Source organism: Schistocerca cancellata, chromosome 2 (assembly GCF_023864275.1).
Source record: "Schistocerca cancellata isolate TAMUIC-IGC-003103 chromosome 2, iqSchCanc2.1, whole genome shotgun sequence".
Classification (NCBI taxonomy): Eukaryota; Metazoa; Arthropoda; class Insecta; order Orthoptera; family Acrididae; genus Schistocerca; species Schistocerca cancellata.
This window is the reverse complement of record NC_064627.1, coordinates 1,134,474,050-1,134,546,138: the sequence shown is the minus strand read 5'-3', so window position 1 is coordinate 1,134,546,138 and position 72,089 is coordinate 1,134,474,050.

The window sequence follows — 72,089 nt, the reverse complement described above, 5'->3', positions numbered from 1 at the left end:
CAACTGCACATACGGTTCACGTCCACGCTGTCGCGGCATGCTACCAGTGTTAAAGACTGCGATGGAGCTCCGTATGCCACGGCAAACTGGCTGACACTGACGGCGGCGGTGCACAAATGCTGCGCAGCTAGCGCCATTCGACGGCCAACACCGCGGTTCCTGGTGTGTCCGCTGTGCCGTGCGTGTGATCATTGCTTGTACAGCCCTCTCGCAGTGTCCGGAGCAAGTATGGTGGGTCTGACACACCGGTGTCAATGTGTTCTCTTTTCCATTTCCAGGAGTGTATTTCGTAAACCACATCAAATACTGACGAATAGATTCCACAGACCGAACGTGAGGAGAGGGGCTAGTGTAATCGGTTAATACAAACCATAAAAAAATGCACGGAAGTATGTTTTTTAACACAAACCTACGTTTTTTTAAATGGAACCCCGTTAGGTTTGTTAGCACATCTGAACACATAAACAAATACGTAATCAGTGCCGTCTGTTGCATTGTAAAATGTTAATTACATCCGGAGATATTGTAACCTAAAGTTGATGCTTGAGTACCACTCCTCCGCTGTGCCATCTTGTGTATCAGAGGGCACCGAATGACGTAGGGATCCAAAGGAAACGGTGATGGACCTTAGGTACAGAAGAGACTGGAGCAGCACATTACGTCCACTTGCTAACACCATTTTATTTGTCTTTTTCACTGACGCACATGTACATTACCATGAGGGGTGAGGTAAACGTGGTTTCCGTTTTCAATTACGGAGTGGAATAGAGTGTGTCCCGACATGTCAGGCCAATAGATGTTCAATGTGGTGGCCATCATTTGCTGCACACAATTACAATCTCTGGCGTAATTAATGTCGTACATGCCGCAGTACATCTCGTGTGATGTCGCCGCAGGCTGCCACAATACGTTGTTTCATATCCTCTGGGGTTGTAGGCACATCACGGTTCGCTTTCTCCTTTAACGTACCCCACAGAAAGAAGTCCAGAGTTGTAAGATCAGGAGAACGGGCTGGCCAATTTATGCGTCCTCCACGTCCTATGAAACGCCCGTGGCCCGTGTTTGTTACAACACGCAACTGAACGTCGGAGGGTTCAAGCGTCAACTTTAGGTTACAATATCTCCCAATGTAATTAACATTTTACAATGCAACAAACGGCACTGATTACGTATTTGTTTATATGTTAAGATGTGCTAACAAAACTAACGTGGGTCCATTAAAAAAATGTAGGTTTGTGTTAAAAACATACTTCCGTGCATTTTTGTATGGTTTGTGTTAAACAATTACACTAGCCCCTCTCCTCACGTTCGGTCTGTGGATTCGGTTCGTCAGTATTTGATGTGGTTTACGAAATATATCCAGCGGTAACATTAGGTGACTCACCCTGTCTATTATCGTAAGCAGCAATGGAAAATATAAGTTAAGAAAGCATAATAATTATGTGGGTTGTGATGCTCCTGATATCTCCAGAAACGATTATGGAAATAGGTTTCCTCAGTTTTTTGGAAGCCATTACTTCCTGCTTACTTTTCTTGACTAATTATGTTCCAGCACTTCTGTGCCACCATCTAATTTCGTTGTTGTTGTGGTCTTCAGTCCTGAGATGCAACTCTCCATACTACCCTATCCTGTGCAAGTTTCTTCATCTCCCAGAACTTACTGCAACCTACATCCTTCTGAATCTGCTTAGTGTATTCATCTCTTGGTCTCCCTCTACGAATTTTACTCTCCACGCTGCCCTCCAAAGCTAAATTTGTGATAACTTGATGCCTCAGAACATGTCCTACCAACTGTCCCATCTTTTGTCAAGTTGTGACACAAACTCCTCTTCTCCCCAATTCTATTCAATACTTCAACATTAGTTATGTGACCTACCCATCTAATCTTCAGCATTCCTCTGTAGCACCACATTTCGAAAGCTCTTCTTGCCCAAACTATTTATCTTCCATGTTTCACTTCCATACATGGCTACACTCCATACAAATACTTTCAGAAACGACTTCCTGACACTTAAATCTATACTCGATGTTAACAAATTCCTCTTCCTCACAAACGCTTTCCTTGCCATTGCCAGTCTACATTTTATATCCTCTCTACTTCTACCAACATCAGTTATTTTGCTCCCCAAATATCAAAACTCTTTTCCTACTTTAAGTGTCTCATTTCCTAAACTAATTCCCTCAGCAACACCCAACTTAATGTGTGCCTCGGTCGTATGCAGTCCTGATTGTAGCGCTCACCTGCACGGCGCCAAACACGCATACGACCATCATTGGCACCAAGGCAGAAGCGACTCTCATCGCTGAAGACGACACGTCTCCATTCGTCCCTCCATTCACGCCTGTCGCGACACCACTGGAGGCGGGCTGCACGATGTTGGGGCGTGAGCGGAAGACGGCGTAAGGGTGTGCGGGACCGTAGCCCAGCTTCATGGAGACGGTTGCGAATGGTCCTCGCCGTTACCCCAGGAGCAACAGTGTCCCTAATTTGCTGGGAAGTGGCGGTGCGGTCCCCTACGGCACTGCGTAGGATCGTACGGTCTTGGCGTGCATCCGTGCGTCGCTGCGGTCCGGTCCCAGATCGACGGGCACATGCACCTTCCGCCGACCACTGGCGACAACATCGATGTACTGTGGAGACCTCACGCCCCACGTGTTGAGCAATTCGGCGGTACGTCCACCCGGCCTCCCGCATGCCCACTATACGCCCTCGTTCAAAGTCCGTCAACTGCACATACGGTTCACGTCCACGCTGTCGCGGCATGCTACCAGTGTTAAAGACTGCGATGGAGCTCCGTATGCCACGGCAAACTGGCTGACACTGACGGCGGCGGTGCACAAATGCTGCGCAGCTAGCGCCATTCGACGGCCAACACCGCGGTTCCTGGTGTCTCCGCTGTGCCGTGCGTGTGATCATTGCTTGTACAGCCCTCTCGCAGTGTCCGGAGCAAGTATGGTGGGTCTGACACACCGGTGTCAATGTGTTCCTTTTTCTATTTCCAGGAGTGTAGTTTGATTTTTCAAATTCAATAACTCGAGAACTCTACCATCCGACATACGCAAAGAATTCCGTCTTGATGTTGGCGTAGCCGGCTGTTGTAGCCGAGAGGTTCTAGGCGCTACAGTCTGAAACCGCGAGACCGCTACGGTCGTAGGTTCGAATCCTGCCTCGGGCTTAGATGTGTGTGATGTGCTTAGGTTAGTTAGGTTTAAGAAGTTCTAAGTCTAGGGGACTGATGACCTCAGATATTAAGTCCCATAGTGCTCAGAGCCATTTTGTTGGCGTAGCCGGGTAAACGAGGAGTGGGAGTCACACACCTGTAGGAGCTCTTTCATAAAGTGGTATAGCACTGCACGGTTTCAGTTTATACTTTGTTCTACTGGGCTATTCTTTAAAGGGAGAAATAGTGCGAATACATACAAGCATATAAATCGTGAACAGCTGTGAATTGGATTTTACACCATTCCTTGTGTAATTTTTTCAGAGGCATTGGAGCACAATAATGCTCTTGCAGTTACGTTTGTGCAACTACTAGTAAGTACGCACTTTCCTCACCAAACGCTTTTCGTTGTATTGATGTATAACATAATCAGTTTATTGTATTCTTTGTCCGACTTTGTGTTGTGTTTCTCTTCAAGAAATGTGCATTTCTGCAAAGAAATTTGGGAAAAGGCAGAAAATAAAGTGCCAAACAAGGCAATATCTTCAAAACATGCAAGCAGACGAGAGTTCCTGACGTGAACGAAAGTCGGACATAAAATATCACCACTGATAATGTTTTACATCTACAAGACGAATTTTGTACCTCGTCAAGAAATGCATAGGGTTTCAAAACATTGGAGGACTGGGAAGAAAACAACAGTGCCAGACGTGGGAATACGTGCATAATGAGCAAGCAAACGTCATTTCCTAATGAAAATCATCAAGGATAACTTTTGATAGCAATAAAATGAAACAAGTTTGGTGAGAAATAATTATTAAAATAAAAATTAATTTTAGTGTAAACGCTTTTAAAGCGGATTAAAACAAATAACGGATTCTTGGGCCCACTCAAATTGTCCTGAAAATTGTGCTTGTGAATTTTTGATAGCTGTGGCCGTACTTCTAAGATTTAAAAGGAAAAACATGAACGCTTGAAATTCATGAACGATACGTCAGTGGTTCGCTTCCTAACAACTGTATACAGCACGCACTCCTTTTTTCTGCTCCAGGACAGCCACATTCAGAGAGCTACTCGAGAGTTAGATTAAGTTCCTGGCGGAGTCACCTAAGTAACGCAGGTCTGTTGGCAAGGAATCAGAGACGAAGAGCAGTCCGTAATGTTAGGGACAGGGGTGAGCAGCTGTTAGGCGTAGGCAAGACACGATCCTCCTATAGGAGACAATCTTGATGAAAAACGGGAAAGAACATTGTACAAAACTTGGAGAGAGCGACTGAAGGCAACCATCCGAGGGTGATAGCTCCGTAAGAAAAACAGGTGTTCAGGACACCTGAAGGATGCAGGCCCATCACATAGCAACCCTGGTTACAGGTCGGCATCCTGTACAGCGGGAATTATAACATTACTCACAAAAATCAAGTACAGAGACGGACTGATCTTTTGATGGCGACCAAAGAGAGGAGAATGATTAAGAATAACCACATTTCATGTGGGTATTTTCAAATTTTTTAGAAAAATTTTGAAGACAGCCACATGAAATGATAGGTGAATGAGCACTAACAACAGCTAAAGAGGGAATTAAACACTGCAAAAATTGATGTAATTGTAATATCGCAAGCAAGAGAGTCCTCATAAATTAATGGTTGTATTAAGTTACGCAATGGAGTCATTAGAACTGGAAGAGGAACACTGGATTTGCAATTACGATCAAAATATGAACAGCAAATGGTTGCAATCATATACTTTCGAAGGACTAATACATTTAAGGTTAAAGATATTTGGTCAGCTGATGAATGTAATTGGTGTATATGCACAGGAGAAGGGGAAGAGAGAAAAATGCATGGAACCTACCAATGCATTCAGATTACGATTAATGGAAGACGTAAAGCAGAATAGAAACACATTATAAAAATATATACATGTATTTGTGTAAATTCCACATCTTCTCCTAAACACCGAGACAGATTTCAACTAAACTTCCTACACGTGTCCCTTACTAGCACGCAACAATTGCTCTGGGCGTAAGAAGCATCTATCAAGAAATTTCTATGTCAGTTCAGGAGACATGACAGCAGAGATGTCATCATAAACAGTAAGATGCGTGAAAAACTGCCACTTTTTGTATGACTTTTAAATGCATTACTTCTTTGCTACTAACCTAGTCGTAACACATTAATGAGAGGTGGAAAGAATTAGTAAGAATAATACAATGAGCTGCTGGCGAAGCTTTAGGGAAAAGAATGAAATATAGAAGCAAAATGTGACTCCCAATCTGGAACCGAGAGCTAGCAGATATCACAAATTATAAGCAAAAGGCATACATGAAATATCTTAGATCAAGGAAACATGAGAACTATATCGAATACAAGCGACGCATAGCAGTGGTCAGAAGAAAAACAAGAAAAAATGAAGCAACAAAGCTGGGAAAGTTTTCTGAGTGAAATGGAGCATACTGTACATGGGAAATATGTTAAAGCTTTTAAGATCCTAAAACAATTAAATAAACATGGCTGAGTTATTTCCGAAGTTCATGGACCAGCGTTGCGGAAAATGTGACAATTGCAGGTAGTGACGAGCATGTTGATGTTACATCAACGGAAAAACTAAAGTCTGAGTTAAAGACATTAAAAAAGAAAAAAATACTCACGGGAAGGAAACCCCAACTTGAAATTGTTTAAATATGCTTCAGAATCATTAACATTCGTAAAAACTTACTGAAAATACAGAAACATACCAGACAATAGGCACACTGCAGTTGTTATCTCATTATTGAAAACAGGGGAGTGCAAGGTGTGTGACAGTTCATGAGATATTAGTCAATTGAACTGTGAGTTGAAGATATACGCAAAATTAATAACAACAGACTAAAGATACTTTCGAAAATGTTTCTTACAGAAGGGCAGAATGGGTTTCGGATGGGAAGATTTTGCTTGGACAGTGTTTTTCCAGTTTGCTAAATTATTGAAAAACACAGAGAATATATCATGCCATCTAGACAGCTTTTGTCGACAATAAGAAAACTTACACTACAGGTAACAAAGTTAAATTATGGGAAATTTTAGGAAGGAACGGATTACTTACGCATCCAATAAGTATAATACAAAATACTTACAGAGACAAGAAAATCAAAATAGAAAGTTAAATCCATTTGCGGCAGCTGTCTCTCAAGGAGCCAGGTGAGAGTGTTGTCTACTACCCACGTTATGTAAATTTGAAAGGTCTCTGTTGGATTTCTTTCATGTTAATTTCTTAAATCTGTTGTCATTTATGGCATAAATTCCTCGTCTAAATTTACTGTGGCGTTTCTGACTATCTGGGAGGAGACTGAGTAGTGGAACGTGTTACTTTTACACATAAACAAGAACGATCTGTCAAACTACTACACTTTAAAACACAGTTTATATGTAATTCATGTCACACAGTCTTATACGGAACCTACATCCGCTTTCTTTTATATACTGTATACGATAAGATACCGTCATCCCCCTTCCCTTCTGTGTGAGAGGATGAATGAGCAAATGTATTTCTAGTTGCATGCTTGAGCGTAGCAGACAAGCCTGTCTGCTAGAGAACAGTAGGACCAACGTCGGAACAGGTAGCTACACTTTCTAGAAGCAAAGAGGTTTCTATTCTTAGTATGGTCCTGTCCGTCCCTTGTCATGTTGGTATAGGGAGCTGCCTCTCTGGTCACTTCCATTTGTATCTGTTAAGCACGCTCGGTAGGAGCCCAGGTCAGTCTGTCCGTAGCGAGCGTCTGAAGTGGTAAGATCTTTATTTCAGGTTTACCTCTAAAATATCTAATGTTATCTTAAATTGCAACGCAGTGTATTTGGAGTGTGAAGTTCAGAATATCTTCCAGTAGTTGCTTTGTCACTACTTTGTGAGTAAAGTGGAACCACGTGTTGATCAGTAACTCTAAGATCATCAATCTTAAATGCGAGTGTGCGTGAGATTATAACATCTCGTCTTGACAATATTTTTCAATATAGCAACTTTTCTTTATGTTCAACCCACGTGGGGTGTACTTTGTGAGACCACTACCACGTGCTTATATAATTGTTTGTCCCATCAGGTTAATAGTAAGACGTTAGTAACCAGTTCGAGGTTTTTCTTTTGTAAATTGCTTTTCGATCTAATTTATTTCAATTATCAAAATTATTGTGGAGTTACACGCTTTGTGTAAACCAAGTTGACCACGTGAAGCATGTGGTGTAATCATCAAAGTAGCCCTCAGCTATTCTTTTTGGGAAGATTTCACAGAGAGTTAGTATGAATTTAGTATACCAGTGTGTGGTAATTATATGACGGACAGCATTGTGCTACGAACGTAACTTCTTTGGGTGAAAATTGAATCGGTTGGTAGTGGTTAATTTCCTCTTGCATATGTTTCAACGTTCTTCGTGTGTTATTTTATGAATGCAGTGTTGTATGCAGTCTCCCAATCTTGGCTCCATATTTGATGTGTTCCGTAAGATTACAAACTCACATTTTCAACAATCCTAAATAAGGCACCAGTTCAGTTATGAATCAAATTTAATATGCTGAAATTTCAATGATCAATGTTAAAATAAATTTCCAAATATAAACTGATTTATTTCTTTTTATTTAAATTCTCTTTTATACATATATATCACCGGTTGTCGTATGACTATTAAAATATTATAATTAATGTTAGTCTGGTTGGGAATTTGGTAAGCTAGACTGGATACCTGGTGAAACAGTTGCGCAGAAATGCAAGGTTAACTTCCCCAGACAGCTCACAGCTTTTAACCCGCTTTTATTGTCTATCAGTACCGCTTTTATAGTAAAATAAAGCAACAACGTTATAAATTATACACAGAATTCATAACGACATGGCAGAATAAAGTAGCGTACCATTATAATCTTAGTGCAATTCTGTTTGTAGGTGATCAAATAACGTTAATGGACTCTGAAGATAAATTAGGCAGAACAGTTTGGTATTCGTACCATGTGGCAAATGTCTATAATATGACAATATCTAAGATACACATTGTGTAGTAAGGTGCATGTAAGAGCAAAAATAATAATACACAACAAACCAAGAGAACAAAATAAATACTTCCGAATAACTGCAGCTTCATCAGTGAACGACACTGCTGTCATATACGTTGCACACATTACCCTCTATCTCCTTAACTCCCCCCCCCCCCCCCCCCCACCTTTCACTGTCAGCAGCTGTCCCCATCGGCTCGCATAACTCCTGGAACACATTCCGATTCTATTCACAAAACACGTCGGTCCTGCAGGGCAGGCGAGACATCAGATGTTACCAAACGTTTTCACTCACACCCGTCTACATCTACATATATGCTCCGCTATCCACCAAGAGGTGTGTGGGTGAGGACACAATTCACGCCAAAGTCATATTTTCCCGCCTCTGTTCCACTCGCGGATCGAGTCTGAACGCCTCAGTACGAGCTCTTATTTCCCCTATCTTTGAATGATGATCATTACGCGATTTGAAAGTTGGTGGTAATAATATAAGCTCTACATCCGTGGTTAAGATTGGATTTCGGAATTTAGTGAGCAGCCCCTTCTGTTTGGTGCGTCGTCTATCTGCAACTGTGTCCCACTTCAAACTTTCTATAAGATTTGTAACGCTCTCGCGATGGATAGATGTGCCAGTCACGAATCTTGCCGCTCTTCTTTGGACCTTCTCAATCTCTTGAATCAGACCCAACTGGTAAGGGTCCCATACAGACGAACAATACCCTAAGGCTGGACGAACTAACGTATTGTAAGCTATTTCCTTTGTTGAAGGACTGCATCGCTTTAGGATTCTACCAATAAACCGCAATCTAGAGTTTGCATTACCCGTTACTTGTGTAATCTGATCATTCAATTTGAGATCATTTCGAATAGTCACACCCAGATACTTGACGGAAGTTACCGCTTCTAAAGACTGGGCATTTATTTTGTACTCGTACATCAATGGGGATTTTCGCCTTGCTATAGGCAGTAGGTTACACTTACTAATATTGAGAGACAACTGCCAGTCACTACACCATGCATTTATTTTCTGCAAATCCTCGTTGATTTGTTCACAACTTTCGTGTGATACTACTTTCCTGTAGACTACAGCATCATCGGCAAACAGTCTAAGGCCGCTGTCAACACCATCAACCAGATCGTTTACGTAAATCGTAAAATGCAGAGGACGTGTTACTCTGCCCTGTGGCACACCTGAAGTTACTCTTGTTTCTGTTGAGGTTACCCCATTCAGGACGACATACTGCTCCCTGTCTGTTTGAAAACAAACTGATAAGAGAGCTAATATTACTTTGACACCCAGTTCTAAACTGTGGTTGAAATTTAAAGTCTGTAGCTCAGTAGGAAGTTAGTTTAAAAGGTACTGTTAAATTTTTACCGAACAGATAGACAGGAAAGGGGCATAATAAAAATACGAGGTGTGGCTAGAAAAAAACCGGACTAGTACTGGTGAAACAATAAAACGAATGCAATAAGGCAGAAAGTCGCGTGGCCTGTCACGTGACTCTCGCTCCGCCTACTGCTCGAGTTTCATCTGCCTCCTGCACTCAATCTGCCCGTGGCGTCTGTTTTAAGTAGTTGACGTTTTGTCTGTGCGTCGGAAAATGTTGAGTGTACAGAAAGAACAGCGTGTTAACATCAAATTTTGTTTCAAACTAGGAAAATCTGCAAGTGAAACGTTTGTAATGTTACAACAAGTGTACAGCGATGATTGTTTATCGCGAACACAAGTGTTTGAGTGGTTTAAACGATTTAAAGATGGCCGCGAAGACACCAGTGATGACACTCGCACTGCAGACCATTATCAGCAAAAACTGATGCAAACATTGAGAAAATCGGTAAACTTGTTCGACAAGATCGCCGTTTAAAAATCAGAGCAGTGTCTGAGTTAACAGGAGTTGACAAGGAAAGTGTTAGGCAGATTCTTCATGAAAGTTTCAACATGAACAAAGTGTGCGAGTGTCATCACTGGTGTCTTCGCGGCCATCTTTAAATCGTTTAAACCACTCAAACACTTGTGTTCGCGATAAACAATCATCGCCATAAACTTGTTGTAACATTACAAACGTTTCACTTGCAGATTTTCCTAGTTTGAAACAAAACTTGATGTTAACACGCTGTTCTTTCCGTTCACTCAACATTTTCCGACGTACAGACAAAACGTCAACTACTTAAAACAGACGCCACGGGCAGACTGAGTGCAGGAGGCAGATGAAACTCGAGCAGTAGGCGGAGTGAGAGTCACGTGACAGGCCACGCGACTTTCAGCCTTATTGCATTCGTTTTATTGTTTCACCGGTACTAGTCTGGTTTTTTTCTAGCCACACCTCGTACGATAACGATATGTAGTTCCCCAGAGTTGCACGTATTGATTTAAAATACCTTTACTAATTTTAAAGCTACAGCGAACACTATGGTCACAACAGTGAAGGCGATACAAGCAAGTAGGTCAGTAGCGGCGTGTGTCGGGTGTGAGTGACGCTCGCGCCGTCCCCAGCTGGCCGTGTCCCGCGGGCTGGAAGTTGCCCGCCGGCTAATCGCAGCAGGCAGCCGCCCTATCTCCCGGAGGCCCTCCTGCAGCCGTGTTTTGTTTCGGCCCGCCTGTGATGAGCCCCGGCCGCGAGTCCTGCGCCGGAAGGACCCTCCTCCCTCCAGTCGCCCTACACCACCCCACCCCCTCCTCTCCACCCACTCAACGCACCCCGCCACCCTCTTCTCCCGCTATCAGGCGCGCTGGCCCTCTGACAGCCTGAATAGGTGGCGCCGGCCCACAAAGACTGGCCCGGTCTGCTGGCGCCAGCTCAGCTCGCCAGCTCCCTCTATTTGTTCCTGACAGGCCGACTCAGCGAAACCGCGTTTAATTTCCGCGTCCAAATCGGGGCGCCCGAGTACGCCCACGGCACATTGTTTTTCTTCTTTTTCTTTTTTTTTTAAATTTAGGTAGTGCCTTTCCCCGTCGTTTTGAGCTCTGTGAAAAGATCCTACCATAAAGTCTATTTATGTTCGATAACAGTTTTTCTCACCAATAGCATTATCTGGAAGTTTTCGTTGCAGTGCCGTTTCAGAACGTATAAAAGGTTTATAATATATGAGGGTCGTTTGAAAAGTCTGTGCGAAAATAAAAACTACTTACGTGTTTGGGGTAACACTTTTTTATTTTTTCGCATAGTCTCCTTTTAGACTTATACACTTCGTCCAACGCTGTTATAATTTGTTGCTCCCTTCCGAATAACAGGAATTGTCAGCAAAATACCTATTAATTGCTGCAATCACCTCCTCGTTTTTATAAAATCTTTATCCCGCCAGCCATTTCTTTAAATTGTGGAAGAAACAGTAGTCCGGAGGAGCCAAGTCTGGAGAATAGGGGGGGGGGGGGGGGGGGAGATGTGAAACGAGTTGGAATCCTATTGCCATTAATTTTGCGAGCACAACTGCCGAGGTCTGTGCTGGTGCACGGTCGTGATGGAAAAGGAGTTTTTTGGGGTCCAGTCGCCGGCGTTTTTCTTGCAGCTCGGTTTCCAAACGGTCCAGAAACGATGAATAATATGCACCTGTAATAGTTTTACCCTTTTCCAGATAGTCGATGTGGATTATCCCTTGCGAATCCAAAAAGACAGTCGCCATAACCTTTCAGGCCGAAGAAATGGTCATCGCCTTGGTAACTCATTGTTTAGATTGCTGAATGGTCTCAGGTGTATAGTAATGTAAGTAGGCTGTTAAGGTTTTTATGTTGATAACGCCATGTAGCGCTCTATATGAAAATCACTGACTGTGATGTGTGCAGTCTGTGGCTGGTTGGCATTGTTGAAATATTCTCCATTGTAGTGTTGGGCAGTTGGATGTGAACAGCCCATAGCGTTGCCCAGTTGGAGGTGAGCTGCCAGCAGTGGTGGATGTGGGGAGAGAGATGGCAGAATTTTAAGAGCGGACGATCTGGACGTGTGTCCGCCAGAAAGAGTAAATTTGTAATACTTGATATCATGAACTGATATATCTTTCATTTGCTATATATGCCTATCAGTAGTTAGTGCCATCAGCCTATCAGCTGCAGTAGTGGCGCTCGCTGTATTGCAGTAGTTCGAATAACGAAGATTTTTGTGAGGTAAGTGATTCATGAAAGGTATAGGTTATTGTTAGTCAGAGCCATTCTTTTGTAGGGATTTTTCAAAGTCAGATTGCGTTGCGCTAAAAATATTGTGTGTCAGTTTAAGCACAGTCATTCATTAATTTTTCTAAGCGGACGTTTCAGTAATGTATCCATTTTTCACCCGCAGTGACGAAACTACGCTTAAAGTCCTGCGGATTCTTCCTGAACAGCTGATAACCATCCTTGCAACACTTCACAAGATTCCGTTTTTGGTCAAGCGTGAGCAATCGCGAAACCCATCTTGCGGATAGCTTTCTCATGTCAAAATGTTTATGCAAAATATTGTGTACCCGTTCATTCGAGATCCCCGCATCACGAGCAATCTCACGCATCTTAACTCTTATGTCATCCATCACCATATCATGGATTTTATCAATGATTTCTGGAGTCGTAACGTCCACAGGGCGTCCAGAACGTTCAGCATCATTTGTGCCCATATGGCCACTCGAAAAATTCTGAAACCACGTATAAACTGTTCTAATCGAAGGTGCAGAGTCACCGTAATGTTTATCAAGATTCTCTTTAGTGTTCTGAGATGTTTTGCCTTTCATAAATTAATGTTTAATCGCCACACAAAATTCTTTTCATCCATTTTTTGACGATCACTCGTCTTCCTTGATTTACACGAATGCCAAACGCAAAGAAATAGACCAATATGGCTGAAACTTGGTGTGCGTTCTTCCAAAGATGCTACTAACTAAACTCGATATGCGCCGGTGATGCCATCTGTCAGACTTCTCAAACGCCCCTCGTAAGGGTAATCAAAGAGTTTCCGTTCGAAGGCCACACTAACTCCTTACATGCATGTCGGTGCTTATACACCTGCACTGGAGTCGCACTGGATTGCATAAACACTGCAGCAACGCACTGAAACGGAATTTTTTTGATCTCCCCTTAAATCCATACATATTATTATAAAGCTGACGTACATATACTTCTATGTATGCTTCTACATTCCACATCCCCTCCTAAAACACTGGGCGGTACACATAGCATTTACTGTCCGTAAATCATTGCTGTGGGTGAAAAAATGACCTTCCTACCAAAGGGGTGGGAGTGTGGGAGAAAAACCAGTGCAGCGCTAGACGCGCGAAAATTCCCATACTTTAGTCATCCAGTATTTGAGAACTAGAGCACTTACAGACTTTGCAACAAACTTTACACACAATGTCATACCTTTATCATACATTTTCTCGGTGATGGCCATAAAATAATGAAAATAAAAGGAGTTTATCGCTTACTATATTTCCACTTTTCATGCAGTAAACCTGCTGCATGAAGAATGACACACAGTGTTCACATACTACTCAGTGTAACTCAAGGATTATATCATTGTACGATACACAGTTCAGGAGATATGATGTCATTAACACAGAGCCAAGTGAAAAATTGTCGCATTCTGCAATGCATTTAAATTTATTATTTCGTTGTTACTGATTCTACTCACAACACGTTTTGTAGACAGCATCCATATCTTCCGCTGAATGTACCTACAAAAATATATCATTATATGATAGACAGTTCAGAAGTTAAGACGTCAAATACTGAGATGCGTGAAAAACTGCCGCATCATGCTTGACGTTTTTGTTTATTACAACTCTACTGCTAACTCTTTTCACAACACATTTTGCAGACAGTAGCCACATATAGAACATGCAAAATTATACTGTTGTACAGCACATTGTTCAGGAGATACGACGGCATAAACACAGAGCTGTTGGAAAATGAAACAGCAGAGTGAATGTCATCAGAAATGCAGGTAAAATCGGTAAGAAGCTCATCCTACATACATGGAATGATTTGAGCCATATGTGACACACATTAGCTACAATCTATGAAGAAATGGTGTGGAATTAAGGGCCGTTCGCGCGTATAGTCCCGTAATTCGCGCGGACGCCGCAACAAGCCACCGCGCCACTTGCCGGCATCCTTCCCGTTCACACTGATGCAAGTTGCAGCTCTGTAGCTGACGTGTACGCATCGCTGTGCTACTTTATTATGTTTACGATTATTGAATCGCCCGCCGCGTGTGAGATATGGTCAGTGATACGTTTTTTGAGCGCGAGAAGCCTATCAGCTGCAGAAATTCATCGTCAGTTAACAGAAGTTTATGGCTTGAATGCAGTGAGTAAAGGTAAAGTGCGTCAATGGGTTAGAGAGTTTAAAAATGGCCGTCAAAACGTCCATGACGAAGAACGCTCAGGCTGGCCCTCTGTGATCACTGATGATTTGGTGGCTGCAGTCGAAACAAAGATTCGTGAGGACAGAAGATTCACAATTTCCACTCTTTCTTTGGAATTTCCACAAGCTTCAAGATCTGTTTTGTACAAAATTGTGCCTGAAAACCTAAACTTTAAGAAACTGTGTTCTCGGTGGGTACCCAGACTCCTCACAGAGGACCACAAAGGGAAGAGATTTGCCACTTCGTTGGACTTTTTGATTCGTTACGAGGAAGGAGGGGATGATATGTTGAGTCAAATTGTCACTGGAGATGAAACGTGGGTATCCCATATCACTCCCGAAAGCAAGCGACAATCGATGGAATGGCGACACACAACCTCACCCGTCAAGGTCAAAGCCAAACAGACGCTGTCAAAGCACAAGATTATGGCAACTGTGTTCTGGGACCGGCGCGGTGTTTTGCTAGTGGACTTTATGCCACGAGGAACGACTATTAACTCAGATGCGTACTGTGGAGCTCTAAAGAAGCCCCGCAGAGCAATTCAAAACAAAAGGCGCGGCATGCTGACAAAAGGAGTTTTGCTCCTGCACGATAACGTTATGCCTCACACCTCTCAAAAGACTCGGGATTTGATTGATTCTTTTGGCTGGGAAGTTTTGGACCATGCACCATACAGCTCCGAACTTGCTCCTAGCGATTTTCACCTTTTCCGGTACCTGAAACACCATCGTGGCGGGCAGCACTTCAATGACGACGATGAAGTGAAAGCGGCCGTGACCTGGAGCAGGCGGCCGAATTCTTTGAAGACGGAATTAAAAACTTAGTTGTAAGGTATGACAAGTGCTTCAATAAACAAGGCAACTATGTAGAAAAATAGGTAAAAGTGTGTAGAATCAGAAAATAAAAGTATTTTTACTATAGTATTTGTATCTTTTTTAAAAAATAAAAATGGCCCTTACTTAAAAAACAACCCCCGTACATGTGAAATCGGTAAGAAGCTCATCCTACATACATGGAACGATTTGAACCATATGTGACACACATTAGCTACAATCTATGATGAAATGGTGTGGGATTAAGGACAACTGGCATCCTTTTGGGATGAGAGTGATAACACACAGAGAGGAGGAGGAGAAGGCCAAACTTCTATGGGGAAGGAAGAAATTGGCACAGACATGGGAGAAGGAGGAGAAGGCCAAAGAGAAAGAGAGGGGAAATGGACAGAGAGAAACAGGAGAGATCGACAGAGAAAGGAAGAGCGAGGAGATGGACAGAGACAGTGGAAGGAAAGAGGTAGGCAGAGCAAGGGGAAGGAGGAAAAGGTGGAGGAGATGGAGAGAGAAAGGGATGAGGGTGGAGACAGACAGAGAGAGGGTGTCGAGGAGATGGACAGAGAGGGGCTGAAGGGGGAGATGTACAGGTAGTGGTGGGATGAGGAGATGGACAAATAGAAGGCTGCAATAAATACATCCCCACGCAACGACAGGTACTCTCTGCATTATAAAAGTGACACTACCATGGAATTAGTGGTTCAGCATACACCGGGTGATGAAAAAGTCAGTATAAATTTGAAAACGTTATAAACCACTGAATAATGTAGATAGAGAGGTGAAAATTGACACACCTGCTTGGAATGACATGGGGTTTTATTAGAACAAAAAAAAAACACTGCATATTGTTAGACGCGTGAAAGATCTCTAGCGCGCGTCGTTTGGTGATGATCGTGTGCTCAGCCGCCACTTTCGTTATGCTTGGCCTCTCCAGTCCCCAGACCTCAGTCCGTGCCATTATTGGCTTTGGGGTTACCTGAAGTCGCAAGTGTACCGTGATCGAGCGACATCTCTAGGGATGCTGAAAGACAACATCCGACGCCAATGCCTCACCATAAATCCGGACATGCTTTACAATGCCGTTCACAACATCATTCCTCGACTAAAGCTATTGTTGAGGAATGATGATGGACATATTGAGCATTTCCTGTAAAGAACATCATCTTAGTCTTACTTTGTTATGCTAATTATTGCTATTCTGATCAGATGAAGCGCCATCTGTCGGACATTTTTTCAACGTTTATATTCTTTTAGTTCTAATAAAACCCCATGTCATTCCATGCATGTGTGTCAATTTGCACCTCTCTATCTACACTCCTGGAAATTGAAATAAGAACACCGTGAATTCATTGTCCCAGGAGGGGAAACTTTATTGACACATTACTGGGGTCAGATACATCACATGATCACACTGACAGAACAACAGGCACATAGACACAGGCAACAGAGCATGCACAATGTCGGCACTAGTACAGTGTATATCCACCTTTCGCAGCAATGCAGGCTGCTATTCTCCCATGGAGACGATCGTAGAGATGCTGGATGTAGTCCTGTGGAACGGCTTGCCATGCCATTTCCACCTGGCGCCTCAGTTGGACCAGCGTTCGTGCTGGACGTGCAGACCGCGTGAGACGACGCTTCATCCAGTCCCAAACATGCTCAATGGGGGACAGATCCGGAGATCTTGCTGGCCAGGGTAGTTGACTTACACCTTCTAGAGCACGTTGGGTGGCACGGGATACATGCGGACGTGCATTGTCCTGTTGGAACAGCAAGTTCCCTTGCCGGTCTAGGAATGGTAGATCGATGGGTTCGATGACGGTTTGGATGTACCGTGCACTATTCAGTGTCCCCTCGACGATCACCAGTGGTGTACGGCCAGTGTAGGAGATCGCTCCCCACACCATGATGCCGGGTGTTGGCCCTGTGTGCCTCGGTCGTATGCAGTCCTGATTGTGGCGCTCACCTGCACGGCGCCAAACACGCATACGACCATCATTGGCACCAAGGCAGAAGCGACTCTCATCGCTGAAGACGACACGTCTCCATTCGTCCCTCCATTCACGCCTGTCGCGACACCACTGGAGGCGGGCTGCACGATGTTGGGGCGTGAGCGGAAGACGGCCTAACGGTGTGCGGGACCGTAGCCCAGCTTCATGGAGACGGTTGCGAATGGTCCTCGCCGATACCCCAGGAGCAACAGTGTCCCTAATTTGCTGGGAAGTGGCGGTGCGGTCCCCTACGGCACTGCGTAGGATCCTACGGTCTTGGCGTGCATCCGTGCGTCGCTGCGGTCCGGTCCCAGGTCGACGGGCACGTGCACCTTCCGCCGACCACTGGCGACAACATCGATGTACTGTGGAGACCTCACGCCCCACGTGTTGAGCAATTCGGCGGTACGTCCACCCGGCCTCCCGCATGCCCACTATACACCCTCGCTCAAAGTCCGTCGACTGCACATACGGTTCACGTCCACGCTGTCGCGGCATGCTACCAGTGTTAAAGACTGCGATGGAGCTCCGTATGCCACGGCAAACTGGCTGACACTGACGGCGGCGGTGCACAAATGCTGCGCAGCTAGTGCCATTCGACGGCCAACACCGCGGTTCCTGGTGTGTCCGCTGTGCCGTGCGTGTGATCATTGCTTGTACAGCCCTCTCGCAGTGTCCGGAGCAAGTATGGTGGGTCTGACACACCGGTGTCAATGTGTTCTTTTTTCCATTTCCAGGAGTGTACATTATTCCGTGATTTATTCAGTTTTCAAATTTATACAGACATTTTGATTACCCGGTATATAAAAGGGCAGAGCATTGGATGAGCTGTCATTTGTACTCAAGTTCTTCGCTTCAAAACGTTTCCGACGGGAATTAACTGACTTCGAACGCAGAATGGTTGTTAAAGCAAGACGCATGGGACATTCCATTCCGGAAATCGTGGGGAATTCAGTATTCCGAGATCCACAGTCAAGAGTATGCCGAGAATACCAAATTGCAGGCATTACCTCTCTCCACGGACAAGGCAAAGCCCAACGGCCTCCACTTAACGACCGAGCGCAGCGACGTTTTCTTAGAGCTGTCAGTGCTGACAGACAAGCAACGCCGAGTGAAATAACCAGAAATCAATGTGGGACGAACGACGAACGTATCCGTTAGGGCAGTGCAGTGAAATGTGGCGTTAATGGTCTATGGCAGCAGACGATCTACGCGAGGGTCTTTCCTGGCAGCACGACGTGGCCTCCAGCTCCTCTCTTGGGCTCTTGACCATACTGGTTGGACAGTAGCTGGCTGGAAGAAACCAGATTTCAGATGGGAAGAAGTGATGGTAATGTTCCAGTGTAGCGCAGACCAAAGGGACGGTGAAAGCTGCTGGTGGCGCTACAATGGTGTGGACTGTGTTTAGCTGGGAAGGGCGGATTCCTCTGCTCCAACTGAACCCATCATCGACTGTAAATGGTTATATTCGGCTACGTGGAGACCAGCTGCACCTATTCATGGACTTACAACGATGGAATTTGTAAGGATAACAATGCGCCACGGCACAGGACCACAATTGTTCGTGATAGATTTGAAGAACATGAGGCACAGCGCCGTGTAACGATCCTGCCTTGGAAGATGTGTCTCAGGGCTGGATAGTCACAGATGGTGACGCGAGTCTGGACGCGCACGTAGTTTATGTATCAGCCGATAGAAGACAGGATTGGATAGGGCGACTGTGAATTTAGTTTCGATTGTGCCCACTAGAGTGTACTAAAGTAATAGAATGTTTTTCATAAACTGTTCTAGCATTTTCATAAAGTGTTGCTATGTCTTTTTGTGCATGTAAAATGTTATAAATGTTTTTTAGCAGTATGACTGATGCGTGAGTGTGGTTTAAGGTTAATAGGGAGATAATTGTTTAACGAGTTTTGTAGTAGGATATAGTGTAGGAACATTTCGAAGAAGTATGGATATGGACAAAGGGGATTTTTGTAGAATAGATTTGTAAAGTAAGTTTATGGTAAAGGGAAAGTTATTTCAGGTATAAATAACAACAGTTGAGAGGTGGCATGAGCCCCCTCTCATATTTCTATCTTACGATTCTCCTCTCTAATTGCATGCGGTGGAAAGTTGCTATTCCTTCACACGCGGACTTCCCACGCAGCGTCTCTCGTCACCCGGGTGGTCCAGTGACAGGCGGGCTCGGCTGACTTTGAAAGGGTAAGCCGACAGGTGTGAGGGAGTCGAGTGAATGCTTTCCAGACGCCGACATTGTCAAGAGGCATGCCTGCAGGGCCTGAAGTAGCGGCTGGGCTAGAGGATCCGTTACTTCGCAGAAACTTTGCGAAAACACTTTCTGGCGGGCTACCAGCGAGGCGTGGGAATGACTTGTGTACCCAGGCAGCTGTAGCGGAAAAATTCCCGCGCTTTCTGCAAAATAGTAACTGTGATTGGCTTGCTCAGGGCATAGCTCCGTGACGTAGCAAGATCGGCGCAGAAATTGGCGCCAAGAATCTCCATTGGTGGAATTGTAGTGTTCCGGCAATGGAGTGGAATTTTCCGCCGGTTTTAGAGTTGCTGATTGGCATGTTTAACCACGGCCACTGTCGTGGGGGCGGGAATGTTCTGTGTTCGGTTTTGTACGGGTGCTCTTGTGGGTAGTCGGCTCTCGCCTTTCGGTCGAGGACGTCGAAGCAACCAGCCATCGGCTCCGGTACGCCAGATCGTTTTCTGGCAGTTAAGAAGACAGTTTGGTAAGGTATGTCCACAGCACCGGCAGACAGGGATTTTCCTAGGTGATAATCAGAGCTCAGCAGAGCGCGCCTGTTCGTCCTTTTTTAACTTTGTTCTGTCTTGGGTAGCAGGAATTAATGTTGGGTTGGCTATGTGTTTTCTCTAAGATTTGAGTTGCAAGGAATTGGCTGCACATACCACTTCGTCATAATCCTCACAATCTAGTTTAGGGACAACTTCACAGCGTTTGTTTGAGTCTCCAATTTGAGCCAATTTGATGTATTATAAATGTTTCATGTGTTTTTGTTTATTATTTTGTGTTTAGTCTTAATAAATCATATTGTTATTTTGGACAGAACTTTCATTCTGTTAATCGGTAGAGCAACCCCATCATTCCTCACTATGTTAATGAAACCTTCGTTTATTTAACTTATTTATCAAATTAAATTATTGCAGGTGCCAAACTCTCTTCTACTCCACTGGCAGGGTTGATTAGAGTCAGTTCGCGTATTTTTTTTATCCTTGTCCAACAGCAAAAGTTGGAGTTAGAATAGGGGGGGCTTAGAGCATCATGTACATATGTAGATTCTAGAAGAATTGAGTGTTAAATACACTGCTAGCCCCGGCACCTCGCACAGTAAATAACTTTATGCATAAGCAAAACTTCAGCATATTAGATAATTACGTCGGTAAAAAGTGCAGTCGTGAGGTTTACTATTTTGCTATTGGTTATGAATGAAAAGCGCGGACTGACGCGGGAGAATGTTGTTTTCCTATTGGCTGTTGACCATTGGTAAAGCAACATTCTTCGCGCGCCTCCCTCTGCTGGTAAAGTAAGACTCAGAGTATTCTAGAGAGGAGCCGGAGCCTAGCCATGAAAGAAATCGGACGTGTGTAGTAGTAGTTCCGATGGAAACGATAAGTTGCCGGATCTATCAGTGTTTTATACATCAAAATTGTTGGAAAGTGACGGTATAATTATTCCGATGTGTGTGTAGAAATTTCGGAATTTTTCAGTGAATTTTGCGAAGAGAAAAGACATATTTTCCGCGTGGCGTATTGAGCAGGTCGGTGGCTAAAAACTGTGACTGCGTTAGGTACCGACAGACTTAATATTTGGCGAGCGTTCCCAATCAAAAACAATTAGTATTTTTGTAGCTATTACGTTTTCGGGAAATGCAACACCATAAACTTGCTAACGTGAGTGAAAGGGATTATGAGTGACTGTGTTAAGGGTACCACGGGCTTGGCAGTGACATTTGTTCACCTAAGTTTCAGAATATATTAATTGAGGACAAAATTTCCAACCTTTCATTTCGTGTTTGTCCCGAAACGTAGATTAGCGACTTTAATTGCAACCTGGTTCACGTCGAAGTACAGTAGGTTTCACTCGGCTTTCCTACTGATGATCTGCTGAGACAATGTTCACAGGTAGGTGGAGGTCCGTCGTAAAGGGACGGAAAGAACTGCGCCGCCGCAAACACTTTGAACAGTTCCAATGAACGATATGACCACCCAGAACGACTGACATAAATCCCATGGAACATTCATGGGACACAATCGAGGGGTCCGTCAGTGAACAAAATCCTGCATCAGCAGAACTTCCGGTTACCACGAGCGGTTTCCTTACCACTTACCGGCCCGAACACGACTCACGGACACACCCCAACATCCACACGGCTTCCATCATTTCTCTACAACATGTACTCGTACATCCACTATGTATATTCCCTTACAGCGGAGACATTTTATTTGGACGTCGCTCGTCCGCTATCGGCTCATAGATACGATACTTAGAGATAGCTTTTAACAGTGTTAACTGGAACACCCTCTTTGAAAATCCGAAGGTAGTAGGGGTAAAATAAGAGAGCGAAAGGCTACGTACAACTTTTACAGAAACAATACAAGTGTGGAGGGCTATGAAAGGGCTACAATTGTTGAAAAGGAAATGATACAGCATTGTAGCCTATTCCCCAATGTTTTTCAATCTGCACGTTGAGCAACCAGTAAAGAAAACCAAAGAAAAATTTGGAGTAGAAATTCAAGTTCAAGGAGAAGAAACAAAAGCTGTTTGGTATGCTGATGGCCCTGTTATTCTCTCAAAGAAAGCAAAAGACTCGGAAGAACAGTTGAACGGAATGAACAGCTTTCTAAAAGGAGAATATGAAATGAACATCAACAATATCTAAACAAGTGTAATGGAATGTAGTCGAATTAAATCAGGTGATTGGATTAGGAAATGAGACACTGGAAGTAATAGATGAGTTTTGCTATTTGGGGAGCGAAATAACTGATGATGGCAGAAGTAGAGAGGATATAAAATAGACTGGCAATGGCAAGAAAACCTTTTCTGAAGAAGACAAATTTGTGAACGTCTGCTACAGATTTGAGTATGAGGAAATCTTTTCTGACCATGTATGGAAGTGAAACACGGATGAAAAACGGTTTAGAAAAAAAGAGAATAGAAGCTTTTAAAATGTGGTGCTATTGAAGAATGCTTAAGGATAAATAGGTAGATAACGTAACTAATGAGTAGATATTGAGTAGAACTGGGAAGACAAGAAATTTGTGGCAAAACTTTACTAAAAGAAGGGATCAATTGATTGGACGCATTCTGAGACATCAAGGCATCACCAGTTTAGTATTGAAGGGAAGGGTGTGTGTGTGTGTGTGTGTGTGTGTGTGTGTGTGTGTGCGTGTGTGAGCATGTGTGTGTGTGTGTGTGTGTGTGGAGGCGAGGGGAGGACAAATATTTGAGAGAGACAAGAGATGAATACAGTAAGCAGATTCAGGACTCAGAAGGATGTAAGCTGCAGCAGCTATTTGGAGATGAAGAGACTTGCACACAATAAAGTCTTCGGAATGAAGACCAGAACAACAAATAACAGTAAATACAGGGTGTTTCAAAAATGACCGGTATACTTGAAACGGCAATAAAAACTAAACGAGCAGCGATAGAAATACACCGTTTGTTGCAATATGCTTGGGACAACAGTACATTTTCAGGCGGACAAACTTTCGAAATTATAGTAGTTACAATTTTCAACAACAGATGGCGCTGCAAGTGATGTGAAAGATATAGAAGACAACGCAGTCTGTGGGTGCGCCATTCTGTACGTCGTCTTTCTGCTGTAAGCGTGTGCTGTTCACAACGTGCAAGTGTGCTGTAGACAACATGGTTTATTCCTTAGAACAGACGATTTTTCTGGTGTTGGAATTCCACCGCCTAGAACACAGTGTTGTTGCAACAAGACGAAGTTTTCAACGGAGGTTTAATGTAAGCAAAGGACCGAAAAGCGATACAATAAAGGATCTGTTTGAAAAATTTCAACGGACTGGGAACGTGACGGATGAACGTGCCGGAAAGGTAGGGCAGCCGCGTACGGCAACCACAGAGGGCAACGCGCAGCTAGTGCAGCAGGTGATCCAACAGCGGCCTCGGGTTTCCATTCCCCGTGTTGCAGCTGCGGTCCAAATGACGCCAACGTCCACATATCGTCTCATGCGCCAGAGTTTACACCTCTATCCATACAAAATTCAAATGCGGCAACCCCTCAGCGCCGCTACCATTGCTGCACGAGAGACATTCGCTAACGATATAGTGCACAGGATTGATGACGGCGATATGCATGTGGGCAGCATTTGGTTTACTGACGAAGCTTATTTTTTCCTGGACGGCTTCGTCAATAAACAGAACTGGCGCATATGGGGAACCGAAAAGCCCCATGTTGCAGTCCCATCGTCCCTGCATCCTCAAAAAGTACTGGTCTGGGCCGCCATTTCTTCCAAAGGAATCATTGGCCCATTTTTCAGATCCGAAACGATTACTGCATCACGCTATCTGGACTTTCTTCTTGAATTTGTGGCGGTACAAACTGCCTTAGACGACACTGCGAACACCTCGTGGTTTATGCAAGATGGTGCCCGGCCACATCGCACGGCCGACGTCTTTAATTTCCTGAATGAATATTTCGATGATCGTGTGATTGCTTTGGGCTATCCGAAACATACAGGAGGCGGCGTGGATTGGCATCCCTATTCGCCAGACATGAACCCCTGTGACTTCTTTCTGTGGGGACACTTGAAAGACCAGGTGTACCGCCAGAATCCAGAAACAATTGAACAGCTGAAGCAGTACATCTCATCTGAATGTGAAGCCATTCCGCCAGACATGTTGTCAAAGGTTTCGGGTAATTTCATTCAGAGACTACGCCATATTATTGCTACGCATGGTGGATATGTGGAAAATATCGTACTATAGAGTTTCCCAGACCGCAGCGCCATCTGTTGTTGAAAATTGTAACTACTGTAATTTCGAAAGTTTGTCTGCCTGAAAATGTACTGTTGTCCCAAGCATATTGCAACAAACGGTGTATTTCTATCGCTGCTCGTTTAGCTTTTATTGCCGTTTCAAATATACCGGTTATTTTTGAAACACCCTTTATATTCATGGGTATACATAGTTTCCTAAGCAAATATAGGTTATCCTGTGAATGAGCTGTTGATGCTATTGTACTTCGTAGTTTATGTGCATTTTAAGTCAGTTTAGTAATATAAGACTGTACGAGCAGACGTTGACTAGAGTAGTACCTCATGGGCAGGGCAAAATAAGTCGTGGATTTAACAAGTTATTTTAAATTGCAATTTATAGCGTAAGTTAGTTATCTAAACGACGTGATTTGCAACTGTACATAAATTTAGTCACTGCATTAATGGGATCTGAACGAATTATCAGATTGTATATTCTATTTTTAACGTGAAATATATTTAATTTTTTTAAATATTTGCAGTGGTGGTATAGAAGTTACGAGCTGACGATATATTTGAGGACGGAGGAAGGTTTTTCGTTTGCTGTGCTTCGAAGGCTTAAAATTTCGCGCGGCCTACGATCCACTTGTGGTAACGTGGTGTGCAGAAAGTTGGACATTGTTATTTCAATGCAACAGTTTGCGACTCTGGAAATGTCTCATAGTGTGTTAGTATGAACACTTGAATTGAACTTCGTGTTATCAAACCCAACGAAGTGTTTAGAAGTGAAAATTACCTTATATTAATGAATTAGTGAAGTGAACAAGCTTCTGGCACATAGTAAAAGTTATTTGTGTGCGCTCTGCTTGCTCGAACTGCAATGCTGCTACAATGAACTCCATGCTTGAACTCTAACGGAAACTGGCGAGATGCCGCGAGTAACGTGGTTAACGGACAGGGGCTGCTACATCGTTAGCGTGTGGATAATTTAAGTATTTTGGTCTAACGGTAGGCCTGCTAGGGTAGTTCGTACAGTTGCGATGAGCATTGTGTCTGGATGGAGCAGTGGTCAGCAAATCTGCCTTGTAAGCAAGAGACCCAGGTTCGAATCCTGGTCCTGCACAAATTTTCGACTTTCCCCTTTGGTTTTAATCGGTGCCCACTGACAGCTAAGGTCACTGACCCCACTGTGTCTTGAAAATGGGAATAATCCCTTAGCACAAAGAGGTACCCTGACACCAGACTTACATTAAGTGTTGAATTTATTCAGACTGAAAAAAAGTTACCTAAAATGGTGGTCTTATAATTCTGATAATTTTTACGACAATTAGATAGGTTTTGTAGTAGTACACCATTTTGTGCGAGTAGAAAATACAGAAGGAAAGTGCGAGTATTAGTTGAGGACCAATTGTATGAAAGTCAGTGCGGGTTTAGGCCTCTTAGAGGTTATCAGGACCAGATCTTTAGCTTACGGCAAATGATGGAGAAGTGTTATGAGTGGAACAGCGAATTGTATCTATGCTTTATAGATCTAGAAAAGGCATATGACCGGGTCCCTAGGAGGAAGTTATTGTCTGTTCTACAAGATTATGGAATAGGAGGCAAACTTTTGCAAGCAATTAAAGGTCTTTACATGGATAGTCAGGCAGCAGTTAGAGTTGATGGTAAATTGAGTTCATGGTTCAGAGTAGTTTCAGGGGTAAGACAAGGCTGCAACCTGTCTCCACTGTTGTTCATATTATTTATGGATCATATGTTGAAAACAATAGATTGGCTGGGTGAGATTAAGATATGTGAACACAAAATAAGCAGTCTTGCATATGCGGATGACTTAGTTGTGTCGGCTGATGCGATTGAAAGTTTGCAAAGTAATGTTTCAGAGCTAGATCAGAAATGTAAGGTCTATGGTATGAAGATTAGCATCTCCAAAAGGAAAGTAATGTCAGTGGGAAAGAAATATAAACGGATTGAGTGCCAAATAGGAGGAACAGGTGGACGGTTTCAAGTACTGAGGATGCATATTCTCACAGGATAGCAACATAGTGAAAGAACTGGAAGCGAGGTGTAGCAAAGCTAATGCAGTGGGCGCTCAGCTACGATCTACTCTCCTCTGCAAGAAGGAAGTCAGTACCAAGACTAAGTTATCTGTGCACCGTTCAATCTTTCGACCAACTCTGTTGTATGGGAGCGAAAGCTGGGTGGATTCAGGTTACCTTATCAACAAGGTTGAGGTTACGGATATGAAAGTAGCTAGGATGATTGCAGGTACTAGTAGATGGGAACAATGGCAGGAGGGTGTCCACAATGAGGAAATCAAAGAAAAACTGGGAATGAACTCTATAGATGTAGCAGTCAGGGCGAACAGGCTTAGATGGTGGGGTCATGTTACACGCATGGGAGAAGCAAGGTTACCCAAGAGACTCATGGATTCAGCAGTAGAGGGTAGGAGGAGTCGGGGCAGACCAAGGAGAAGGTACCTGGATTCGGTTAAGAATGATTTTGAAGTAATAGGTTTAACATCAGAAGAGGCACCAATGTTCGCACTCTATAGGGGATCATGGAGGAACTGTATAAGGGGGGCTATGCTCCAGAGTGAACGCTGAAAGGCATAATCAGTCTTAAATGATGATGATGATGATGATGATGATGATGAGAGAAAACAGAGACGACCTTAACTGCGTTCCAGCGTCATCGTTCAGTACACCCATCATTAATCTACGAAAATTCACACTTCTGACCGGTTCGTTAGACTTAATAACTCAGATTTCAATACAACTGTTCATACTAACACATTATGAGCCATTTCCACAGTCGCAAACTGTAGCTCTGAAACAACGAAGTCCAACTTTCTGCACATCACGTTGGCACAAGCCCCTCATAGGCAGCGCGTTATTTCAACCACCTTAAGGACAGCTAATGAAAGATCCCATAAACAGACTCTGTTTCCGCCGCCTTCAACTACATCACGTAACTGTTCCTGTAGTCACGTCAGCTCTTAACTTCTATACCATCATTGTTATTATTTACCAATTTTAAACATATTTGATATTAAACATAGAATATACAGTTTGATCGTTTACTATTTATTTAATATTTAATATTTATATGTATTTGATATTCATTTACAGTTCCTAAGACTGGCTTACTACTATTTAAATAATTTAAGGACACAATGCAGCAGTACACAATCGGACCACTCTGTTAGCAGACGAGCCACTAAATTTATTAAAAGGTAGTGTGTTTGCCCACCTTTGGGAAAGAGTTATAGAAGCAAGATTACGCAAGGAGACTGTGGTTTGAGAAGAACAGTTTAGGTTCATTCCTGGAAGAGGAACGACTGATGCAATACATGCTTTGAGGCGGATAGTGGAGAGACACGGGGAACTAGAAGCCGATCTACATACGGCTTTCTTTGATTTGGAGAAAGCATATGACAGAGTCCCAAGGGACGAAATATGGAGACACAGGGAACTAGAAGCCTATCTACATACGGCTTTCATTGATTTGGAGAAAGCATATGACAGAGTCCCAAGGGACGAAATATGGAGAAGCATGAGACAGCAGTGCGTGACAGAGAAGTATGTTAGGTTAGTGAAGGAAATGTACAGAGTAGCAATGACACAGGCGAGAAGTAGTGTGGGCATGACAAAGGAGTTTTCAGTAAAAGTAGGGTTACATCAAGGGTCTGCGCTTAGTCCCTACCGCTTTGACCTGATTATGGATGTGCTGGTGAAAGATGTGAAGAAGGAAGCCCCGTGGAATACGATGTTTGCGGATGATGTGGTTCTTTGTGAGCAGAGCATCGACAGACTTGAGGAAACGCTGGAGGACTGGAGGAAGGCACTAGAAGAAAGAGGGATGAAAATTAGCAGGACAAAGTCAGAATATTTAGCACTGAAGGATGTGCAGATGAGGTCTTGCAAGATCCAGGGTGATGAGCCGAAATCGGTCTGCAAATTTGAATATCTGGCGTCGTACATACAGAGGGATGGAGGACTGGAAAGCAAGATACAACACCGAATAAATTGCGGTTGGAACAACTGGAGGGGAATGAGTGGAGTGTTGTGTGACAAGAAGGTAGGCATCGGTTTGAAAGGGAAAGTGTGCAAGTCGGTGGTAAGGCCTGCTGTAATGTACGGGGCAGAGACATGGCCAATCACAGTAGCACAGGAAAGGAAGATGGAAGTGGCGGAAATGAGGATGCTGAGGTGGATGTGTGGAGTAACAAGGAAGGACAGAATTAGAAATGAATTTGTTAGAGGAGCTGTGAAAGTGGGACCCATGGGGGAAAAGATACAAGAGAGCAGACTAAGGTGGTACGGACACTTACAGAGAAAAGGGGAAGAGTACGTCGGAAACAGAGTTGGGACCTAAGGGAGAAAGGATGGAAGAAGGAAGAGGCAATGGATAGAGAACTATGGAGGAGAAGGATCAAGAAGAGCAACGCCTACCCTACGTAACGTGGGACAAGGCGACGATAAAAAAGAAGAAAAGAAGTGTGTTTGCCCACCTGTTGTTGGGTATCAGCAACGGCATCGTCTGACATGTGGTGTGTATAAAATTCCATGTACCTGTGGTAAAGTTTACATTGGTACTACCAAAAGAAGCGTAAACACGCGACTGAAAGAGCATAAAAGTCTTTGTCGACTTGGAAAAATAGAAAAGTCAGCTGTAGCGGAACATGCTCTTCAACCAGGCAACCACCAAGTGAAGTTTTCGGATACCGAAGTTTTATCTACAACGTTAAATTACTATCCACGGCTTTATAGAGAAGCTATCGAAATTTATAAACATAACGGTAAGTTTAATAGGAAAGACGAGGCTATGAAACTTAGCGATATATGGACAGTGGCTCTACAAAACTACTAACAATTTTTATCTTTGACAAGGTGGTAATCGATATTCAACCTTATCTTTGCTGTGGATTATCACTGCTCATCACGTGTCACCTGAACAACGCCCCCCTTTCTCACAATATATAAGTCGCTCTCAGACACCCGACCAGTCAGTCGGCAAGACTCAGCGGAGCAGCGCCTCTGAGGAAGTCCAGCGCAGTCCTGGACGAAACGTAAGGAGCAGAAAAGTTCTTGGACCACGACCTCACATCCCGGAAAGTATATCAACAGCCATTATGGTCACAGTTTTCCTTGCTTTTCTCAATGTCTGTTATCAATTATTTTGGTAACTTCAGCAGAGATACCACTGTGCACATCGATTTATAGGTTGTAGCAGTAATACCAACTTACGACACCTTTCTTCTGTTACCAAAATGGAGTTTATGTATTATTTGCGTATTTCTTCCGTCTACGGAGACGTCCACTGCGCGTGCTTGAAAACAGAGGAAATGATATCGAGAGCAGGCATTGAGAAGCAAACCGGCGTAGCGCTGCCGGCAACTTGGCGACGCAGGAAGCGTTGCGGCGTGCCTCCGGTTTGCCGCAGCCTCTCGGCCATAGCCGTTTCCGGGCGACCGGGCGCCCTTTGGATTTCGCCGGAACTCAGACCGTTGTCGGCGGCATCTGTGAGGCAGAACGGGCCCTTGTTTTCGGCGGCGGCTAAGTCTCGCGGGGAACGCCGGTAAATTCACCTGCCTTGTAAGGTATGTTAGCCGCCCCCCCCTCCCCCCACCTCCTGCGGCTGCTATCGAGCTAATGGTCGCGCCTCCCGAGCGTGGCTAGCTGGCGGGCAAACGCCTGCTCGCACGTGAGTACCTCCAACCGAACGTCTGCACTCATTTCTGCTGCTTGTTCTCCGATTCCGTGAGTTTGACTACGTTATTACATCAATTTCCTTTTAATTTCTCATATGCCATAGTTTCAAGGTAGCTAATGTCGTAAACTGTGTGTTTGCATATTCAGCAACAACTGTATAGTATGAGGTGCATTCAAGTTCTAAGGCCTCCGATTTTTTTTCTCCGGACTGGAAAGAGATAGAAACATGCGCATTGTTTTAAAATGAGGCCGCATTCATTGTCCATACGTCCCAGAGATGGCAGTATCGTATGGTAGATGGAATTTTACCGCCAGCGGCGAGAATGAGAACTGTTTTAAATACTTAAAATGGCGACGTTTTCCTTACTTGAACAGCGTGCAGACATTCGTTTTCTGAATTTGCGTGGTGTGAAACCAATTGAAATTCATCGACAGTTGAAGGAGACATGTGGTGACGGAGTTATGGATGTGTCGAAAGTGCGTTCGTGGGTGCGACAATTTAATGAAGGCAGAACATCGTGTGACAACCAACCGAAACAACCTCGGGCTCGCACAAGCCGGTCTGACGACATGATCGAGAAAGTGGAGAGAATTGTTTTAGGGGATCACCGAATGACTGTTGAACAGATCGCCTCCCGAGTTGGCATTTCTGTGGGTTCTGTGCACACAATCCTGCATGACGACCTGAAAATGCGAAAAGTGTCATCCAGGTGGGTGCCACGAATGCTGACGGACGACCACACGGCTGCCCGTGTGGCATGTTGCCAAGCAATGTTGACGCGCAATGACAGCATGAATGGGACTTTCTTTTCGTCGATTGTGACAATGGATGAGACGTGGATGCCATTTTTCAATCCAGAAACAAAGCGCCAGTCAGCTCAATGGAAGCACACAGATTCACCGCCGCCAAAAAAATTTCGGGTAACCGCCAGTGCTGAAAACCTGATGGTGTCCATGTTCTAGGACAGCGAGGGCGTAATCCTTACCCATTGCGTTCCAAAGGGCACTACGGTAACAGGTGCATCCTACAAAAATGTTTTGAAGAACAAATTCCTTCCTGCACAGCAACAAAAACGTCCGGGAAGGGCTGCGCATGTGCTGTTTCACCAAGACAACGCACCCGCACATCGAGCTAACGTTACGCAACAGTTTCTTCGTGATAACAACTTTGAAGTGATTCCTCATGCTCCCTACTCACCTGACTTGACTCCTAGTGCCTTTTGGCTTTTTCCAACAATGAAAGACACTCTCTGTGGCCGCATATTCACCAGCCGTGCAGCTATTGCCTCAGCGATTTTCCAGTGGTCAAAACAGACTCCTAAAGAAGCCTTCGCCGCTGCCATGGAATCATGGCGTCAGCGTTGTGAAAAATGTGTACGTCTGCAGGGCGATTACGTCGAGAAGTAACGCCAGTTTCGGGTGAGTAGTTAATTAGAAAAAAAAATCGGAGGCCTTAGTACTTGAATGCACCTCGAATGTTTTATAAATGATAATCATGCTAAATAACAACATAAGCTTTTCATTACATAATTTCTACTTTCGGCTTTGCATTAGAATTGTGGCGATTCGTGAATGAGTCGTTCATTTGAACGACTCTAAATAAAGAATCGTAAGAATCGAATCGTGATACGGACGAATCGTCGTTCAAAAGAATCGTAAGAACGATTGCTTGTTTCCGAGTCGTGACGATTCCAAGTTCCAACGATTCATCGATTCTTAGTACTCTATGCTTCGAAGGAAACTTCTGAATCATTCCGAGTCGTGCAGAATGATTACGACTGCCAGATAGCAGTTAAGTGGAGGATGCGTGTGAACAAAGGAAGCTCAAAACGAACAAACGAAGTTCGTGGGCCGTAATATTGCTCGTGAAAACCAAGTTGACACTTGGCAGTGGCCGACGGGAACGAGCGTAAAGGCATTTCCCATTTACTACAGCTACCATCAGCCACCGCGCCGACGTCAGCTTAGTTTGCGAGAGTAATACACTAACAAGTGATGACAGAAACGATATACACCGAGTACACAGCTCCCAATACACACGATTAAAATCAAGAAATCCAAGTATGATGAATAAATACGTACCCTTTTATTAGTTGCAGCTGCAATGCAAAACACACACACCTTCTTTACACACCAGTGCTGCCACTAAATGGCTGTCGTACTAGACCAGTATAACAGAGCCTATAGAGAGAGAATATAGGCTCTCTAACCAATACCTTTCTTGGCGGATCGCCCTGTAATACCGTCTTTAAATAAAAACTTTTTAACTAATAATGTCAACTTCGAGTTTTCGAATGTTGTCGTGTTCAGATTCATATTAAATTTTAATGAAGTAATGTCGCTGTATACGATTGAATCCTACTGTTTAGAAGTATGTCGTCTTCTCACGTAAATAGTAGTGACAGCGGCAAGTTCTCAGACAAAATACCTTTGCTTTGTATTTAGAAGAAATGAAAGTTTTGCTAAATTTGCTGTATGGGGGGCTGTCAGCTGGGCTTGGAAAGACATCTTAGCACATAGAATGATATGAGCCAAACCACGTCTGCCTCACTGCTAGATTTTGTTACTATAAAACAGACGTCTGTAGTTAGATACGTTCAAGCCACACAACCAAACTGGCGTACCATGTAATTTTGCACCACCTCTCGCACAAATCGACTCCTCTTTCCTGTCATACCGAAATAAACAATAGATGCTATCAAATCAAACGTGACCTTTCATCAATTAAGGCATTACACGTATAAATCGAGATCACACTTGTAACGTCATATGCATGTTTACTCATAAATAAACTATTTCTGGCATATCTTATCATGACACAGTTCGATTCTAACCCCATTGACAATTTCAGACATGTCCTGCTATCGGTGAGTAAGATGTAGAACTTTTTGCATTCCGTAAAAATCGTGCCATCGCAGACTAGAATGAATCGTGAAAGAATCGTGAACGAATCGTAGGAATCGATTCGCAATTTGAGATTGAATCGTAGGAATCGAATCGGGAAAAAGAATCGTGTTGCCCAACTCTACTTTGCATTATCCTATATTAGGGCAGTTGCATAACGCAAAGCCTGTATACCTCTCTTCACACCAAAATTTTAGTTGAAAACGTCTCATATAACTTCGCACTGCAACTGTTCGTAGTTTTCCACAATGTGATTTTAAAGACATTTGGTTTAAAAATACACAAAATGAAGTCCTGAAGTGCCACACATAACATACATGAAATATACTAACATCATATCGAATTTTTGTAAAAATTATCATATTCAGCAGTTCAGTTCATCCTGTGTGCAAGAACTGATTAATGTGTCTTAACCAAAATATTTTCAGTCGTAAAATTTCGAAGTAAATAATTTTTCTAGATTAAGTTCTATATGGCTGCAGGTTACAAACTCAACAAAAAGCAACTATGGCGCAAAACATGAAAAACCAGGAAAACCATAGCATGCGGTAACATGGTATAAATGTACAACACTTCGTTTGTTTTTCATATCTCTAAACACTCTATAAAATACTAAAATTTGTATATGTACAAGTAGTAAAGAGAATTTTTTCTATTTAATAGCCCACTGATGATTGTGAAACTTTCAGCGAAACATACCTGTGCAAAGAAGAAAAAGATAAAATTGCGTTTCACTCGAGGCGGACTCCTCCAAAAACAAGCAAACACGGTCGGAAGAGCTTCAAACTCAAGATGATGAAAATTCGTATACTCATCAGAAACATTGAAATCGCTTCCTTAAGAGCGACATAAAATCTAAAGACAGCGTTGAAATCACAACAAAGAGGCGATTGCTACAAAATTGTCACAATGTTTGAGCCTTATTTATCAATTACGTTATTAACATTACATGTGAAAATCTTTTAACAGTAACAAAAACTACAGACACACTACAAGTACATACGATACCTGATCTGTTACCACTTGAGAGTAGCAATAAAACGAGCATACCTGACATACTCATAAACAGACCATCTATGTATCATAAATGTAAAGCATATATTGTTATTAGCGTGTGCCAAAAGAGAGTTCTCCAGCTAAACGATAATGTTAGCCATTGCCTGAATTATTGACACTACTGTTTTTAGTTGTGTACGCTTATTCAGCGAAAAATTTGCTGATTCATATTTGTAAAGAAGACATCTGAGTAACGTCGCGTCGAACCGGCAAGAGAAAATGAAGTAGCATGTTTGAGTAGCGATTGTGGTTCTGGTTTGTGCTTTGTCAAAAACGAACTAAAACATTGATCACATCATAATATCCGAATAAAATGAAATGATATTCAAGTTTATTTGTAAATATATACGTATATAATTGGAATATTTAGAATTTGTAAAATGTCTGTGTACACGAATTATAGACATAGATGTCTTTTTGACCAAGGTACATAGGTACGTGATAAGCTGAGACGGGAGCAGGGATTGTCTGACATGGAGCCTTTTACTGTTTGTAATTCGTTGAGTAAGGTCAGGAAGCTATTGGGGGTCCAGTAAATTCGATGTGTTTTAAGTGATGCCATGGTGTATAGCTCGCTTGGGCTTAGACATCTACATCGACATCTACATTCATACTCCTCAAGCTACCTGACGGTGTGTGGCGGAGGGTACCTTGAGTACCTCTATCGGTTCTCCCTTCTATTCCAGTCTCGTATTGTTCGTGGAAAGAAGGATTGTCGGTATGCTTCTGTGTGGGCTCTAATCTCTCTGACTTTATTCTCATGGTCTCTTCGCGAGATATACGTAGGAGGGAGCAATATACTGCTTGACTCTTCGGTGAAGGGATGTTCTCGAAACTTTAACAAAAGCCCGTACCGAGCTACTGAGCGTCTCTCCTGCAGAGTCTTCCACTGGAGTTTATCTATCATCTCCGTAACGCTTTCGCGATTACTAAATGATCCTGTAACGAAGCGCGCTGCTCTCCGTTGGATCTTCTCTATCTCTTCTATCAACCCTATCTGGTACGGATCCCACACTGTTGAGCAGTATTCAAGCAGTGGGCGAACAACCGTATTGTAACCTACTTCCTTTGTTTTCGGATTGCATTTCCTTAGGATTCTTCCAATGAATCTCAGTCTGGCATCTGCTTTACCGACGATCAACTTTATATGATCATTCCATTTTAAATCACTCCTAGTGCGTACTCCCAGATAATTTATGGAATTAACTGCTTCCAGTTGCTGACCTGCTATTTTGTAGCTAAATGAAAGGGATCTATCTTTCTATGTATTCGCAGCACATTACACTTGTCTACATTGAGATTCAATTGCCATTCCCTGCACCATGCTTCAATTCACTGCAGATCCTCCTGCGTTTCAGTACAATTTTCCATTGTTACAACCTCTCGATACACCACAGCATCATCTGCAAAAATCCTCAGTGAACTTCTGATGTCATCCACAAGGTCTTTTATGTATATTGTGAATAGCAACGGTCCTATGACACTCCCCTGCGGCACACCTGAAATCACTCCTACTTCGGAAGACTTCTCTCCATTGAGAATGACATGCTGCGTTATGTTACCTAGGAACTCTTCAATCCAATAACACAATTGGTCTGATATCCATATGCTCTTACTTTGTTCATTACACGACTATGGGGAAGTGTATGGAACGCCTTGCGGAAGTCAAGAAACACGGCATCTACCTGTGAACCCGTGTCTATGGCTCTCTGAGTCTCGTGGAGGAATAGCGCGAGCTGGGTTTCACACGATCGACTTTTTCAAAACCCATGCTGATTCGTACAGAGCAGATTTCTAGTCTCCAGAAAAGTCATTATACTCGAACATAATATGTTCCAAAATTCTACAACTGATCGACGTTAGAGATATAGGTCTATAGTTCTGCACATCTGTTCGACGTCCCTTCTTGAAAACGGGGATGACCTGTGCCCTTTTCCAATCCTTTGGAACGCTTCGCTCTTCTAGAGACCTACGGTACACCGCTGCAAGAAGAGGAGCAAGTTCCTTCGCGTACTCTGTGTAAAATCGAACTGGTATCCCATCAGGTCCAACGGCCTTTCCTCTTTTGAGCGATTTTAATTGTTTCTCTATCCCTCTGTCGTCTATTTCGATATCTACCATTTTGTCATCTGTGCGACAATCTAGAGAAGGAACTACAGTGCAGTCTTCCTCTGTGAAACAGCTTTGGAAAAAGACATTTAGTATTTCGGCCTTTAGTCTGTCATCCTCTGTTTCAGTACCATTTTGGTCGCAGAGTGTCTGGACATTTTGTTTAGAGCCACCTACCGCTTTGACATAAGACCAAACTTTCTTAGGATTTTCTGCCAAGTCAGTACGTAGAACTTTACTTTCGAATTCATTGAAGGCCTCTCGCATAGCCCTCCTCACACTACATTTCGCTTCGCGTAACTTTTGTTTGTCTGCAAGGCTTTGGCGATGTTTAGGTTTGCTGTGAAGTTCCCTTTGCTTCCGCAGCAGTTTCCTAACTCGGTTGTTGTACCACGGTGGCTCTTTTTCATCTCTTACGATCTTGCTTGGCACATACTCATCTAACGCATATTGTACGATGGTTCTGAACTTTGTCCACTGATCCTCAACACTAACTGTACTTGAGACAAAATTTTTGTGTTGAGCCGTTAGGTACTCTATAATCTGCCTTTTGTCACTTTTGTTAAACAGAAAAATCTTCCTACCTTTTTTAATATTTCTATTTACGGTTGAAATCATGGATACAGTAACGGATATATGATCGCTGATTCCCTGTTCTGCGTAAACTGTTTCAAACCGTTCGGGTCTGTTTGTCACCAGAAGGTCTAATATGATATCGCCACGAGTCGGTTCTCTGTTTAACTGCTCAAGGTAGTTTTCAGATAAAGCACTTAAAAAAATTTCACTGGATTCTTTGTCCCTGCCACCCGTTATGAACGTTTGAGTCTCCCAGTCTATATCCGGCAAATTAAAATCTCCGCCCAGAACTATAACATGGTGGGGAAATCTACTCGAAATATTATCCAAATTATCCTTCAGGTGCTGAGCCACAACAGCTGCTGAGCCAGGGGCCTATAGAGACATCCAATTACCATGTCTCTCTGCATTACTTTTCTGCTTTCAAAGTGCGTAATCACAGAGAGAAAGTAGAGACGTGTGTGTGTTTTAAAAATTGGGACATCGCAAATAGTCTAGAGTGAGCTGTTTAAGTGTTAGGAAATTGTTCAGATGTTTCACTCTGTATGTTATTCGCCTATGTAAGGCCATCATTCTTAATAAACTTTTTCTTTAAGATAAATAAAGTGAGAGTGATTCTTGATTCTGTAGTCAGGGCACATTTTTGTCGGGAGGGAAGATACCTGCATACTGTACTTTTTACCTCATAATTCACATTTATTTGTTTAATAAGTATTCCTTGATAGTCCATTAGGCCAGCCTATTATTTATTAACAGATTTCAAAAGGAACAGTGCAATGATTCATAACCGAGCCCTTACGTCACGAAACACGCAATTAAAATGATGTTTGATGGTGTATACAGCCTCCGGTGGTTATATAACAGATAATTAGTTATCTGGCAATTAATTTTACTACATTCATCTGTTACCCGGTACAGCTAAAATTTTTTGATCTCGTCATTGATTGAAACAGTTTTAGGACGGGTACGTTGTAAATCTTACAGCTTTCTTTTTAACTCAACAGTTTACTTTCTTGTGCGTCTTCTTGTTTTCACAGCAGAGTGATCGATGTGTTCAACTTCGGGAATGCAGCTGCATAAATTCCTCTTCTTCTTTTCCTAATATTTCGGCCGTACACCTTCCGGCTGCCCTCAGAGTCATCCGAAAGACTGAAGCTGTAGTACTCGTTCCCTCACTTTAGACCACTTTTGCAGAGGCTTTTGTAAATACCAGACTTGCTGGGCGTTAATTCATCTTAGATGGAACCTAAAAGTGCTACTGTCTTTGAGAGGGTGAAAAATCATTTTAACTTTGTGCTTGGTGGGGTTTCAACCTATTCTTGACGACAGGTTTCCCATAATTATGTGGCAGGTATAACGACGGAACGAGTGCTGTAGCTTTAGTCTGTCGGCTCAGAGCGAAAGGGGTACGGCCAAAATTATCGAGAAGAAAAAGTTTATGCGGGGGCAGTCCCGAAATTAAGATCTATGTTCTTTACTAAACGCGCTTCCACATCAGTCTGTCTCACAATACATTTGTTTTCCCATCCCTCCTTATAATTCCCAGCGTGCAAATTCAAATAACTCACTGTCCTATCTTCAGATTGTAGACTGATTACGTTAGGTGCGCTTGTCTCTCTGCCATAAGTCAGAAGTTGTATTAGATACTAGCTATAAACTTCCTTTTTCAAATATAGCGAAAGCCGTGCTTAGAATTCTCTGTTTCATTTACCTAAAGAATTTTAGGTTTTTTTAACATTTGTCTTTTTTCCAATTTCCTGCCCAGCTGTCTCTTCAACTTTCCTAGATACAAAATAGTTATGGCCTAATCATATGAAATCTTTAATCTGCATATTTTTCTTTTTAATTTGTAAACCATAAATTATTTTTACCATATTATGTTTGACAATCAAGTCCACATACAAACTTGCTCCTTTTACGTTTATCTGGGACAGAAGCAAACACTACAACTACGCGGTCCAAATGATGGTAATTCAGCTGTGTAGCCTAGATAAAACTATAACAACTCCTGATTCAACATCTCACCTGTCAATGAACTACAGTGCACTAATGTACAAACCAAACCTCTCCTCAAAACAGAAATGTGAAATTTGTACGAGAAATCTTCACTGCCGCCTGATGGTAAGCTAACTCAGAAGCCAGTTACGGTAAAATAAATCACTCATTAAAAAAGTAACCGGTTGCAGTTTTGTCTTCAGGGATAGAATATTTAAATGCGAATCTTTGAAAGAAAGGTGGCGTAGTTCTCGCTGAAATCTATTGTAAAAATTTAGCTGACTTGTTTTCGAAGAACATTGTGCGTCATTATACTGCTACAAACGTGTATATTGCGTAGGAATCAAACGAAAAGATAAGATACGTTAGGACACGTACGGAGGGATGTGGGGGTGTCATTTTTTCTGCACTTGATATGCAAATGGAACAGTAGAAAAATTGAAACTTCCTGGCAGATTAAAACTGTGTGCCCGACCGAGACTCGAACTCGGGACCTTTGCCTTTCGCGGGCAAGTGCTCTACCAACTGCAGGGTTTTCAGGAGAGCTTCTGTAAAGTTTGGAAGGTAGGAGGCGAGGTACTGGCAGAAGTAAAGCTGTGAGGACGGGGCGTGAGTCGTGCTTGGGTAGCTCAGATGGTAGAGCACTTGCCCGCGAAAGGCAAAGGTCCCGAGTTCGAGTCTCGGTCGGGCACACAGTTTTAATCTGCCAGGAAGTTTCATATCAGCGCACACTCCGCTGCAGAGTGAAAATCTCATTCCAGTAGAAAAATTGCTAATATTAGTTCCACATAACCCTGCTATCCACTGTCCAGTGACTTGGGAAGTTTTACGCAGCTGCAAATGTGGAAAACAATTTTAATGTTGACGTCTAAACATTTACTAAGAGTGTGCCTGATCCGGCTACGACGATACACATGGCATCGTAATGGAGAAGATTCGCTACACTTCAGAGTATTGTTATTTTATTCAGAGACCTAGCGTGCAAAACGTTTCGAGTTACCACAGTCACGAAATTATACACTCCCTTCTATAAGCCAAGGTGCAGCACAGAATTAGGTTGTTGTTCCTGTGCACACCAGCCTATCTGCCGATAAATCGAGGGGGAGGGGTGGATGGGGGAGGGGGGATGGGGGGGCGGAAGGGGGTGTTACTTGGGGCTGTGGAGCCACGCAGCGGGAACAGCACGTGCACGTTGCGTGACCTCAGCAGGGCCGCACTGCACGGGGGAATTTAAGCACGTGCCACGTCCAGCCCACCCCCAGTCTCGTAAGTTGGTGCCACTGACTACCGGCGCCAGGTGGTCCCCGGGAATCCCCGACAACGGTTGCCACAACACAGGCGGCTCTGCTACTCCCGCTCTGGCGCCGAAGCTGTCACTTACACGTTCCTTCCTTCTTCCGGTTAGCAGGGCCGCTTACCACTCACTAATTTAGATACGGCGCACTCTTCTCTTTGAGAGAACCTTTTCTTCAATTTAGAGGGCTCGAATAATTGATCTGACACTGATCGATTCGTTTACAGGTACCACTGACAAGTGCGAGGCCTCAGATGCGCCCAATCGAAATGGTTCAAATCGCTCTGACCGCTATGGGACTTCAGGGGCTCCGGAACGCCCTATACTTGCAATGTTAAAATAACGCTTATAAATTACATCTTTCCTCACAAAGTATTTGAGGTAGGAAGTTGAACATTTTACATATTATTTATTGGAATATGGGCTAGAACTTAACACAGGGATTTTACAAAATTTTAGTTCAGTTATTAAAGATGATTTTTTTTCCAATTGTAATGAAAATTCACAACATTTTTTTGCAATTTTTTATTTATATATTCAAAAATATACATTTTTTTTGGAAAAAGGCTGTGTTAAATTATGCAGAAGGTACTGTGTAACATTTACTGAAAGTTTGAAACAAATATGTTTGTTAGAAAACATGTAATTAGTATGAGAAAATAAAAGTTTTGGCAATCGAGCGACAAAGATTGGATTAACTTTTTAGTGCATTCCAGGTCCATAGGATGGAGTATCTTCATCCTCTGCAAACCCCTCCTCCAGCTTCCTCTTGTTCCTCCTCCTGTTTACTCTTGCTTGTATTTCTAGACTCTTTACAGCCCTGTCTGCAGCCCGAAGGCGTTCCTTGTCTAAAGCAAGCATCGCTCGTACCATGTTAGAACCTATCTTCATTCCCATATTTCTAAACACCTTGCACCTTACAATGTTGCCATCATTGAAAGTCGCAACAGCATCATACACACCAAAGTGAAGTGTTTCTATTCCAACAAATACAGTCTTGGGGATTCTCGCCCATATAACACTATTTACACTTTCATTGGGGTTTTGAGTTTTTCCGTGAATACACTTTTTCAACAGTTCAGGTGCTGCTAAGTCTCTGAAAATAGGTTAGCCACAACACATACTTTATCTCACATCACTAAAATGTACCTGATGAACACGGACGTTAATAACAACACCATTTGACAGCAGTTTAACAGCGCCGCAGAGGGTCACGCCCATGTAAAACACATTTCAAAAAAAAATTTAAAAATAGTTGTGTCTTCGGAATTGAATAAATTATATATCTATTAAAAGGTAATAGTCTGCAGATTCAGAAAACGCAAAAAAGTAAAAATTGAACTTTTCATGATTTTGAGCCTTTTTGGAGCCCCTTAACATATGAGGTCATCAGTCCCCTAGAACTTAGAACTACTTAAACCTAAGTAACCTAAGGACATCACACACATCCATGCCCGAGGCAGGATTCGAACCTGCGACAGTAGCGGTCGCGCGGTTCCAGACTGTAGCGCCTAGAACCGCTCGACCAGCCCGACCGGCCGGCCAATCGATTCGGCTCATATTTGGCAGGTCGCCTACGAACTACCTAATACGGACGACTTTAAGATTTTTCACTCAGTACTCGCCCATTCTCATCCCATTTTTGAGAATGTCAGCCCTTCAATCCATGACGCACAGTCGACTAAAAATTGAGACAATCGATAAATAATTAAATACTAACCGTTTTTCATAACGTATCGGGTCCATAACCACATATTTACCCAAATAACGGGGAAAGAAACTGTTAAGACTACCGCTTACAAAACCTCAAGGCAAAAGGTGTTCAACGGAAGGAGGAGGAGGGAGGAGATTCGTGTTTAACGTTCCGTCGCCAACGAGGTCATTAGAGAAGGAGCACAAGCTCGGATTAGGGTAGGACGGGGAAGGAAACCGGCCATGCCCTTTCAAAGGAACCATCCCGGCATTTTCCTGGAGTGATTTAGGGAAATCACGGAAAACATAAAGCAGGATGGCCGGGTGCGGGATTGAACCGTCGTCCTCCAGAATGCAAGTCCAGTGTGCTGTCACTTCAACACCCCGAAGTATCACTGGCGTAGCGATTGAGGCACCTGGCTGGTAAACAGAGAACATGTTAGATTTCCAAATGCTTTCTGCAGTTATTTTTTTAATTTGTATTTTTTTCCTTGTCGTGACTGGTAGCATTGGAGGGTTAATGAGTTAAGTAAATCCACAAGGAATAGTAACAAGGTGGGTGACGAAAGTTTGTCAAACGACTTCCATGAGTAAAAAATAACACTTTCAATCCTAGTAGCTTTATAACGACTCTCTCAGTCACTCTGTTACACGTCCTCAGTTTCCTGTGAACAACTTGAGATTGGCACTTGCTATACAGGGTATTGGGAAATTCCTGTTATGAACTTCAAGGACTTGTAGAGGCGAGTGAGTACATGACATTCTGAATAGGAACCCATGTCCGGGGTCTACCGTTCCCATTCTACGACAGTTACAGTTCAGATGTTCAACTCATCCACTTCTTCTTGAGGAACTGAATTAGGCGTGGCGCTGAACAAATAGCACTTAAGCACATTTTGTGTATTAGCACTTTTACATTGAGCGTTTACAGCATTCCAAAAAAAAAAAAAAAAAAAAAAAACCCTAACATACTGTACGTACAGAGCGGTACCGAAGCATTGTAATAACGGCTCTAAATGCCATTCACGGATGTTGTTACAGACATTGTACGTACGAAGCATATTGTGGTACACACTCTCCATCTCACCTGGTGCCTTATCAATTTATGGTGCAGCGGCCAGAACTCGTGCCAGCAGATCTATACAGGAGTCTCGTAAGGGCGGACGTTAGGAGGCATCAGGTAAGCGTCTGACGTAGTGCACGTTATCCTGTCTACCCTACTACATACCAGGGCAAGTAACTCTCAGACTGGTCTCTTTCCTTCAGCAGACGTGGACGCGTTACACAATCTGAAATGAAACCCTCGTAGAACGGAAACCGTACATTTCCTGACATGAGCTCCTATTCAAAGTGATATGTATTCACTCCCATCTACAATTACTAGAAGTTTGGAACCGGAATATCCAAACACCTCAAAACAAATATACTCACGACACTAAGAACATCTATTGAATGCAGTCTTAGCGAAACTACATCGTTCCTGCGGAGATTCGACGGAAAACAGACTTGATTTACTTTTAAAAAGTTTTTCTTTCAGGAAATAATGTTCATGCATACCACGCATACGGTAACGCGCCGTCAAAAACCGGAGCTGAACATTAGTAATGAATTATGGTATGAGCTATTACTGCATTCGCGCGGTTGTTACGTTATTAATCCTCCTATTCCAACCGATACCGGGAAATAGGAATGGACATCTCTAAAAAGGGCCATCACAGAAGTTGGAAAGAAAAACATAGCTACAAACACGGTAACTGGAAAGAAACATGGGCAACAGAAGAAATACTTCAGTTGATCAATAAAAGAAGGAAGTACAAAAATGTTAAGGGCGATTCAGGAATACAGAAACCCAAGTCGCTGAGGAAGGAATTTAATAGGAAGTTCAGGGAAGCTAAGACGAAATGGCTGCGTGATAAATGTGAAAAAATCGAAAAAGAAATGATCGTAGGAAGAACTGACTCAGCATACAGCAAAGTCAAAACAACTTTCGGTGACATTAAAAGCAAGGATCCTAACATTAAGAGTGCAACGGGAATTCCACTGTTATATCCAGAGGAGAGAGCGGGTAGGTGGAAAGATACGTTGAAGACCTCTATGGAGGGGAAGATTTACCTGATGTGACAGAATAAGAAACAGGAGTCGGTTTAGAAGAGGTAGGGGATCCAGTATTAGAATCAGCATTTAAAAGAACTTTGGAGCGCTTGTGATCAAATAAGGCAGAAGGGATAGATTATATTCCGTCAAAACTTCTAAAATCATTGGGGGAAGTGGCAACAAAACGACTATTCACGTTGGTGTGTAGAATGTATGAGTCTGGCGACATACCATCTGACTTTCGGAAAAGCATCATCCACACAATTCCGAAGACGGCAATTGCTGACAATTGCGAGAATTATCGCACAAGCACCTTAACAGCTCATACATCCAAGTTGCTTACAAGAATAATATACAGAAGAATGGCAAAGAAAATCGAGAATGTGCTAGATGATGATTGGTTTGGCTTTAGAAAAGGTAAAGGCACCAGGGAGGCAATTCTGATGTTTCAGTTGTTAATGGGAGCAAGACTAAAAGAAAAATCAAGACACGTTCAAAGGATTTGTCTACCTGGAAAAAATGTTCGACAGTGTAAAATGGTGCAAGATGTTCGAAATTCTGAGAAAAATAGGGGTAATCTATAGGGAAGACGGATAATATACACTATGCACAAGAGTCAAGATGGAATAATTTGATTGGACGACCAGCAACGAAGTGCTCGGCTTAAGAAGGATTTAAGAGAGCGATGTAGTCTTTACATCGAAGAAGCTTCCGTAGTGGAATTAAAATTCGAGGCCAAAGGATATCAATGATACGATTCACTAATGACATTGCTATCCTGAGTGAAAGTGAAGAAGAATTACATGCTCTGCTGAATGGAACGAACATTTAATGAGTACAGAATATGGACTGAGAGAAAATCGAAGAAAGACGAATGTAATGATAAGTAGTAGAAATGAGAACAGGAGAAATTTAACATCAGGATTGGTGGTCACGAAGTAGATGAAGTTAAGGAATTCTACTACCTAGGCAACAGAATAATCAATGACGGACGGGCCATGGAGAACATCAAAAGCAGACCAGCACTGGCAAAAAGGGCATTCCTGGTGAAGAGAATGTATCATACCTAGGCCTTAATTTGAGGAAGAGATTTCTGAGAATGTACGTTTGGAGCACAGCATTTTATTGTAGTAAAACCGGAACAGAATGGAATCGGAGCATTTCAGATGTGCTACATACAAATGTTGAAAATTAGGTGGACTGATGAGGTAGGGAAAGAGGAGGTTCTGCTCAAAATCGGAGAGGGAAGGAATATGTGAAAAACATGTGTCTCCAGGAAATTCACCAGCCCTGTCATTCAGCTAGACGTCAGTTTCCAAGAGATAAATTTTAGGAGAGTCACACAGCCCCAGTCAGTGAACCAGTAAATCAACGTGAAGCTAAACTTCTTAAATGGGAAGACCACCATTGTAAGGCAGCGTACCGTTTGCCTGTGCCTCCTGGATTTCTGAGGCAGCCAGTTGAGGGGGCGAAAGTTTAACCTGCAATCTGAGAAACGGTGTCATTTGCTCAACGTAGTGCAAGACTTAGGAATCACCTTTATGTCCAGGAAATTGCTATTTCTCACCTCCTGCGTGTCTAATCGTGACGAGCCCAGATCAATCGTTACTGCAACGCAGCACGAATACATCCTGTGGAAAGTATTACACATATCAAAAAAAGTTTTGCGTCACCCCTTTTCCCAGAACTCCTGAAGATAGACGTTGACTGTGGATAGTGTATCACAGACAAAGTCCCATTGACTGTTCAGAGATGTCACTAAACACGCCCAATGACGTGATTCTTGAGTTTCTCCCGGCGTATTTGATAATCAAAATATCCAGGGGTGTGCTGTCGGTCTATAGTGTCCAACGGGCACAATATTTCGGCGATCATACATGTCGCCATCATCAGGTGAACTGACGGACTGAGCTCCTGTGAACGTGCCGGCACGGAGATCCGTACGCTATGGCTGCTCAGAGGGAACTGGGTTCGGTCGCGGCGGCGGCCGATTTAAATACCCTCCGCCCGCGGCGCGCTCCCTCCGCCGTCCGCGCCCCGCGCCAAGGTCGCGCGGTGGAACAGATTGCGACGGCGTCTGAGATGACGTCGGTGTGATGGCTCTGTCCGCCGTGGTCGGCACAACTATACGTTTGCTCGATTTACTCTTGATTAACCCAATCGCTGGTTCCCAAGCCTTGCTAAGATTATAGCCGCAGTCACGGTTTATGAGGTCGTCATTGGTGCGAATTTCGATGGCCTCTCTAACAACGCTGTCCCAGTATCTCGACGTCTGTACCAGAATCCTCGTGCGGTCATACTCCATGGCGTGATTTTCCGACAAACAATGTTCAGCGACCGCCGACTTGCCCGGATACATCAGTCGAGTGTGCCTCTGGTGTTCACGGCATCGATCCTCGACGGTACGCATCGTCTGACCAATATACGACTTGCCTGCCACATTGACACGGAATCTGGTACACGCCGGCCTTCCTCAAACCGAGGTCATCTTTGGCGCTCCCCACCAGTGCACGAGTTTTACTTGGAGGACAAAACACAGTTCCGACCTGGTGTTTCTTCAGAATGCGGGCGATTTTCCCCGAGAGTGCGCCTGTGTATGGAATAAATGCAGTGCCTACCTCCTCCCTCGTGACTTCATCCATCTCAACAGGTTGTGCTGCAGTGGTTGGGCGGAGAGCACGTTGAATCTGCCACTCTGAGTACCCATTTTGTCGGAATACAGTTCTCAGGTGTTCCAATTTCTCGGGTAGACTCTCTGCGTCAGAGATAGTGCGCGCCCTATGTACCAGTACCCCGTTCCTCTGTGAAGGGTGGTGGCAGCTGTCTGCGTGCAAATACAGATCAGTGTGCGTTGTCTTCCGATACACCCCATGACCTAGGGTGCCGTCAGCCCTTCTCTTGACCAAGACGTCAAGGAAAGGTAATTTACCCTCCGTTTCAGTCTCCATAGTGAATTTGATGTTGGGGTGTATGGAGTTTAGATGTGTAAGGAAGTCAAGGAGTTTATCCATACCATGTGGCCAGATGACGAACGTGTCGTCCACGTAACGGAAAAAGCAAGTAGGTTTCCATACGGATGACGACAGGGCTTCCTCCTCGAAGTTCGTGGATATTTTGACGCCCAATGATATTAGACGGAGGGGGTGCGACAGCCTGTCAGTTGCAGTTAGTCCGCCAGGAAAGAGGTACACGGCTCGTGTAGTCTGTAGTCCAACCATGCGTTGAAGGTCAGTACAGCGGTTTGACTGCGTCCGCATTGTTACTTAGCGTCAGGAAGCGCTCTCAGCAAGAGAAGTGTCGAGGCGTCTCGGAGTAATCCAAAGCGATGTTGTTCGGACACGGAGGAAATAGAGAGAGACAGGAACTGTCGATGACATTCCTCGCTCAGGCCGCCCAAGGGCTACTACTGCAGTGGATGACCGCTACCTACGGATTAAGGCTCGGAGGAACTCTGACAACAACGCCACCATGTTGAATAATCCTTTTCGTGCAGCCACAGGACGTTGTGTTAGGACTCAAATTGTACGCAATAGGCTGTATGATGCGCAACTTCACTCCCGACGTCCATGGGGAGGTCCATCTTTGCAACCACGGTACCATTCAGATGGGCCCAACAAAGTGCCGAATGGACCGATCAGGATTGGCATTACGTTCTCTAACCGATGAGCCGGCCGGAGTGGCCGTGTGGTTCTAGGCGCTACAGTCTGGAACCGAGTGACCGCTACGGTCGCAGGTTCGAATCCTGTCTCGGGCATATATGTGTCTGATGTCCTTAGGTTAGTTAGGTTTAATTAGTTCTAAGTTCTAGGTGACTGATGACCTCAGAAGTTAAGTCGCATAGTGCTCAGAGCCATTTGAATCATTTTTACACCAATGAGTATCGCATATGCCTTCAACCAGACAATCGTCGGAGACGTTTTTGGAGGCAACCCGGTCAGGCTGAACGTCTTGGACACACTGTCCGGCCAGTGTAGCAAGATGGAGGTTCCCTATTGTTTTGGGGTGGCATTATGTGGGGCCAATATACGCCGCTAGTGGTCATGGAAGGCATCGTAACGGCTAAAGACACTTGAATGCCATCCTCCGACCGATATTGCAACCATATCGGGAGCATATTGGCGAGGCATACGTCTTCATGGACGACAATTCGCACCCCATAGTGCACGTCTTGCGAATGACCTCCTTCAGGATAACGACATCGCTCGACTAGAGTGGGCAGCATGTTCTCCAGACATGAACCCTATCGAACATGCATGGGATAGATTGAAAAGGGCTGTTTATGAACGACATGACCCACCATCCACTCTGAGGGATCTACGCCGAATCACCGTTGAGGAGTGAGACAGTCTGGACCAACAGTGCCTTGATGAACTTGTGGATTGTGTGCCACGACGAATACAGGAACGCATCAGTGCAGGAGTAGGTGCTGCTGGGTATTAGAGGTATCAGTATGTACAGCAATCTGGATCACCATCTTCGAAGGTCTCAATGTATGGTGATACATCATGCATTGTGTGGTTTTCATGAAGAACAAAAAGTGTGGAAAGATGTTTGTGTTGATCTCTATTCGAATTTTCTGTAGAGCTTCCGGAACTCTCGGAACCGAGGTGATCGACCGCTACGGTCGCAGGTTCGAATCCTGCCTCGGGGATGGATGTGTGTGATGTCCTTAGGTCAGTTAGGTTTCATTAGTTCTAAGTTCTAGGCGACTGATGACGTCGGAAGTTAAGTCGCATAGTGCTCAGTGCCATTTGAACAATTTTTGAACCGATGTGATGCAAAACTTTTTCTGATGGTTGTATATTAACATTGTTACTGTAGACGAGCGGTAAGGCCTACAATGTGGCCGGTCCTTCATATCTAGAACAGTTTTGCGGCTTACAGTGTCACGCTTGCCGTTATATGGGACGATCAAAAGGTTTATGTTTGAGGGCGCTGCTGCAGCTTATATCCGTCGTAGCGCAACTCCGATGCTGGTGTATAAGCACCGACGTGTACGCGACGGATTAGGTGGCATTCGTGTCTTGCCGACGTGCGTGCGGTAAATTCGGAAATGTGAACCATGACGAAGTTATTTGTAAATGCTTCCGAACAGGACCAGCGTTCTGTTATTCTTTTCGCGACTGCCAAAGGGCAACCACCGGTGAATGAAGAATGTGTCTGGGGAAACACATCTGTCTCGAAAATCGCTGTTGCGAAGTAGTGCGGCGAGTTCAGTGCTAGTCGCGATTCGACTCAAGACGCCAGCCTCATCAATCCTTGTGTCTCCATCACTGGGGAACGTAACTGCGCGGCGCTGGAGAAATTGTGGCGTTCATTAAGGCGAATTGTCTGGGAAAACTGCGACAATGGTAACGTACGTCCCCACATCACAAACGTCGTAACGCAGTAGCTACGCCAACTGAAGTGGGACACACTCGATCACCCGCCCTATGTTTCAGATGAACATGCCATTATAAAACGGTCGGTCCTTTAATAAATGCCAGGCAGGTTCTATTATTCCAGTCGGACGAGGACGTACAGGCAGCCACAGACTTTCTCTCTCAGCAGGACACGGTATTTTACCGCACAGATTTCTTCAACCCAGTGCGTAGATGGATGATTGCTTCAGTATTTAAGGCGATTTTGCCTCACTGGCATACCGATTCTGGACTGTACGACCTTCGAAAGGATACTTTTTGATTGCGCCTTACACTTTATTCAAACACTAACGGCATCGAACATTTCTTAGAAGAGAGAAAAAAAAAAAACATTCTTTTATGGATATGGTCACTTCGTACGTTGATTATAAATGCTATAATAAATCATGTGTTAATTTAATGATGAAAAACCGATCGCATGCCATTTTTAGCCAGGAGTCCCCTCCTGGGGAAATTCTGCAAGTCTTTTCATCTGACGCCTCGTTATGTAACTTGCGTGTGGATGACGATGAAATGACGATAAGGGAAGAACGTCGCCCAGCCCTCGAGTGGAGGACATCTCCAAGACTGCTGCCGGCCGCGGTGGCCGAGCGGTTCTAGGCGCTCAGTCCGGAGCCGCGCGACTGCTACGGTCGCAGGTTCGAATCCTGCCTCGGGCATGGATGTGTGTGATGTCCTTAGGTTAGTTAGGTTTAAGTAGTTCTAAGGTATAGGGGACTGATGACCATAGATGTTAAGTCCCATAGTGCTCAGAGCCATTTGAACCAAAACTGCCAGGAATCGAAACCGGGCACGATGCACAGCAATCAGACGGACTGACCGCTCAGCTAAGGGGACGGTTATATAATGAAAGCAGGAATATATCCAGGGCAACATGCAAATGTTAAGTCAGTTTGTCTTTCACAAAACGTCTCTTTTGTCTTTAACAAAAATGTGGAACGTATTCTTCGAATACAGTAAAACTTTTACAGCTGTCACTAGCCGTCCAAATGAATTTTATCAAGAACGTTTTGGGGAAACATCATAAGCAATACCCCTAAACGAGAAAAAAACTAATTTTATGCGCAAAGCCTCTTTTTATTTTCGAATACATTTTCTTTAGGTTTTGAAGCTCCGAAATCAGCACTGATCTACTTGACTTTAGACACGTAACCAAAACCTTTTTCATCTAGAGTATCTCTTGCTTTTTAATGGATGTTATTTTCACTATGAAAACAGACAAACAAACAAATGAGTAAAATATAGAAAACAGTCTGCTTTTGGCTGCCCACTGTTCGGCAGCACAGAGAGAGACAGCAGAGTTCCACCTACAAATTTGGACGTTTTTCAGGGATATTTTCTGAGTGAGTATTTTATCTTGAGGGACACGTGGTCTCCAGTGGCTCGATACAGAACGACAGCATTTGGTTTGATTTCTTGCTACCGTTTTTCGAACGTGTATATTTCACAGAAGAAGCTGCACAACAGTGACAGTACGTACCTGTTGTGTTGTTTGGAATCGAACTTGTCACATTCACTGACTGTACGTGCAATTTTTAACTAACGATTCTGTCAACACATGCAGTAATTATGTAAGGCGACTAGTTTCAAACGCTAAAGGTTCATTTTCAAACCTGGCCTACTGAGGCTGCTCTGACATTGCCTGATCTTAATATTAAATGTCGATGTGGCAGATTATCCGTTGGAAATGTATGCAGAATAAGTACAACAATCCACAAGTGACTTTATCAAGTCAAACGTATTTCACGTGTATTTGGACAGATAATTTACTTGCATCTCTAAATGTCGACAGCTTCATTTTCGTGCAGCTTAATGTTTGTGACGTTGCGTCTCCTGAACTATAATTTTTCAGTTACATCCTGTGGTATATGTAGCTGCTGTCTGTGAAATGTGTTGTTACCGGAGTTAGTAGTAAAGAGGTGGAGGAGGTGAAGACAGAAAGGTGTTGGAGGAGATGGACAAAGAGGGATTGAAGGAGAAGATGGACAGAGAGGGGGAAAGGAGGAACAGACTAACAGAAGATTGGGATAATTGCATAAACAGGCAACGCTGGGTACTCAGCTAGTCATGGAATAAGATACAAGCTTCGGATTCCTAAACAGCGTGTTTAATAAATCTGTAGAAATAGAGTGTGTCCCTGTTTTCACCAAAACGTGTGGTCCAACACTTCATTCCTTATGCTTTACAAAATGTGAAGGGAATATACATTTTACGTAGCGTTTAAGCACTGGAAACCAAAATTGCTGCAATGAATCGCACTTTTTAGGCACCAGAGTAAGGGGTCTGCAGTTACTCATTTATGTTACGTAGAGATAGGCAGGGAGGAGAATCTGCTGTGCCGAAAAGAAATATGTCTTCAATTTCGTTTCGAACTGATAAAATTATTATGTCTTCTCGTTTAATTCCCGTTTCCAACATGCAACCAAACATAAAGTATGGCTAGAGGCAGTGCGCTCTGCAAGGCTGTAGACGGCACTGTACTAAAAGTACATCTACTCAGTCTCTTTATGTACCTCTGCGATTTCTTGCAGCGAAATGGTAAAGGTATTGTATACCCAAACAGTGTACATTCTCTCGGTTTTACGAATCTGTGCGAACAAATAGAATAGTGGGGATGTATCTGTTTTGATGCTGTTATTGTTGAACATTCATGGTCTGACCACAGGGCGTGATATACTGGCGGAATCCTTCGACTGCCTCTGTAGCATCCATGACCACATCAGGATCACGTTGGAGGCTGAAAAAGACGATACTTTGGCATTCCTTGATGTACTTATTCGCTGAAAACTCAGTGGGCACCTGAGCCACAATATACACAGGAACACCACTCAGACGGTCATATATCTGTACTCGTTAACCACTACTGCCCGACCCGAAAACGCACTGTTCTAACGATATCCGTCCATCGAGGGGAGCAGCCTCCGATGCCCCCATCTCGCCACAAGAACTGAAACGTGTACGGAAAAATCTTCCGTGATGATAGGTACAACACCAAACATACATCGCTAGCAATTTCATAACGTAGCTACAAGCAGAACGACGGAGAAGAAAGTAAAAAACTTTCGTTTTAGCGATTCTTCGATTCAGTGACAGGGAAGGTTAGCTGTCTCCGGAAGACATGTAATACTGAGTCGCCTTCAGGCCTCCAGCTCAAATACACCACGTAATGAGGCCTGTGAAAGATTACCTAAGCCTCTGAACTCCTGATGTAACAAAATGCCCTGTAAGTGTGGCAACTACACTCCTGGAAATGGAAAAAAGAACACATTGACACCGGTGTGTCAGACCCACCATACTTGCTCCGGACACTGCGAGAGGGCTGTACAAGCAATGATCACACGCACGGCACAGCGGACACACCAGGAACCGCGGTGTTGGCCGTCGAATGGCGCTAGCTGCGCAGCATTTGTGCACCGCCGCCGTCAGTGTCAGCCAGTTTGCCGTGGCATACGGAGCTCCATCGCAGTCTTTAACACTGGTAGCATGCCGCGACAGCGTGGACGTGAACCGTATGTGCAGTTGACGGACTTTGAGCGAGGGCGTATAGTGGGCATGCGGGAGGCCGGGTGGACGTACCGCCGGATTGCTCAACACGTGGGGCGTGAGGTCTCCACAGTACATCGATGTTGTCGCCAGTGGTCGGCGGAAGGTGCACGTGCCTGTCGACCTGGGACCGGACCGCAGCGACGCACGGATGCACGCCAAGACCGTAGGATCCTACGCAGTGCCGTAGGGGGCAAATTAGGGACACTGTGGCTCCTGGGGTATCGGCGAGGACCATTCGCAACCGTCTCCATGAAGCTGGGCTACGGTCCCGTACACCGTTAGGCCGTCTTCCGCTCACGCCCCAACATCGTGCAGCCCGCCTCCAGTGGTGTCGCGACAGGCGTGAATGGAGGGACGAATGGAGACGTGTCGTCTTCAGCGATGAGAGTCGCTTCTGCCTTGGTGCCAATGATGGTCGTATGCGTGTGTGGCGCCGTGCAGGTGAGCGCCACAATCAGGACTGCATACGACCGAGGCACACAGGGCCAACACCCGGCATCATGGTGTGGGGAGCGATCTCCTACACTGGCCGTACACCACTGGTGATCGTCGAGGGGACACTGAATAGTGCACGGTACATCCAAACCGTCATCGAACCCATCGTTCTACCATTCCTAGACCGGCAAGGGAACTTGCTGTTCCAACAGGACAATGCACGTCCGCATGTATCCCGTGCCACCCAACGTGCTCTAGAAGGTGTAAGTCAACTACCCTGGCCAGCAAGATCTCCGGATCTGTCCCCCATTGAGCATGTTTGGGACTGGATGAAGCGTCGTCTCACGCGGTCTGCACGTCCAGCACGAACGCTGGTCCAGCTGAGGCGCCAGGTGGAAATGGCATGGCAAGCCGTTCCACAGGACTACATCCAGCATCTCTACGATCGTCTCCATGGGAGAATAGCAGCCTGCATTGCTGCGAAAGGTGGATATACACTGTACTAGTGCCGACATTGTGCATGCTCTGTTGCCTGTGTCTATGTGCCTGTGGTTCTGTCAGTGTGATCATGTGATGTATGTGACCCCAGGAATGTGTCAATAAAGTTTCCCCTTCCTGGGACAATGAATTCACGGTGTTCTTATTTCAATTTCCAGGAGTGTATTTAGTCAAGGAAGCTGTACAACGGTGGTGGCCAAGATTTCGACTCGCGGGGCACCTACGCTGGCGCAATTACCGTAACGCTGTAAACTGCGAACGAGCCGCATTTAAATCGCAGTGCAGTCGGAATGCACAGAACTTGGTTTTGTATTTCACATTCCACAACATTATAGGTCCTAAAAAAACAAGTTTTTAATATTATGTAATTATTTTTGGCGCGTTCGCGACATAATATAGCCTAATTTTTATACGGTACAGCCTGTCGCCATATCGACGGATGCAGACAATTTCACATATTTTCGAAGTCATGTTGCAGGAAGGAAATGTCTTTCACATTAATATATCGATCGAAATATTGTAGCACGTTTGCAGTTTCATTATGCAGACATGGAAACTCTACCTGAGGATAGCAATGTAGATATTCTGGACTGTCTTAACGTAAAATGATTTATCATTAAAACGGGAATTACCTTGCAGCTCAATCAGCTACATCTGTAAATGCACAGGGGCGCTTTCAACTGAAACGGCAAACAGTCTCAAAAACAGAACTAAGAGTAACAGCGTCCTCAAAACGTTTAGGAAACTATCCTTGTAATTCTTTCAAGCTCACAACGAGTTCTTGAAACGTTTCCTTTCCTTTAACGTCATTGAGCCTGGGGAATGGACTGTATTCGGCAAAACGTGTCTCTTGTACGACGTGATTTTCTTTTTATACGCATTCCTTTCAAAAGAGAAAGAAGTTATTGTGGGCAATGTGCAGTCAAGTCCACTTAAAGCGCGAGAACTGCAATCCATTCCGAATATTCTGATTTTCGTTCCTGCACTCATTTTTATTTCATAAATTCAACAATAGACAGTTTTAAACCCAAAATTCGATCCAGACATGCCCCTTGACTGAACCAACGTACTTTGCAGTAATATATGAAGTCTTCATACTTCTTCTTCTTCTTTCGATTTCGGCCATCTTTGGACCACGTTCAACAATTCACTTGCCCGGCTTTTTGATCTTTTTTTCTCTCTTCCCAATATTTCCTCATCATTTTCGAGTGGTTCCTCCTCCGCTCTTCCGACCATTTCCTGTTATTATTCTTTAGTTTCGTTTCTTCTGGAAAACACTTAATTTCGTTCACTATTTGTCTAAACTTTTCCCTGTCCCTGATTGACTCACGGGTGACATTAAAATAGGCCAAATCCTTTTTCACCATCTGTATCCATTTATTGTTGGTTTTTTCGTTCCTGTTACTATGTTCAAACACTTTCCTTGTTAGTCTGTTTCCATCCATCCTCGACAGGTGACCATAAAACGTTAGTCTGCGTTTACGCATTGCCTCACTCACTTTCTCAATAGTTTTGTATATTTCCTTATTACTCTTTAGCTTGTACTCTTCTCCAATCTTCCTCGGTCCTAATATTTTTCTCAAAATTTTCCTTTCTTTCTTTTCCATGTTTTCTATTTCCCCCTTTTTGTTAAGAGTTAGGCACTCCGATGCATACAGGCATTCTGGTCTAATGACAGTTTTATAATGTCTTAATTTAGCTTGAATCGAAATGTTTTTTTTGTTATATATGTCTTTGGTTTTTTGAAAAGCAAATTCCATTTTCCTTGCTCTCGCCTGGTTTGCACTCTTGTCTAAACCATTCACTTGAATTATTTCACCTAAATACTTAAATTTTTCTACTCTCTTAATATTGCCGTATTTAGTAATAAGATTTTTCTTGTTATTTCTATGATTAGACATATACACGGTTTTTTCAAATGAAATCTGCAGTCCAGCTCTGGCCGAAACTTCTTGTAGTTTCTCCAAGTAGTTCTGAGCTATTTCTTCGTTTTCTGTAATTATTGCCAGATCGTCTGCAAACGCTAAACAGTCCACTTCTATTTTTTCTTTTTTTGTTCCAATTCTGATGTCATTCTTGGTGCCTTTGAGTTCTTCTTTCCATATTCTCAATATCTTTTCCAGTACGCAGTTGAAGAGGATTGGGGATAAACCATCACCTTGTCTAACACCTGTTTTAATTTCGAACTTCCTTGAAATTTCACCCATAAGTCTTCATACTATTTGTTCAGTTTCACCGAAAACTGTTGCAACTGACAAAGCTATTCATACCACCAATACCTTCACGCTCTCCCTGCCTGCAAATTCAGCGCAAAGTGCTTCTTGATGTGCTGATCAATGAATCCCGTCTTTCGATCGTTGAATTTTTTTGCTCTTTCATTGTCAATTAAATCTTTATTTTCTTTCTTTCTGGTATTGTAATATCGCTTCATAGCAAATTTGGAGTAAACAGCCACTGGACCTGTGGACGTCCCATCAACAAATAGCTGAGGATAAACAGCGCTGAAATGAAAAGAGCTGCACAAACCGAAAAATTCTCGTGTTAAGGCAGAAAAATTAAATAGAAGAATAATAAGAGCCCGTGGAATAGTGTTATTGCAAAGTAGCAAGGGGCTTTATTCAACGAATTTCTAGCAAACGTCCCTTTTGTTTCATAACAATTACATAAACGCAGCCGGCCGCGGTGGCCGTGCGGTTCTGGCGCTGCAGTCCGGAACCGCGGGACTGCTACGGTCGCAGGTTCGAATCCTGCCTCGGGTATGGGTGTGTGTGGTGTCGTTAGGTTTAAGTAGTTCTAAGTTCTAGGGGACTTATGACCTAAGATGTTGAGTCCCATAGTGCTCAGAGCCATTTTGAACATAAACGCAACGCACGTATTGTTAACGCCTTTGCGTCTGTTGGACTGTAGCGTCTGTGAGTCTTCAGTATCTGCGAGTCTTTGTGATCGAGATTGTAGTGTGTAAGCTGTTAGTGTTGTGGTTCTGGACATTCGCGACTCTTAAGTTCATGCGCCACTGCGTGAAATAGTTAACCTCATTGGAAGCCTGGATGGTTAGAAGTAAATTTCTTTGACTTTCGATTATAGACCCTGTTTGGTCTTTCTTCTGCTAGCGCCTTTATCCAGGAACTGTGCGCAGGGTTGGCAGGGGTAAGTAGGGATTTGGCATGGTTAATTGTAAGGGGTGGCCGAATGCCCTTCCTGCCGCCACCCTATACCCCCCAGGACGGAAGTAGTGTAACCCAGCTGTCTGCGTCTAGTGTAGATCGTGAAATAGTGTGAATGTGTTGCAAATGTCTGCGAGTCGTGTAAATGAGGTGGGACGTGGGAACCAGCCCGGTATTCACCTAGTAGGATGTGGAAAACTGCCTAAAAACCACATCCAGGCTGGCCGGCACACCGGCCGTCGTCGTCAATCCGCCGGGCGGATTCGATCCGGGGCCGGTGCGGCTATCCGAGTCCAGGAAGCAGTGCTCTCGGCTACCCTGGCGGGTAATCAAAGACATCACTTCATTTTGAAGCAGGAATCGGCCGCCTGGTAGCTGTTTATGAGCATCTCTGGCGGCAACCGCTAAACAACACAGCCACCTGATGGTAATAGTATGAAATTAAGCTTATTGATCAACAAATATTGACTGCAATGACAGGTAGTGTCGTATCGCCTCGCTTTCAAGTATCTCGACTGCGTGAAAAACAATAGCTGGGCATAGAAAAAGGTCGTTACACCTTCGTTGATCGTGGAAGAGCCAGTAGGCAGCAATAGGAAGCTTATAACTGTTTCAGACGAGTTTAATAATTCTTGGCTGCGAGTTTCAGTGCATGCAAGTTATCGATAGTATACGACAAGAGTAAAACCTTTTCAATTAAATACTGGTTTTCCGTGGGGCGTACACTAGCCGAGCGTTCCCGAAGTGTGCCGGACAAGCCTACTACAGTGACGTCACAAGATTGTGGCAGAGCCCGTCCGTATATGGTTCAAATGGCTCTGAGTACTATGGGACTTAACATCTATGGTCATCAGTCCCCTAGAACTTAGAACTACTTAAACCTAACTAACCTAAGGACATCACACAACACCCAATCATCACGAGGCAGAGAAAATCCCTGACTCCGCCGGCAATCGAACCCGGGAACCCGGGCGCGGGGAGCGAGAACGCTACCGCACGACCACGAGATGCGGACAGAGCCCGTATATCTCGTTGGACCCGCGCCGTGTGAAGTTGGGCACGTTTTGGCCGGCCCTGCTCTGGAACAACGCCGGTTTCGGCATAAAGGTCGTTTGCTACTAAGGTGGTTAGGTAACGATATGGCTGAACGAAAAACTGTTGCTGTGTGTCCTTATTGCAGAAAACCACAGAAGATTACTGGGAGCGGGCTGAAATTAGGAAGCGGGCGGACAGCATTCCACGGCAGAGTGGAATGTATGAAGAAGGATCGCACGCTTCCGAGGAGCAGCGGTGCCCGGGGAAGTCCGCGAGGCGTGCGCTCCTCCAGAGGGATGACCACCGCCAAGTGTCATTTCGCGGCGCGGCGCTGAAGAATGCAATAACGCGCGGAGGAGGGCCGGCCCACCGGCCGAGCAGGGCCGAGGGGCCATGTTAATTTTTTGCTGCGTGACAGGCCGCGGCCCGCATTCCGGCCATAGCTGCGCAGATGGCCGCGGGTGATGGATGAATGGCGCCCCCGCAAGCGGGCCGTCGACGTCGCGGTCACCGCTGCCCAGAGCAGAGGCTCTTCTGCCCGGCCCAGTTCGGCCCACGCTGTGGCAGCTGCGTGATGGATCCGCGGAGGACAAGTGGTCAGGCTCGCTCTGGACTTGCTTTTGCTCCGACAGAGTCGTGGGCAAACACTTCGCTTCTCTATGTGGATTATTTTCATCAGGAACCTAAATCCGTTACGTAGGGAAGGGCAGCTTCGCGTTGGTAGCCGCGTCAATTAAAATGCCAAATAGCTTGACGAGAAACTCCCTGTCCATCGTGGACTCCTGATGGACTGCTGATACCGCCTCACGTGCTCTAGCTGTCGACTGTGACGTCACTGGTGCCAACGGGATTCACATATACGGACGTACATTGACTCCGCGTTCGATACGCACATCTCAAACTCGCGATCGCTAGATCCCAAGTTACCCTGAACTGTAGGCCGCCGCCTCCCTTGAGAGCACGTTATTAAGAATTATTATTTCAGTGGTTTCCTCAGTTACACTGTCCAGAGGTAGCTGAAAACAGGACAATTACCTGCTACTGTGGATCTATGTCAAAACACGTGCGTCAGCCTGAACAAGGAAGACAACAAGCAACTACTGATAGGTAAGTCGACGAGGAGGAGGAGGAGGAGGAGATAATAATTAACGTCCCGTCGACAACGTGGACATTAGACAGGGAGCACAATCGCGGATTACGGAGGGATGGAGAATGAAAGCGCCCGCGCCCTGGACTGAAGCAAAATTTGTGCAGAAACCGTACTGCGAAAGTCAGCTGTAGGAGGAAACAAGATGATTTAGACTAAATTTCTAGCTGGTCTAATGAATGACAGCTAGCTCTAGACGCAGAAAAATGTAAGTTAATGGGAAAGGGGTAGCGAAAACAAAACTCATAAGCAGTAGTAGTGTCACGCTTGGCGCAGTCACGTCGATTAAATATGTGAGTCTAACGATATGTGCGTGTAACAAGGCAGAGCAATATGAAATGAAATGGGCATGTATGGATTGTAGTGGGTAAGCCAATTGGTTGACTTACTGGGAGGTTTTGAGGAAAGTGTTGTTCATTGTAAAGGAGATCGCATATAAGGCACTCGTGCGACCAGTTACTGAGTACTGTTGGAGTGTTTCGGATACACAGCAGGTCGGATTAAAGGACAACATCGATGCAATTCATACACGGACTCCTAGATTTGTTATCGATAGACTCGAGCAACACGCAACTGCTACGGAGATGATTCGGGAACCCAAATGGCAGTCCTTGGAGGGAAGGCGACGTTCTTTCTAAGGAACACTATTCAGAAAATTTACAGAACCGGCATTTGAAGCTCACTGCAGAACGATCGTACCGCCGCCAAAGTACATTTCGTGTGAGTACCACGAAGATAAGAGAAATTAGGGCTCATACGGAGACACATAGACGTATCTTTTTACTCGCTCTCTTTGAGATTGGAACAGGAACGGAAATGACTATTAGTTGTAAAGGTTACCCTCCGCAGTTCACCTTACGGTGACTTGCCGAGTATGTATCTGGACGTAGATGATGTGTTACAGAAAGACCAGCTGAGGCACTCTACGGAGCTGCCATTATCATCTTCTTTTACGGATCCGAAACAGAGGTGGCTCTCCAATATTGTCGGCTACTGCCTACTCTGAAGATTCCACTACACTCCCTCGGTCTCTGGAACCCTCAGTATAAGTACCTCCGCGGTTCTAGGCGCTTCAGTCTGGAGCTCCGCGACCGCTTAGGTCGCAGGTTCGAATCCTACCTCGGGCATGGATGTGTCTGATGTCCATAGGTTAGCTAGGTTTAAGTAGTTCTAAGTTCTAGGGGACTGATGACCTCAGATGTTAAGTCCCATAGTGCTCAGAGCCATTTCAACCATCTGAGCAGGGAATGAGATCAGGTGATCGTGCTGGCCAAGCATTTGGAAACGATCGGCTATTAATTCGATGATTTCCAAATGTGTTTCGGAGAAGCAGCGAACTTCACGAGGGATGTACGATGGGACACCATCTTGCATGAAAACTGTTGAGTTCAATCTGTCTCTCTCTCCCGTAGGGCGGATGTGATATGCTGGCGAAGCATACGCAGTAACGCTGACCAGTCACACTGCACGTCTTTGGTCCCTGAGCGCCAACCTGTTCAAAAAAGAATGGGCCAATGGTGAACGTAGCCGTGAAGCCATACCGTTAGGTGGCACGTTCACCATCAAAGGAAATTTATGCAAATTGACTGGAGGTGAAGATCTCCACACGCGGCATTTCTGTGTGTTCACCTCACCCGTCAGAGGAAAATGAGCTTCGTCTGCCCATAGGATGGTCGAAGGCCAGACGTCGTCAACTTCCAATCCTTGCAAGGAAGTGGAGAGCGAAATCAACACGTCGTTGCGCGTCCTGTGCTGCAAGCTGCTGTACGATGTGGATCTTGTACAGATACCATTTGAGAATTGTTCGACGCACCTTCCCTACAGCGGACTATGGGATGTTTAACTGTCGTGACACAGCACGCGCACTGCCTGACAATCGTAAACTGCGCGCAGCGTTGTCTGCCACAGCAACAGCGATTTCACCAACCACCTGTGGTGCAACCGGTCGTTGGCCTCTTCCCGGAGCGACGTGCAGTTCTCCTGATGATTCGAACTTCTTCATCATGCTTCGCACAGCTGGTGGAGAAAGAAGAGCCTTCCGTAATCCTTTCGCTTGCCGCTGCCATCCCAGAGTTCACATCCTCTTTTCACCTCGAGAAAGTTCCGCTGCACTCGTCGCTCAGCCTCGTGATCTCCGCTACTTCTCGTCTGCGTGTACGTTCTCGATGGCTGCTGGCGCCCAGCAAGCGTCACGCGGGTGGCCTGTGACTAATATTTGCCAACAATCTGGACGCATCCGCTGTCTGCAGAGCCGCCCGGCCTGCTTTGCCCCAGAGCGCACACCGTGTCGTAAACTACAGCTCAGCTGCTTGACTTTGATTCTCACAAAGCTCTCCCAAGCTCTCTCTTGTTCCCCACAAGCGACGAGTGCGAGCCTCGAAAGTTTCAAGTTTACACACCCTTCTCTTTCCTGTTAGCTGCTTAATTGTGTTCTTCTAGTAATAAAACTTCTTAGTGACTCATACTCACTCACTTAAGAAATATTCAAATGTGTGTGAAATCTTATGGGACTTAACTGCTAAGGTCATCAGTCCCTAAGCTCGCTCACTACTTAACCTAAATTATTGTAAAGACAAACACATGCCCGAGGGAGGACTCGAACCTCTCCCGGGACAAAGCCGTACAGTTCAGGAATGCAGCGCCTGAGACCGCTCGGCAAATCCCGCGCGGCTCACTCCCTTAGCATTCTTGCTTATAAAGGTGTGACATAGATCACCTAGGAAGCTAGCGACCTTCCTAGTATATACGCATATAGCTGTAGCTAAGCTGGATGGGTCACATAAAAGCTCATACAGAAAGTGAAGAATAACTTTATTGATCACAAAGTACGAATGAGGCGTGTCGGAATTATTTCCATCGGCGTAAATGCAATTGCGTTACCATTCGTGCACGTAACGTGAGACGGCAGTCCGTCTACTCATGTTACATGCACGTCTGGTAACGCTCTCTCATTGTGCTGTCATTGCACCTCGATTTCTCAAAATGGAAATAATGTCGAAGCACGTATCGCATACCTTGTCATCAATAAAGTCATCTTCGCCTGTTGTATGATTTTTTTGTGCTACCTAGACAGCTTAAGTACAGATCTTGCATATATTTTAAAAAATGGTTCAAATGGCTCTGAGCACTATGGGACTTAACATCTGTGGTCATCAGTCCCCTAGAACTTAGAACTACTTAAACCTAACTAACCTAAGGACATCACACACATCCATGCCCGAGGCAGGATTCGAACCTGCCACCGTAGCGGTCACGCGGTTCCGAACTGACGCGCTTAGAACCGCACGGCCACACCGACTGGCCATATATTTTACATTCTGGTTTCAAAACATTTACTCGCCTATAATTTTCACCCTGTTTCTAGCGCCTTTTTTGTACATAGGTGTAACTTGGGCATGTGACCAGGATATTCTGTTTTATATTAATCAGAAACACGTACAGGATCATTTACTCCGCCCAATATTACGGATACAAGGAAACATCAAGCAGAATATGAGCAACATATTTACAATGGAACTCAAAGAGTGCGATTCGCACAAGAAACCATAATTGGTAACACAATGGGATGAAATCAACTTCTGTTTTGAACGAAATTAAGACAAATATGGTAGACTTTAAATCAGCTAATAAGAAAGAGATAACTATGCAGTGATTCAAGTGGTCTGACAGCGAACCAAGATCGTGTTACCGGAAGTCGCCGTATGAGTTTCATCAACGTGGTATCCTACAGTGCCTCTTTATAAGTTGCCGCAAGCAGAGATCCAGAGAAGAATCGCAGAAGACACAGTGAAGACAAAACGATTCTTGAAAATCTGTCATCGATTCTTGCGCCACAACCCTCAGTTACTAGAAGCAGCTACTCAGAACCAAGGACAGTATTCAGTGAGACATACCACTGTGAATCTAATAGAAGAAGTTAAGTATTTTTACTTGTTTTTATCAGCTTTGATTACATGTCAGTATTGTAAATATGTCTGAATTTAAACGCATGCGATACTATATCTTTGTACATGTTGTCTTCTTTGTTCTTTGGCCTCTTTTTTCCGCAGTTGCACATATACAACTTGTATAGATTAACTGCCGAATTTACCTAGCTCAGTGAAACTGCTATGTGCAAATGCAATTACTCAACATACACACAGGGAAGACAAAGAAGAATGGAGTAAGAACCGTGAGTAATGAAAATAATAAAAACTTTTTTATAATAATAAGTAAAGCACGCGGACTGTTAATAATCAAAACGAACAAAATTGTAATACAAAAATCCGTATATCATTCAAGATAGTTTAAAAAATCGAAATGCGTCTGGTCTTAATAAGACATTTATTACATTTGTTAAAGACAGCAATTAACCTACAAAACTACGTCTTTATGTTTGTAGTATAAAAAAGTACCCCTATCCACCGCCTACAACTGCAGATACAGTTATAGTCTAATGGGTTACTTAGGAGGAGCTAATTATAGAGTAGTAATCTACACATACATTTAGAGACAAACTCCGCAAACGACCGTATGGTGGATGTAGAGGGTGTCAGTCATTTCCCTTCCCAATCCACTCGCAAATTGAGAGAAGTAAAACGACCTTCTATATACTCGCGTACGAGCCCTAATTTCTCTTGTCTTCACGGTGCTTATGCGAAAAGTACATTGGCGGCAGTAGAATCGTATTGCAGTCAGCGGCAAGTGCTTGTTTTCTATGTTTTCTCAAAAGTGTTTCGCGAAAAGGTCATCTTCACCTCCACGGATACCAATACTACTTCACGAAAAATTTCACGAGTTATCAGCAAACAGTCGCAAACTGCAGGTCACCCTACCCCTCAGACTGCAACAAGTGTTCTGTCACATTTCTCTGGGACACTGCTGATGATTCCGTCGTCTCTGATGAGCACTCGCCGTGAGGAAGACGTTCTGATCTCTATCGCTGAGCCTGAAATGTAACCACGGACGCTACGAAGAATCATATGCAATGACATAGAAGAAATGGACTGCCCCTGCTGCAAATGTGGAGAAGAAAAAGATCTCCATGGAAACAAGCGACGGTCCCCGAATGTGGGATGTAGTGGACCGTTCAGTGTGAAAGAAATAGTGTACATCAACATATTCAGATTATAGTCGAATTACCTTCAGATTCTGGAAATCTGACAGTGCCTAGCTCTCCCACAGCAGAGAGAAGAGCCCTTAAAGGAATAGTATTTTATTAGCGAAGTTGTATGTTTTCATAGCTGCTACATATCGGGTTAGTACGAGATAACACGAAACTAGCCAGTGTTGTTCAAGTTCATAATGGCATACTCGCTATGCAGATTCATTACCAGCATGCGTGTGACTTGAATATGTTCAAATGGTTTTTATTTATATTGTCTCAACTGCATAAATTAATAAGAAGGATGGCCAGTTTAAATTGTTTAGCAACAACGTGTGTCGAAAACCGACGCACACGGATTACCCTGCACAAACTATCAAACGACCACCCGAGCCAGAAATGAGGCATGATTAATACGCTCGTAACGCGGGCGGGACGAATATGTGAGCCGCAGCACCTCAGACGCGAAATGCAACACCTGGAAAGTGTTCTGAGGAGCAACGGGTACTCCAAAAATTATATTAGAAGTGTAACAGAGACAAACACTCGGTGAAGTAGGGAACCAGAAAAAGAAATGTCGGGTACGGCCTTTCTGCCATACATTCCCAGAGTGACGGACAGAATCGGCCGTATATTACGCAAACATGGCGTAAAGACGATTTTCAAACCGACAAGGAAGACTAAAGAGTGTCTTAGATCGGCAAAGGAGAAAAGGGAGCCACTTGCAATGTCGGGAATATACCGTTTACTATGCACATGCGGACAAGTTTACGTCGGAATGACTGGACGATCAGTCAACACTAGGATCAAAAAACATATGCGACATTGCAGGTTGGGGCAGATGGAGAAATCGGCCATGGCAGAGCACGCACTGAGTGAGACCGACCACGTAATAAAATTCGCCGACACGGAAGTTCTGGCTGTAGAGAAGCACTATCACACGCGCTTGTTCAGAGAAGCTGTAGAAATACAAAAGCACGCGAACAGCTTCAACAAGAAAGAGGAAAGCCTTAAGGTAAACGGATCCTGGCTTCCCGTACTGCAGCGAACGACCGTCGCAGGTAGCAAGAGGAGAACCGCACCGGAAATGACCGCGGAGAAGCCCTCGGACGTTGGCGCGCCAGGTACATATAGTCTGCGGCCTCGAGCTCGGCGCCAGTTCATCACCGGCAATGGAGGGTGAAGCTTTGACAATGCCAGCCACTCGTGCTGGCGAAACGTCCGTAAAATCATCAGATGAACGTCGGCCGATGAACCCGAGACGGAAGCCAATAGGCAGTTTGACAACAAGTGGCCACGAAAGCCTTAACAATTTTGAACAGCCATTAAGCCGGCCGGAATGGCCGAGCGGTTAAAGGCGCTACAGTCTGGAACTGCACGACCGCTACGGTCACAGGTTCGAATCCTGCCTCGGGCATGGATGTGTGTGATGTCCTTAGGTTAGTTAGGTTTAAGTAGTTCTAAGTTCTAGGGGACTTATGACCAAAGCAGTTGAGTCCCATAGTGCTCAGAGCCATTTGACCCATTTGAACAGCCATTAAGTTTGTTACAGAATAAAGAGTCAGCATCAGTACCATTAAGCTTGCGACGGAGCACATATCATCATCAGATCCAATAATCTTGTTTCAGTACTGGTGAAAACGTACAGAGTTTCACGTATCGGAGTAAAGGTCAGAGCATACTTGTTTGATGTGACCATTATAGTGACGTGTTACTCCACAACAAGCTTAACGGTTCTGATGGCGGCTGCTTAGCAGTTGAAACTTCGTGAATATTATATAATGTGCTCCATAGAGAATGTCTAGTTTTAAGAAATTTGAATATGTGGTACTATGATTTTGTAAGAGAATTAAAATATTTTTTTTACATACAATGTGATTCAGCTGCCCCTAGCTCAGGGAGTTACGCAGCTTGCGATGCCTTCAACTACCACGTGCAAGATTTGTACATTCTCTTGCTCGTTGCACCCAAACTATTAGTCATACAGAAAAAAATTAACTTTACTTTTCCGTAGGAAATTTAATGTTGTTATATCGTGTATAGGGAAACTTTTTGGCTTGAGGCCATGGTTTTCAGGCTCTTCAAGAAAAACATGTTTGATGGTCACTTTTGTACGTTTCTCTTGAATAATTCGAAAACTGCGACCTCTATCGGAAACGAATCCCAGCAAGAAAGTTAACAAGATTAAATTTCCTACAAAAAGAACCTGTTCATTTTTGCTACAGGACTGACAGTTTGCATGCAGCGAGTGAGAGAATTTGAAATTCTCGTGCATGGTGCCGGCCGGAGTGGCCGAGCGGTTCTAGGCGCTGCAGTCTGGAACTGCGCGACTGCTACGGTCGCAGGTTCGAATCGTGCCTCGGCCATGGATGTGTGTGATGTCCTTAGCTTAGTTAGGTTTAAGTAGTTCCAAGTTCTAGGGGACCGATGACCTCAAAAGTTAAGTCCCATAGTGCTCAGAGCCATTTGAACCATTTTTTTGAACTTGTGCATGATATTTGAAGGCGTTGGTGGTTGCATAAAACCAAGTAGCGGTGGCAACTATATCACCCTGCATTGTACGAGTGCCTGTGAGGTTGTAAAAATCAAAGCAATAATTTAAAAAAAAATCCTAGTCTTTGTTCGTATGACAGCTCATGATCGAAATCCTGAAGGCGGGGGATTAATTTATCGAAACCGGCAGCCTTAATAAGGAATATTATGGCAGAGGCGATTTTCAGTTACTGATATTACTTCATTTTCCGAGTATGCGTCCTGTGCGCGTATCAGCAGTAGTTTTGAACAAAGCTGTTTTGCAGTAAATACGTACAACCCAGTTCCAAATCGAGTGAACACCACTGTCAACACAACGAAACGTCCACAGAGCCATGGCATCTGTGTCTACGTATGCGTTCTCCCGAGCGGTCTGCATTTCAGGAACGATTTTCGCTGTGTGACGAACAGTATGGACAAGGAAGGAAAACAAAAACGTGTCTCTAGTGAAGTAGAGCGAGGGCAAAAAGAGAGAGAAAGGGAGAGAGAGAGAGAGAGAGAGAGAGAGAGAGACAGGAAGATAATTCCGCTAGATTTATGCGAGTCGTGAAACGGCGAACGGATTTTTGATGGCATTAGGCAGCTGCGCGCGCTGCTCGTTAGCGTGCGACGGGCAGCGCAGTATAAACAGAGAGGCGGCTCTTGCCGGGGCGGGGGCGGGGGCGGAGTATCTGGCGGCGTCGGCCGGCGCTGCGCATCAATCACGCGGACAGACGGCGGATAGCGCATCCCGCGAGCCGCTGCCGCGGCAGACTCCGGCCGCCGCGCAGAAAAACGAAGCGCGGTTGCGGTTGCGCGAGTCACGCTTCGCCCCCGCTCGGCTTCTGGGCGTGTAGCGGGCCCCAGCCATCGCCGCACTGGCTGTCAGTGGTCGGAGAGTCAATTTCCAGGACAAGTGAATTAACGAGGGAACAACGTGTTGGTCAGTCTGGTCGGTTGCACTTGTTAACTGATGCGTACGGCGTGCGAAGGAGTATAAAACTGCGCAGATGCATGCAGGACTCCCGCACTGAGGGTCTGGTACAAACTTAATTACATATACACACTGAAGAGGCAAATAAACTGGTACACCTGCCTAATGTCGTGTGAGGCCACCGTTAGCACGCCGAAGTACCACAACACGATTTGACATGGACCATCCGGGTCTACATGCGCTGTTGCCATTTTTCGGAGTGCACTCAGCCTCGTGTTGCCAATTGAGGAGCTACTCGACCGAATAGTAACGGCTCCGGAGAAAGAAAATCGTCGTAACGACTGGGAGAGAGGTGTGCTGACCACACGTCCCTCCTATCCGCATCCTCAACTGAGGATGACACGGCGGTCGGATGGTGCCGATGGGCCACTTGTAGCATGGAGACGGAGTGCTTATTACCAACATCTGAAGTAGTTCCGGAGGGGATTGACACCGAAGTTAGGCGCCGTCGGACGTGGCCGGCACTTGGATTGGTGACCATCCGGGTCTACATGCGCTGTTGCCATTTTTCGGGGTGCACCCAGCCTCGTGATGCCAATTGAGGAGCTACTCGACCGAATAGTAGCGGCTCCGGAGAAAGAAAACCGTCATAACGACTAGGAGAGAGGTGTGCTGATCACACGTCCCTCCTATCCGCATCCGCAACTGAGGATGACACGGCGGTCGGATGGTGCCGATGGGCCACTTGTAGCCTGGAGACGGAATGCTTATTACAAATATCCGAAGCAGTTCCGGAGGGAATTGACACCATGAATCTTCCAGGACTGTCCATAAAATCGTAACAGTACGAGTGGGTTGAGATCTCTTCTGAACAGATTGTTGCAAAGCATCCCAGATATGGTCAATAATATTCATGTCTGAGGAGTTTGGTAGCCAGCACAAGTGTTCAAACTGAGAAACGTGTTCCTGGAGCCACTCTGTGGCTATATTGTACTGCCGGAATTGCCCAAGTCCGTCGGAATGCACATTGGACATGAATGAATGCAGGTGATCGGCCAGGATGCTTAAGCACGTGTCACCTGTCAGAGTCGTATCCAGATGTATCACGGGTCCCATATCACTTGTAACGCCAGAAATGCATATCCTCCTATTTCCATCTATTGTACTATTATTTTTTTCCTTGTTTTGTTACCTCAAGATATGACATTTCTGTCTCTTTATATATTGTAATTGTTTTACTGTTTGTATATATATATATATATATATATATATATATATATATATATATATATATTTATGCACTTATGTCGATGTATAATTGGTTGTTTTGTAAATATGATTTGTATTTTTACGCTGGATCTTGCCTAGGGAAAACTGCTATCGAACGATTACATCGATAGGTCGTGTGGAGAACGAAAGTGTTTAGGATCTTTGGTAGTGTTAACTCTGCCGCGTGGAGCGCGGGCTGAGCAGAGAGGGAGTCTGGCTGGAGTAGCGAGTGGAGCAGGTGTGTTGTGTGACGCTCCCGCGAGTTGCCGCGCTTTCGGGGGTTGGGCAGCATGTAATTGAGCTCGACTCGCGATGATAGTTTCTGACATGGTGTCACGGACGGGAAGCATTAGCTGGCGCACATCAAGAGCCCGTTTCGCCTGGTGACCGTGTCGAGAAGAAGGCGCGCCAACATCCAGCTTCTGCAACAGCGACGGCTGACAATGAGTGACTGTCGCCACCTCCTCGATCGACGGCTTCAAACCTTCAATCAACCAACAAGGAAGACTGGAAGCACGTAAAGTTTTAGAACTGTATGGCAGACCTCAGCTTTTCAAACTGTACCATTTTCGTAACTATAATTACAGCAACTTAGCGTGAACATTTGTTGCTCATTGTCCCAATTGCATTACCAAGCAGGGTCCCTTCCTTTTCCGGAATGAACCCGAGTGTCGTTGAAATTCAGACGCCAGCATTAAAGTACTCTAATTCGATTTCAATGCTTTAATTTCAAAGTTCAGTTAATGTATTCATAGCTGGCCACAATATTTAGATTACACAAGCACAAATTAAGAGTGCGAGTTTTGTTACCGTATTTTAGCTTACCTGTGACTGCAGCTCAGCTTGGTACATACTAAATTTTACTATTGTTCAGAATCATTTAATTCAAGTTCAAAGTTAAATCTCTTATTTCTAAACTGCGTAGATTCAAGTAGCTTTTGAAATGATTGTTGAGGTAGTCCAAGATTAACCGTGTTTACTGAATTTCGATGTGCTTCAGAAAGAAAGCTCACTATTAACTTCAGTCACTAAATTAACTTTCGATTTTCCTGTTTTATTAATTCTTTTGCTAAATTAAGTTAGAGTGTAGCGAAATTTATTACTTCTGACAAACTTTCAGTTTTCACACTACACGTGTCAACCTTCAGTTGCCACACTTCTAGTGCTAATTATATGTGTAATAACCTTTCTTTTTCAGTTACTATAGTAATTGTCCATAGGACTGGCGACCGTAATTTTCCCCAAATCTCAAATATCTAATTACCGCTAGTTGATTGTTAACGTAAGGGCCGCACATTTACTTTCTTTATTAACGTTACCCCTTTTCCAAAATTAATTTCCACCAGTTTCATTTGCATTTTTCCTTTCATTCAGATGTAACCCTTTCCTCCCTCTTTACCGACAGGTTAACTTCGGTGACGATTGCTTTTCCAAAATTCCCATTAGGTACATGCGGTTTCATTTTTCACTGTGATTAAGGTCGATAAGTGAGGGGGAGGTTACACACTCCAACTGCACACGCCCCACACCATTACAGAGCCTTCACCAGCTTTAACAGTTCCCTGCTGACATTCAGGGTCGATGGATTTATGAGATTGTCCCCATACCCCTACACGTCCATCCTCTCGATACAGTTTGAAGGTCGTCCGACCAGGCAACATGATTGTAGTCATCAAAAGTCCAAAGTCGGTGTTGACGGCCCCAGGCGAGGCATAAGCACGAGTGGGCCTTCGGCTCCGGAAGTCCATATCGATGATGTTTCGTTGAATGGTTCGCACACTGACACTTGCTGATCGCCCAGCATTGAAATCTGCAGCAATCTGCGGAAGGGTTGCCCTGCTGTCGCGCTGAACGATTCTCTTCAGTCGGCGTTGCTTCCGTTCTTGCCGGATCTTTTACCGGCCACAGCTATGTCGGAGATTCGGTGTTTCCCCCACTTCATCGCTACCTCGGAAATGCTGTGTCCCATCGCTCGTGCGGCGACTGTAACAACACGTTCAAACTCACTTAAATCTTGATAACCTGCCATTCTAGTAGCAGTAAACGACATGAGAATTGCGCCAGACACTTGTCTTATATTGGCGTGCCGACCGCATCGCCGTGTTTTGCCCTCTTTAAATATCTCTGTATCTCGATACGCATGCCTATACCAATTTATTTGGCGAATCAGTGTAGATGGTTCAAATGACTCTGAGCACTATGGGACTTAACATCTGAGGACATCAGTCCCCTTTAACTTAGAACTACTTAAACCTAACTTACCTACAGGGTGTTTCAAAAATGACCGGTATATTTGAAACGGCAATAAAAACTAAACGAGCAGCGATAGAAATACACCGTTTGTTGCAATATGCTTGGGACAACAGTACATTTTCAGGCGGACAAACTTTCGAAATTACAGTAGTTACAATTTTCAACAACAGATGGCGCTGCAAGTGATGTGAAAGATATAGAAGACAACGCAGTCTGTGGGTGCGCCATTCTGTACGTCGTCTTTCTGCTGTAAGCGTGTGCTGTTCACAATGTGCAAGTGTGCTGTGGACAACATGGTTTATTCCTTAGAACAGAGGATTTTTCTGGTGTCGGAATTCCACCGCCTAGAACACAGTGTTGTTGCAACAAGACGAAGTTTTCAACGGAGGTTTAATGTAACCAAAGGACCGAAAAGTGATACAATAAAGGATCTGTTTGAAAAATTTCAACGGACTGGGAACGTGACGGATGAACGTGCTGGAAAGGTAGGACGACCGCATACGGCAACTGCAGAGGGCAACGCGCAGCTAGTGCAGCAGGTGATCCGACAGCGGCCTCGGGTTTCCGTTCGCCGTGTTGCAGCTGCGGTCCAAATGATGCCAACTTCCACGTATCGTCTCATGCGCCAGAGTTTACACCTCTATACATACAAAATTCAAACGCGGCAACCCCTCAGCGCCGCTACCATTGCTGCACGAGAGACATTCGCTAACGATATAGTGCACAGGATTGATGACGGCGATATGCATGTGGGCAGCATTTAGTTTACTAACGAAGCTTATTTTTACCTGCACGGCTTCGTCAATAAACAGAACTGGCGCCTATGGGGAACCGAAAAGCCCCATGTTGCAGTCCCATTGTCCCTGCATCCTCAAAAAGTACTGGTCTGGGCCGCCATTTCTTCCCACTTTTCAGATCCGAAACGATTACTACATCACGCTATCTGGACATTCTTCATGAATTTGTGGCGGTACAAACTGCCTTAGACGACACTGCGAACACCTCGTGGTTTATGCAAGATGGTGCCCGGCCACATCGCACGGCCGACGTCTTTAATTTCCTGAATGAATATTTCG